A 67,921-nucleotide genomic window follows, 5' to 3' on the forward strand; every position below is an offset into this window, starting at 1 on the left:
CAAGCACAACCTTAATGTTTTTCACAGACTCCTATACTTTTATAATCACTTAAATCCATTGAAGCTAATTCATTTTCTTGACACCTATTAAATGTTTTTTTTAATTTATGATATGGATGATTTGTACTAACAAATCTCTTATGTCCAATGTATATTGTTTTCCTTTCATGTTACAGTTGATGGTGACATGTGCCTTTTTCACATATAGGACATGCTTTGTGACCCTTAATATTGTAGTCACTTAAATTACCATATATTGAAAAGATGTTAGTTATACAAAATAACATGATATGCAACTTGAAAGAATCACTAGTGTACCCATAAAATATATCAATATCTTCCTCCTATAACATTTTTAAATCTTCAATTAATAGGGTTAAATAAACATTAATGTTGTTTCCTAATTATCTTGAACTCGAGATCAACAAGGATAATATGACATATTTGCGTTCATCACAACCATAGAGCTAAATTATAAATCACTAACAAAATAGGTTAGGAACAATGCTTACTACTTAAGTTACCATATGAATTCATTCTATCTATAGAAAATACAAACCTAATGTTGCTTCAATCATTGGACAAATTTGGCAACATGGAATCAATTTTCTTCAATTTCCAATGAATGCCTTAAATGGTCATATTTTGTACGTCCATCTGCATGTCATCTCATGAGTTTTGCATCATTCGCATTACTGAATAAACATTTCAATTGTGGAACTACAGGAAGATACCACAAGACTTTCACAAGAGGACCTTTACTATTAGATTCAGACTCATTATCTTTTTTTTTGTATCGTGATACCCCACATTATGAACATTAAAGTAACTTGGCAAACTCCTTCCTGTATAAGACACAATCGTTTTGGCATACATGATTTTTTTTGTACTTCATACCCATCAGACACTATCTTTTTCACGACATAATTACATTGTGTTACCTTCATAAAGCATTTCACTCAATAACTCAAGCAATTTTAATACCGCTAATAATCAAATATATTTGTTCATTATGGATAATTATGTCATACACATGAGCGCGTTGGAAGGAATCATGCCCAACGTTAGAAATCATTTCCTTTACCCGATCACCCATCTTTGAATAAACTTTTTCTACTTATGCTTGAGACACATGTTCACTTGGCATGTTTATTAATTTACAATGTCATGTCCACTTTGTGTAACTCTTTAAGAAATCATCACAAAGAACATGCTCTTGAATAACTTTAGTTTGTAGTTTTTGCTCATTCAATCAATCAACACATAAGCAATAAAATCTTTCATTATTATCTGAAACATTAATAATTTCAAATTCAATAACTTATTCTAATGCACTCTCATATTCATTTGTTATGTGTATAAAATTTATTCAACTTTGACCTATTGTTGTGAATATAAACTAACATCTTTGCTTTTAATTACAATTAATAAATGACCAAACAAGCAGTCCAATTGTGAACTCAATCCTACTATCAAACCACAACATAAATAATTAATCAATGGATCTGGTTGTTTATCCCTTAATTTAAAATATCTAAATGGAAACCTATATCTTGATTCATGCAAGGATAAGGAAAGGTAGAGGTTGAAAGAAACAAAAGTGAGTGAGGTGAGACTAAGTGTTGTTTTTTCAAGTTTTCCTATGTTTAGTGTTAACATAGTTATTCTATGTTGCTAACAAATTAAAAGTCATAAGACTTAAAGAGAATAATATCTCATTGGGTACTTCACAATGGTTGAGAATCTAATATCTTCCTAGAACATGAAATAAATAGAATAATTGTACTTTGCTTTAAAGTACATATGAGAAGTACAATTGTATACTACATTTTCATTTTATCAAGAAGTTACACATAATCATGGAATACAACTTGGAACTAAGTTGATGTGGTAACATTAATCCATTCAAGAAGTTACACATAATCATTTTATCAAGAAGTTACACATTATCAAGAACTCTATTTCTACTCAAAATTCGTTTCTTTATTTGAAATCAAATTTGATGTGATATAATCCATTCAAAACACACCCTTAAGCAAATTCATTAGCTTGAAGCAGTTTGATAGTTGAAGGTTGAAACTTGAACCTTAGAAGGATGAATTTTTTTTTGAAATGTGTCACATCTACATTATTTTTATAAATATTGGAAATGTAGAATTTTGTTTTGTTGGTGGTGTTCTAAATTAATATGTAATATATGCACTTTAAGTGCATACTTGTGTCAATATACAATCTTTGTTTTTGTCTCAAAGTAAAACAATATATAAATTCATGATGATTATTGTACATGTAGGGAAAATGATATAAATCTATGATGGTCACAGTACAATTCATGCATAAACATAATACATATGAACATATAAAGCTACAGATGAAGGTAAATACATAAATAAAGCTAACTAAGATATACACAAGGACACAAACTAATTGCCTACAAAAGAAAATAAAATACATATAGAGTATCCCAAAAATGTAATGTAACATGTTAAGGTTCAAAGACTGACCTTCTCATTCCCGTGCAAAGGGTAAACTTAAGGTATGACGGCACAACAACATCAGTGCACGATGACAACAACAACAACAACAACAAGGCAGACGACGTCAACAGAAGCAAGGTAGTGAAAGCGGCACCAAAGAGGAAAATGAAGTAAAAGTGGTGCATGAAGGAGGGAAGAACATAATTAAACATAATATGCTAGTTAAAAGGTCCAACCTCCATAGTATCTGCTTTGAAAGTTAAAAATAAAAGGTTTAATACATCATTTGGTTTCAATTCGCAATTCACAAAATCATGTGCAAAATAAGAAACCCTAATTGTCAATTTGCAATTCACAAAAAATCAGAAACCCTAACTCTCTCCCAACATTTCAGCAACCATCACCCTATCGTTGTCTTCTTCTTCACCTCAGACACCTACAACCAGAAAAAAACACATTCAAAGAGGAGGAAGAAGGTTGAATAATAATTGAGAAAAAGGGTCGATGGTAATGTTGGTGGAGCTCCTGGCCAGCGACGCACCTTGGAAAAGATGTAGCGTGACAATCATGTCCGGCTCGACGCTAACAGCGAGGCAAGGAAAGTGCAGTCGTAGGTGAAGGTGGTGTTGTCGTGGTCTCATGCAAAGAAGATGGAGGTGTGTGTGGTAGGTTTCCTTCTCTATTTTGTTGTGGTTGAGTTGGAAAACGAATGAAAAAAGAGAGATTATTAATGCTGAAACAGGTTGCGGTTCTGGCGAACATGATTTTTCCAATTTCACCTTCAATGAATCACGAACTCAAATTGAAGACCACTTTCACCAGATTCTTGAACCCAAAATTGCGAATGAATTCTAACCTACTTGTAACTTCATTTAACCCTCATTTAAACCTTTTCCACACCATTTAGATTTATTTTTAAAATTTACACCTCAATTGATTCTATCGTGCCACGTATTGCAAAATTATACACCTCATTCACTTTTGGCCACGAAGGCAATTGTACTGTTATGTTTTTAACACCGTAAGCCAAAATGACTAACTTGAATCGTTTTTACAAAATATGGGACAATAGTGAATTGCCGAAAAAGGGTAGGACCACTTTGAACACATCGCTCCAAACTAGGGATCAAATTATGTATTAAGCCAAAATAAAATGATGAAATATCGTTTTAATCCTTAAACTTTCATGCAAATTCGAAAAAGTTGTCTTTTATTACAAAATTCTCACCGCTTCCACTTTCTATACCAGTTATAACTAGAGTTAGTATATAAAGTTTTCTTCTTTATTACAAAATTGTCATCATCCTCACTTTTTATACTAATTATAATAAAATCATTATAAAAAGTTTTCTTCTTTATTACAAAATTATTACCACACCCACTTTCTATACTGATTATAACTAAAATTGATATAGAAAGTCTTATCTTATTTACAATTCCTCATCAAAGTTTAGGGACTAAAAACATATTTAATCTTATAATTTATGTTAGAATCGCGCAATGGAATAATCGCATGTGAACATAAACCAAAAGGGTGAATTGGTTTCTTTACTAAAATTATGCCTTTTAAAAAAAATCACTTTTTATAAACTGACTTTCCAATTAAATATAAGTATATGAAAAGAGAGATTTGTACTTTATACTGGTTTGGATCAAAAAATCATATGTCCAATTGTTATAATCTCTCTAAAGAGGGATTAACCAATCACTAAAAGCAATCACAACTTACAATCACAAATAATAAAGTTTAGGGTTATAAAACACATCTCTTGAAGACATGTCGTGCAGCGGAGACAGCGGCGGACCAGTGACGGTGCAGCGGCGGTGCAGCGGCGGTGCTACAGGCAGCCCAGTGCAGCGACGACAACAATGGAGCAAACGGAGAACAGATGCAAAAGTAAGCAGAGTCAATGAAGGGCGTTGCAATAATAAAAAGAAATGGAGGAAGAAAATGAAGAAGATGAATGGAGGGCACTAGGCGAGACGCACCACGAAGAAGAAATGTGATTGCTCTGCTGCGCGCTGCGGAGAAGAAGCTGAAGTGGTTCTGTTTCGCGGAGAAATTTAAATATGTTACTGCCTCGGTTCTTCACCTAACCGAGGCATAAACACAAGAAAACGCATCGGTCCTCCAGCGAACCGAGGCCTAAAGCGTGTACAGAGGTTGGAATTGCAAATTGGCAGGCGGTTCAGAGTGATATGTCTCGGTTCTTAAAAGAACCGAGTTAGTATCACCACATTATGCTTCGGTTTTCATCAGAACCGAGTTAGTAGCTGGTGGCAGGTCTGGCAGGTATGGAGCAGAGTGATCTGCCTCGGTTTTGCCCAGAACCGAGTTAGTAGAGCTTTTTCGGCACCGGTTTCTGGGCAACCGAGTTAGTAGCGCCATCAGGAGTTGGAAGTCCCATCAACTGTCAGACGGAGCAGGTTGGGTCAGAGGTTTATGCCTCGGTTTTAAGAAGAACCGAGTTAGTAGCTGGCTTTAGGCACCGGGCTTATGGCAACCGAGGCATATTCTTTATAAATATTTACGAAACTGCCACCGCGCTTTTATACGCTTCGGTTTCGCTTAAACCGAAGCGTATATTGCGATTTCTAATCCCTTTTTTTTACTAGTGACACAAGAGGTGAACAACATCTTCCTTTAATCACACAAGGAATGAAAATACCACCTTTTAAACACATACAGGATGACAACTTTTCCTAGCAACAACAATAACACTTAATCACTCAAGACACACTTTTATTATATATATATATATATATATATATATATATATATATATATATATATATATATTGACTCACACTAAAAAAAATAAGATATTAAAATACATTCATAAATTTTTATATATTAATTGTAAATTATCATTACCATATTTATATAATTAATAATATATTATTCGTAAATATATTATTAATTTTTAGTAAAGTTTAAAATTGGTTAAATATATAAATATAATTAATTCTTTTGAAATTTTTTTGCCTAAGAACTATGTCTAATAGAATAATGTCATGCAATGGAGATGATTAAAAGAAAAAAAATTCTTTAAAAAAGAACAAATTTTCTATGGTAGTTGAGACTACCACCAACCTAAACAGTGGAAAAAATATATTATGATAATTTTTTAGGCTTTTCAACAATAGATGTTTTCAAATGATATAAAAGTAGTTTTTCATATTAATTTATTAATCGACATTAAGAATTTAAAATTTTTATATTGGTTGTATTTAACCATCATAACAAAAGTACATAGTTCATTTGTCCTCCTAACAACACTGCTATTGGGGCTAAAATCTTGCAGGCCTCTTTTTCTCACAATACAATTCCTTTGCCACAATTAGCTCACCTACTTTCGCAGTTATTTGAGAATATATTTTTATATCTTTTTTCATAAAATAAAGGCTTAATAGCTTATTTCATCCCCAAGTTATTAAGAGCTAAATTTTCGTTTAGTACCCGGTTTTAAAAATGAAGACATTCAATCTCCATTTTACGAAAATTGTGTATCTTAAGTCATCATCGTTTAACAGCGTTAAAATTGAAAACGTTAACTTGAGTGTGGATGTGAGGTGTGCAAGAAATGTGGTCGTGGAAATGAGTTGGGGTAGTTGACGTGGCAGGAAAATGAAAAAATTACTGTGTTATGAAAAAATTACATCAGGGAGCTTGCAGCCATACACACCACGACCACCATCAACAATCGTCAACGTTACTACTGCAAAACTCACCATCGTCGGAACACCACGAGTTCATCTCGCCACCACACATCGTTGCCATCAACTCACTGTAGAGAATCACCCAGAGCAAAATCCACAACCTCCACCATTAAATCGCGAAAGCAACCCTCAAATCGCCGTGAGTTCAGAGCGCGAGCCTCCTCCTGCATGAGCCATCATCTTCTCTGCCATGAAACCAACACAACAACGCCACCAACAGCCGCAACTACCCCGCCGCGATGCCAATCTCTTCCACCACAGAACGCAATAGCGACTTCTTCATCCAAATCGCGCTCAGAAACCTACAACCAGATAAATCAATTTGCCCAAATCTGAGCTACATTCAGAATCCCTAAGGCAAATCGCGACAATGAGCCCTAGATTAAAGGTTTATTCGGTGTAATTTCTAGGGTTGAGGATTTGGGATGTTTTAATCGGTGCAAAACCCTAAATAAAGCAGAGACCATAAGATGGACCGATTAAACGGTGGGAAGGAGAGATTGATCGGAGAAAAACCTTTTAAACGGAGCAAAGGAAGATTTAAACGGTGGAAGTGGCTATAATCCGATTTCAATCGGTGAAATGAAATGTAAATGAGAAACTAATCGGCCAGAGATGAAGGAAAGAAGATCTAAGGGAAGAATGAGGTGCAAAGTCGAAATCAATCGGTGGATTAATGACAAACCTGATGGAAGAGACCGTCCTTGGCTTGGATTTGCGATGAAGTCGACATTTGGTGACGGTAGGAAGAGGAGCAGGCGGAGGCTGAGAGAAAGGCGGAGGAGTTGAAGAAGCGGTAGAGTCGCACTGTTGTAGAGGATGAGTACAAGAGAATGGGGAGTAAGATTAAATTGGACCGTGTTCGTGAATATAAATGAATGAAGATTGAAGAAGGGTTTGTGTGTGTATAGGTTCTTAGGTTTTTTGTGTATGGGTTTCTGGGTTCTCTGTGTGTAGGTGGAAAAGATGAACTTTGTTGGCAGGAAGAACATATGAGAGAGAAAAAAATACTGACAGAGAGAGTAGAGGAGTGAAAAAAAAAATTCAGCCACGTAAGCGTGAAGTTAACGCCGTTATTATCAATTTAACGGAGATGACTTTATTCATACAATTTTTATAATTTTGGGACTCAATGTCTTCATTTTTAAACCCGGATACTAAACGAAAATTCAGCTCTTAATTTGGGGACGAAATAAACTATTAAGCCTAAAATAAATTACAAAATTTGAGAAGTAAAAGCGACTTTCATTTCATAAAATTGGATTTAAGAGCCAAAGTGTATAACGATAAGTGAGTTCATATAATTTGAAATGCCGGAGAGAACGACAAGTATAAAGTTGTTGCATAGGCTTACAAAAAAGGACAATCATCTAAACTTGTGATATATAACATAGTTAATGGGGTCCATCTTGATTTAAAATATAACAACGCATATGATGCAACTATTAAAAAAAATATTAATTATCTATACATAAGGTTTTTGTAAATAGACGAATTTTTTTAAATAAACGCTATTTATTGTTTTGAACACTCATAAATAACGTTTTTTAAATAAGTGTTATTTATTAAATGCTATTTATAGTCAATTATTATGTAGTAGTGTCACTAAAAAGTCTTAAGAGTATATTATATATTGACAATGATAAGAGAAAAAAACTAGAACCAAATACTTTTTCAAATAATGAGAATAGTACTTAGTGATTAGAAGTAAGAATAGAGATGAATTGACAATAAAATGTTAGATGAAATATAACCAATTAGTTTCTTATAGAAGATGGATCATCTAAAGAACTATCACTGCTAGCCAACAAACAAGTAGAATAATTCATCACTGTGAATATTGGTTGAGAAGATATATTAAATCACCAAGACAAAAGTTTGATCAAGAAGGTATGTGATGTGTACAATTTCATAAATGTCATTTACAAATAAGTATTAAAAAATTATTAAATAACAATTAAATTTAAAGAAAAAAAATATTTATTATATTATTAAATTAGAAATTATTTTATACACTAAAAATTATTAGTATTTAAAATAATCATTATTATTATATAAAAATTATAATTAGTTTGTGAATTAAAGTTAATGTTAAAATTAACTATCAAAATTTTAATTATTTATTATTTTTTTTTCTAAATTAATTTTTGTGTTAGCTTAAAATAGCAAGGAGCTAAAATCGTAATAATTAATATTAGAAGTTAATTTAAACTCTAATTCACCAATAATATATTTATTGTATATAATTATTGTTCATTATCAGTGGTAGACCTACAACTATAATATTCATCCTTTCTTGTTGTTCAATATTTTTTTGTGGAGATTTCTCTCTGTCTTCTAACAAATAATTGATAAAACAATCTCCACATGTAAAAGTCAACACTTGCAATTTCAGAAAACTTAAAGGCATTTCTAAAATAACTAATCATACAAGGTGTGTTGACTTTAAGAGGAGGATTTGAAAAAATGGAGTAAATAAATTGGAGATTTAAAAATAAATTATTTGTTTTTTTAAACAATTTAAAATGATTAAAAATTAATTTAAAAAGAAATTATGAAAGTTTGTATAAAATTTGACTAATATAATATATTAAAAAATATTTTATTAAGGAGTTTCTAGTTCGTCTTTAACTCGGATTCATAAAATAAAAAACGTTGTTAGAAATTGATTCTCTCTTTTATAGAAATCGATTACAACCGGAATTTTGAATCTAATATCATATATTATAGTTTTCTTACCCGACAAAAATGGATTTTTCTACTTATATATATATATATATATATATATATATATATATATATATATATATATATGCTTAAATTTGAGTTCATAAGGAAACAATGAAAAATAAAGCAATCCTTCAAATTATCGTCTCTCCTTCAAATCTATACACAAATATTATTCAACGTATATTACTTCCAAAGGAACAGAGTGTTAAGGAAATAAACAGGAAAAATTACTTGTGAACATACCCGAACTAGAAGATGCCTGCAACATCTCAAAAAGAAAAAAAAAAAATTCAGCGTGGGAATGTTAAACACAAATGGATAATATGTTAGCTATATTTTATTTAAAGTTGAAGAATAATTTGTGTAATTTATTCTTTAGAAAGGTATATGTGACTCGCATTATTATATGTTAGTTTATGTTTTTTTTTCTTAATTATTTTTATTGAAACGTGTTTTCTAAAAGGAGAAAAAGGTTTCAAACATTTTTCTAACCAAAAACTAAGATGTTTTCTCAAACACATGTACATGAATGGTCATACATGGACTTAGAATTAGGTGACATATTCAATATGATCAATAATGCAGTTCCTATGATTTATTATTTGAAATTAAATTGAGTGTACAGAATTGGACATGAAACTTAATTCATTGGGAAAAATCGCTTTATGCGTGTCGTGTGCTTATGAACTTCTAAAAAGCCTACTTATCATGCAACAACTTCATCAAATTTAGTATGTGAATATATTAAATGATGTCGTCGGTTATTACTTGGAGTGTGAATACTACCTATATGTTTAATCCCTAATGGCCTGTTCACTGAATTAATTACTTAAGAGTTCGTAGCCAAATTGAAGTATAACAAATGTAATAGAAAGTAAACAACTAAGACTTCCACGAAGAACACCAAAAACTAGGTTTCAATTCTATGACGAAGAAAATTAAAAAGTAATCAATCTTCTTAAAATTTTGTGAAGACACTTGCATGAAGGAATACTTGACTAATACCAAATACGAAATTCATGATGTGCATGCAATTGCGTGACTTTTTGTTTATCTTTTCGGCTGGGTCAATCAGTCATCCTTTTATATATATATATATATATATATATATATATATATATATATATATATATATATATATATATATATATATATATATATATATATATATATAAATAAATAAATAAATAATCAGAGTATACGTAATAAAAAAATACAATTTGACACCCATCAACTTTTATATTTATATAATATTTTTACTTTTTCTTTTAAAATATAAAAATTTATATTTTTATTATATTTTATTTTATTTTTATAATATATATCAAATGAAATATAAATATATATCTGTCATTCATTATCCATACGTAATATCATAATATTTTGTGGTCATATTTTTTTGAGAGTGATGCTTACTTATATAGCACTTTACCAAACCACTGTTTGTCGTATACGAAAAATGAGCACATGCTTCCTTAATATTACAGGTAACATTTCCAACACAAGAACGTATCAAACCGAAAAAGTTGACCATAAAAGAAATTCTATACCTATTTTCTGACTAAATCTGATTTCAATGCTGTTCATTCACACATTTCTTCTCAAATTAATTAATTTCAACTATATATTTAGATATTTTTTTCTCGTAAGAACTTTTACAAGATAAAAGGTCTACATAAATTAAAATTATTTAAAAATATGTACATGAGAGAACTTTTATAAATATTATTTTTTGCATAAGAGAAGCCAGTTTTATTTATTTTCCTTGTTTTTGTTTTTTAGAAGAGTACAGAAGTTGCTCCAAACAGATCCAAATTAATTTATATAAATTAATTTTTATTTATCGAAAAACTATTTTTTCTTTTTTAATGATCTCTTGTATAAGTTTTTTTTTGCAGAGAAACTTGTTTAAGCAAATATATATAGCAAGCCTGTTTAACAAATACATAAAAAGTACCTTATAGAGAAAGGTGACATGAAGTTTTTCACCTTCAATCTTAGTCAAATAAGTGGATGAACGGTTAAATTAGTTAATTAAATTACTGCATTAAAAAAATTAATTTGATTATTAACAATGTTTGATAAGTTATTGCTCCCAGTGTTCCTATTCAAGTGTTTGGTTCCTTTGCAATTCTGTTAATTATTTATTACTTCAATGTTTGAGACAACATTTCTTTTTCAAATATACTACTATTTTCTATATGTTTTTTTAAATAATTTGAATGCTTATTTTGAAAGTGAGAATAAAAAATCCGCAAATTTGTCATCATACAGATTTTAACAAAGATTATTCTTGTGAAACATGAATATGACCTTTACCAAATCAAGGAGAAAATGCATACATGCACTTTTGTTGAATAGAAATAAAAATTAATCAGAACTTAATAACTATTTTATCAAAAAATACTACACTTCTTAATCTTATCTAAAACAGTTAAAGGACTCTTAAAAGATTTTTAATATGGAAAAAAAGTTATGTTAAAAAATCAATTTAGAAGTAACGGAAATTAGATGGTGGATAATAGGCCATATTTTGATCAAAATTTTAAAATAAGATTTTGCTACAATGCTACAAGTACTACATAACATCTCAAAATCTCATTGAGATTTTGCTGTAATGATGGCTCTTACTACTTTTAAGTGTTATCTGGTATAGAATTCATCATCTTTCATGATGAATATCTTGTCTTTTCTTCTGAAATCTTATACCTCAGACTTGATGAAGATTCTCTTTGAAAGACTAGTTATATAAATATTTCTTTGAATATAGTGGCATGCTATTCTTTTGAATAAAAATTAATTATTTACCACAATAAAGATATAATTAGTGACATGGTACTTTCACTATGACAACATTTTTCGGAAAGATTATTTTATCAGCTCCTCTATGGGAGCATTTTTTCTTGAAATTTTTATTTTAAAAAATTAATTCAAAACAAAAAAGAAACAAGCATTCTTAATTTTAGATTTTAAGAAACTAAAATTCTTTTGTTCTATCAAATGGCCCCTTAATTTTAAGGAAATAAGATATTTATAAAACGTGTGGTTGTTACGGTGGAGGTGATGGGAGGAAAAGGTAAAAGAATAAATGAGAAATTCAGTGGTTTTTCTTTTGTTCGAAATTGCAAATTGGTTTCTAAACTTTTTTGTTTCAATTTATTTTTAATTTAAAAAATTAAAATAATACAATCCTTGTTATTATTTTGGTTGAAACATAATGAGGTGGAGATAATGCAATGGACTAAACGTAGCATTTGACTTTCACATACACCGATCAGATATGAATCCAATCATATAAAGATTGACACTATTTTCTACCCAAAACCTTAAGGCAATGGGTTAATGGGTCTTTCACCTTTATAACTGCTTTACTTTCTCATTTCTAAACAATGTGGAACTTAGACTCACACTTGGATTCCCAACAATCTCCCCCTCAAGAGTGAGTCCCTTTCACAGAGGTACATTCCCCCTCCAACGAAAGCATTCCCAACCACTATTGACTCTAATACCACTCTTAAGAAAATCTCACTTCACACACACTCTAATATTTTCCTACAATTGAGTGTGATATTCATTGATAATTGAAGGGCTATAAATAGTTGTGACACTTACAATATTACGGGAATAAAAATAAAACTTGAAAATAAAATATCAAATATCTTAAAAATAAAATCTGCTTAATCTATCATTAAATAATATTGCACCTAGATAAACAGAAAATCATAACTATATATCCATATTTTATCTTTATCAAAATCAAACTAAACCTATAACTAAAAAAATAAGATTTAAAAAAAATTATTAATAAAACCCTAAAATTTAAGTTTATCCTAATAAACTCCCCCATAAACTTAAATTTTTCCTTCCTTCATTCGGTTTTTCATGTGCATCATCCCACACCAGGTTTACTTCTTTCATTCATATTTGACTTCTTCTTTTTCCTTCTGGCCCTCTTGTCTTTTATCTTGGTTGACCTCTTTAATGCTTTGATTGACTTTTTTATGCCCAACTTCTCAATAACCTTGACCAACTCAGTTTTGACCTTAGGCGATTTCTCAACAATCTTGGCCGACATCTTCATCGGTTTCTTCTCAACATCTTCATCTTCCTCTTTATCTGATTCAAGAACACTAGATGTTTTCTCTTTCTTTTCAAGAGTTGCCTTGTTGGGATCGGGCTCTATATGTACATTATTACATCCGAGACTAAATTTAGCAATAAGACCGGACTTACCACAATTAAAGCACTTTTTTTATCTACACTTGTTTACATAGTGGTCATGCTTGCCACACTTAAAACACTCCACTCCTGACCGATCTCTTCGGCCTTTCCCTTGTCTTCGGTCATGCCAATTAATTGTACCTGTAGTGCTTTTTCCCACAACTCGGGTAGATGGCATTTGTTCTCCATTCCTACCGAGTTGGTTGACCACCTTCTTCACTCGATGTTCGTCCTCATCACGTTCAACGTACCCGTCTTCCACCATATCCTAAACCGTCTTACGATCTCAATAAAGCCTTCATCTGTAGGTACCAATTATCATAATTGGTTTTTCTCGTCAATTGCGGCACACTCATACCATTGTTGGGTCTATCGAGGAGGTGGATCACCAGAGAGACACAAACACCAATGAGATAAGAGCCAAACTATATAAGGGATTGACACCACTCTTTAACCAAAATCTTAAGGCAATGGGTTAATGGATCTTTCACCTTTATATACTGTTATACTTTTTCATTTATATCTAATGTGAGACTTACACTCACACTTGGATTCCTAACATCCATCTCGCGAGTAATCCAATTCATAAATCCTCCACAGACCACCTTGCAAAAGCCATAATTCCTCCATACCATTAGCCATTGTGACACCATTGTTCAACGCGCCACCATTGTCACCCATTGACGCCACCATCATCTACGATAATAACAACCACATATCTTCGTCATTCATCACGAGCATAGAGCTACAACGAAATCTTTTTAGACTTTATTCAGTTAAACTATTGATTTTACATCTTATTCTGCCACCACTAAATCTTTGATTCTCATCTTTCTTGCGTGCCACCACTGAATCTCTACAAAATTCTAACTTTGAAAATCACTATTGTTGGTCCTTTAGGTCTTCTTCTGTGTCTTATGAGTTTCGAACCATAGCCAAACAATTGGGAAACCCCAATTTCTTTGTGAAACCCTAAATTTGGGAAAATTTTCGAATTGCTTTCTTCTCCTTGCACTACAAAAAAGTAGGGCATTACCGAAGGCCAGAAGCCCTCGGAAAATGCCAAAAGCCATCGATAATGGATGTTTACCGAAGGCCTATCGACGGCCAAAAATCCTTCGGTAAATCCCTTGTCGCTAACCATTACCGAGGGCTTTCGCCCTTCGGTAATTACCGAGGGCCATAAGCCTTCGGTAATTACCGAAGGGCGAAAGCCCTCGGAAATTACCGAAGGGCGAAAGCCTTCGGTAATTACCGAAGGGCGAAAGCCTTCGATAATGGGCAGACGAGGGCATTTACCGAAGGGCAAAAGCCTTCGGTAAAATGCAGAGCAGGTTTCAGAGAAATGGTTTTCCCTCTGCAACCCAGACCTGTATAACAAATTTCATTTACAAACAGACCTGCATAACAGTTTTCAAACACATACAAAGATGCATAATGTGCATTTCAAAGATCCAAACAATGATCAATATCCAAGGCACATCAAATAATCCACAGGACATCCATTAATGTATTTATAGTTCAAACATTAAACAATGTAACACAAGGATGTTGTAACATCCAAAGTCTGTAAGTACATCTAACATTGAAATGATATCAACTCAAAATGTTCTAATATCCAAATGTTTGTCTAACAAGTAATAAGAAAATGAAACCTAATAATGTACATAACTATCATCAGAATGATTTTCATCATCCTGCTCCTCTATTGATGGCTGGACTGGTGTGGGTTGGACTGATGAGGGTTGGACTGAAGTGGGCTGCTGAGTGGCAGCAGGTGATGAGGAAGGTCGTGATTGGGTGGGAGGGATATTTTGTACGTCCTGTGAGGTTTGAGGCAAGACAGTCATGACCAGGGCCTTCAAATTTGTAAACTCTGCTCTGAGATCAGTGAGCTCCTGGTCACGTTCATGGAGTTCCCGCCTGAGTTGAAGAACCTCGTCAGGAGTACTGGTGGAAGAAGAAGGCTGGTGCTTCAGAGTACCTCCTCTGGATGCTGTATAGTTTGCAGCAAGCTGTCCCGCACCATAGACTCGTCCCTTTTTCTTCCCACCAACGGTGTCGATCCAGCACTGCGTCCTACGGATGTCATCATCTGCATTACTGGCATCATCCGGTGTAGGAGCTGACTCATGTTCAGATCTAACCTGTGAAAGTCTCGTAGAAAAGTCTTCCTGTTGAAACATTAAAAGCAATGTCAGGGAATGATAGTATAACATAAATGAACAATTACTAATAGTGTTATTTGCTTACATGAGTCTTCCGAGATCTTTCATCAACAAATTGATCAGTTCCCTTCCGAACATGAGTCTGTGCAAAGACCTCATCAACATGGACCGCCCGTCCTAGAGCCTGTGCCTGTAACATAATTAAGAATTACAAGCGTACATATGAAATACAATATACATAACTTATTTATGAAAGAAAAAGTTATGTAATGAGATTATACCATACGAATGGCATGCTCATGAATGGTGATCGACCCACCAGTATGCAGGGTGCCACCCCTTTCAGACGCTCTGTTCCGCTGGGCTTTGGCACACTTATTGCGGAACTCTACTGTATTCCAATGGGCCAGTAAAGAGTTCCAAATGTGCTCACCCAGCCAGTTAGGGCGCTGTCCTGCAATCCGGGCATCCCTAAACATCTCTGACAGCCGATGAGATGCTTTCATGTGGAAATTTCTGTGTATCTGAGTTTCATGTTCAGGTTTCCACTGCACCTTCATCTGTAACATTAAAGAGAACAAACATTGATTACAGAACATACTAAAATAAGACGGACATTAGTGTAATAGATTGCTCACCTGAAAGCGCTGCCAGAATGGCTTTCTGTCGTCATGAGGTATTGCTCCCCAAGTAGGCCATGGAGTTAAAAACTGTTGCTTTATTGAACGTGTGATGGCCTGGGAAGCAACCCTAGATGGAATAAACCTGCATAACAAAACTCATTTCAATTACAATATGGTTTAAACATCAAATGATATCAACAGATTATAAACTTACCCTTTACCATAGGGCTCAATCCATGGTCGATCATGGAGGGGCGGGTCAAGATCTTCAGCATCACCACTTGAATCTGGATCACCAAGTGGTGTGACAGTCTCAGAAGGAGGTACAGAAGATGAGGAAGGTATAGAAGTAGGGTCAGGGAGAGGAGTGGGGGTAATAACAATAGGGGGAGGAGTGGGGGTGGCAATAAGAGGAGGAGGAAGAGGGTCTGCTGCAGGGGTTGTAGAAGGGTGTGCTGCAGGAGGAGGAGAAGGGTCTACTGCAGTGGTAGTAGAAGGGTGTACTGCACGAGGAGGAGGAGTAGGGTCTACTGCTGGTGTAGGAGTCTGTATACTAGGGGTAGGAGGAGGCCCCACAGATGATGAACTACCGGGAGCAGGGGTAGGTAGTCTAGCAGGCACCCTAAGTACATACTTTGGTGCCTGCCGTTTCCTCTTTGTAGGCCTTGCTACCCCTTTTCCTTTATCAGGACGCTCTGTACCTTGTCCTGTCATTACTGCATTGAAATGGTTACATACAAAGCGAATAAATATAAATAAATAAAGAAGGATGAATTGTTTTCAAAGTCAATGTACAAGTAATTGCATACAACTTAAAGATGGTATTTTAGATAATGGTAATGAAATGATAGTCCAATTTGCTACAATAGATGTTCAACATTCAATCATCGTCATCATGATCATCATCTTCATCTTCATCTTCATCTTCATCATCGTCTTCTTCTGCTTGTTCTTCTTCTTCATCGTCATCATCATCATCTTCTTCTTCTTCTTGTTCTTCTTCATCTTCTTCCTCTTCTTCTTGTTCTTCTTCTTCTTCTTCCTCTTGTTCTTCATCACCTTGTACTGTTGCTTCTAATTCATCTCCATCACCATCAGGGTCGACCAATGCAGTTATACGTTCAACTTCGATAATTTCTCGTGGTTGTGACATTTGGTCAAGTTGGTAGGCTACATCTTCCTCAACTTCATTTGAGTCTATGCGACCTCTAGGCTTCGTTTGTATTGCTACGGCCCAACCACGCTTGTCAATATTGCGAAATGGTGGATATGGCACATAATAAACCTGTCTCACATTAGATGGTAGAATGAAAGGATCAAAAGGCCCATATCTTAATCTCTGGTTCAGTTCGACAATATTAAAGCGTGGATCGACTCTAGTACCAGCTCTAGAAGGATCAAACCATTCACAATAGAAGAGTACCACTCTATTTGGAGAAGTAGTGCTGTTGTACTCTAACTCATATATTTTATGAATGATGCCGTAGAAATCATCATAAGACCCCTCTGTTAGGCCCTTGACATACACACCACAATTTGATGTTTTCTTTCCTTTAGACCATTCATGTGTATGGAATTTGTAACCATTGATGAAGTAAGTGTGCCATTCTTTGACACATCTCATTGGCCAATTGGAGAGATGTCTTAACTCTTGAACCGTGGGAGTTAATGCCTGATTAAAAACCTACAAAGGTAGTAACAAAATTATAAAAGCAATAGTCAAATTAACCTTGCTCTAAACGTAGGAAAAACTACGGACCTGATTTCTAAACCAATGCGGAAACTCTGAGTGTATTCTAGCAGAAGTATTTCCTTCTGCGACTTGCTCAGCCACAACAAATGAGCTGGTACAAATGAAATTCATTAGTGTATAACAATTAAACCGTTTGAAAGATTAAAGATGGATGATGACATACTCAAGGTACGGCTTTACTTCACTGCAATTGATCAAGACATGGACATGAGCAGAGTTGAATTCAGCATCAGTTAACCAGTGAGTGAATTCTTTCCCTGCGTGACGGCCTGATTGTCGGAAAACTGATAATGCACCTTCACGTGGTTCAACTTGCCATTGCATTTCATTTCTGACATGAGTGGGAGACAACATGAAGTTCTTGAAATAATGTGAACAAAAATAAGTTGTCTCTCTGTGCAAGTAAGCTGCACAAATTGACCCTTCCACTCTAGCTTTATTTTTAACTGAGCGTTTGGATTCTCCCATAAACCTTTCAAAGGGATACATCCACCTGTACTGCACGGGTCCCCCAAGCCAAGCTTCATATGCAAGATGAATTGGAATGTGCTCCATTGAATCAAAGAATGCAGGAGGGAATATTCTTTCCAATTTGCAGAGAATAATCGGGATATTTTCATCCATCTTTTTAAGGGAATCTTCCTTCAGTGTCGTGCAACACAAATCTTTGAAGAAGTTACTGATTTCTATCAGTGGATGTAACACGTGCATTGGCAAACAACTGAACGCAAGAGGGATGAAAGTCTCCATGAATACATGACAATCATGACTCTTCAACCCTTGAATAGTACCGTTCTGAACATTGGCACATCTGGACAAGTTAGAAGCATATCCATCTGGCATTCTAAGCTCCTTGATCCATCGACACACTATTCTTGTCTCGTCTTTTGACATGGTGTAATTTGCTTTTGGTTTAAATAATCGGCCGTTACCTTGTGCCTTCAACTCTAAGTCTTTTCGTCCACAATACAAAGGTAAATCTTTTCTTGCTTTCTCATTATCTTTTGTCTTACCTTTAACATCCATGACTGTGTTGAAGACATTGTCAAAGAAATTTTTTTCTGTGTGCATGACATCGATGTTGTGTCTTAGCAAGTTGTCCTTCCAATAGGGAAGTTCCCAGAATATGCTTCTTTTAGTCCAATTATGCCATTCCCCAAACCCTTCTAGCCTATTCTGACCAGATTCAGTCACTTTTGGATAGTCTTTCACTCTTCTCCACACGTGTGATCCAGTCAACTTTGGCGGGGGCATATCCGTTTCAACTTGTCCTTTTCGAAATGCCTTTTTGTTTCTTCTAAAGGGGTGATCAATGGGCAAGAACCGTCGATGGCAGTCAAACCAACTACTTTTCCGGCCATGACTCAATTGGAATGACTTTGTATGTTCCATGCAATGTGGACAAGCTAATCGACCATGTGTGCTCCAACCAGATAACATGCCGTACGCTGGGAAGTCATTAATAGTCCACATCAAGGCTGCCCTCATAAGGAAATTTTGCCTCCTTGAAACGTCATACGTCCAAACACCATTCCATAACTTCTTCAAATCATCAATCAAAGGCTCCAAGTAAACATCAATCAATGATTTGGGATTAGATGGACCTGGTATTATACACGATAAAAACATGTAAGGCTTTGTCATGCACATCTCAGGTGGTAGATTGTATGGGGTAACTATCACGGGCCAACATGAATACGGTGATGCAGACGCCTGAATGTACGGGGTAAACCCATCAGAGCATAGACCAAGTGTGACGTTACGCGGTTCACTAGCAAAGGATGGATGTTTACGATTGAAGTGCTTCCAAGCTTCACCATCAGAAGGATGACGCAAAAGTCCCGGAGTTTTGTTACCATCATGCCATGTCATGTGTTCTGCTGTTTGCATTGAAGTAAACAATCTTTGTAATCTTGGAATTATAGGCAAGTAGAACATGGACTTTAATGGAATTGGTTTTTTTTGCCTCCGTCCAGCATGCATTGTCTGATATCGAGGTGAGCCACAAAACTTGCATTCCACCAACAGTGCATCATTTTTGCCACTGTCATTGTCATAGAATAACATACATCCATTAACACAACAATCAATCTTCTTCACATCCAATCCCAACTTTGAAACACATTTTTTGGCTTGGTAATAATTCTTCGGCATCAAATTGTTTGGTGGTGTCAAATCTAACATCAGTTTTGTATAGAAGTCCACTGCTTGAATGGGAACGTTCCAATTAGATTTGCCAGCCATGAGTCTAATGCACACTGACAATTTTGACTCAGATGAACCTTCAAATACAGGTAGATTTGCCTCTGTCAGTAAATTGTAAAACCTCTGCGTCGTTTCATTTGGAGGCTCTTCATCATGACTATCGTCTGCTTCTGCAACATGGTGACGAAGAGCATGGTCGACCATCTCTTGCATGTAGGCAAATTGATCTATCTCACATGTATGTACAACAGTATTCGAACCTGATGCAAGCCGTTTTTCAGCTGCAGTGGAGGTCGAAGGAATTTCTTCACCATGAAATGTCCAGACCGTGTAATTAGGCATGAACCCTTTTTGGTAAAGGTGAACTTTGACAACTTCATCTTTCAGAATGCTTGTACATTCGCACTTGATGCATGGACATCGAATCCCTCCATCAAGGGCATAATATTGATATCATCGTGCCGTCTCCACGAACTCTTCAACTCCGATGACAAAGGATTCTTTCAAACCTCTCCTTCCACTATAACAACGGTCATACATCCATCCACGATGGTTGGGATAATGGGCCATGTTCTGTGACAAGCCAAACAAATAAAAATTTAGCCAAAACAGCAACACTCCATGTGACATAAGTAATAAACCTATTACTATTGAAGTCGAACATGGAAGGCAATTTCAACACTATGGTCATAGGCATTCAATAAGGGCATGCAAAGACAAGTCCTCAGTATTGAAATGCCTCTGACATCCTAAGTGGTTGTAAATAAAATTTGGGGGTTGTCAATATGTTGACATTACTAAAGTTCTCTTTTATAGAGTACTTTCATATATTTTGTCAATTGTAAGTGGTTAAGGTAGTGTTACCCTTCTCATTCTACTGAGAATGTTTTGAACACCATATGACTTTAAATGACTAATTAACTTAATCAATTCGTAGCCTAATAAATCAACATACAATATATACGAACGTACAATATATACATCAACATACAACATATAGATGAACATTCACTGATGGTCTAAATGCAGGTTTGCACTTTTAGTGTATTTGAGATACTAGTTTTAGGTTCTAAGTTGTCAAAATTTTAGTTTAAGCTACTACTTTTACCTATATCTTTTACTGTGAGTTCTTAAATAGGTAGGTTCTACCATTCTTAACTTGTTAGGATAGTTTATTGTAGTATATTTTCCTACTTTACTGCACTTTGCAAATTGTGAAAATTTTTTTGGAGGTTTGAGTAGTATTTTGAGCTTTTTCATCTACTTCTTTGCATAACACGCTGCATTAGCTGTGGAAGATGCATCAAGGACATTTATGAAGAGACATTTTATTTGGAGGCTCTTTGTTTTAATTATTTTGATCAGTTCCTGCATTGTCAAGTGGAAGGGGACAAAGAAGCTACATTGTCCAGTGGAAGGGGAAAAAGAAGCTACACTTGTCATTTTCGTGCTTGTGTGATTCTGTGCTATTTTTCAGTTTAAACAAGTCATATTTGTTGTTATAAAACTGTTAGAACATTCCAATTGAATTCAGATTCATCTGTGTGCAAAATAGTATGTTCAAACCTCCATTTTGAGTGAAATTAGCAAGTAGAAGGGTGAATCTGTTATACAGTTTGGTTTTGAACCCAATTAGAGTTCAAAAAAGTTTAAATTCATGAATTAAAGCAGTTGAAAGTGTTACCAAAGTGTCAGAATCACTTGTGCACGAATTCACTTTTAAAACCATCAATCTTGAGTCAATTTTTGGTGCAGAGTTGAAAATTGAGGTACTGTTTTGATGAAGTTGCTTTAAAATTCAATTTCGGTTGCAGCAAGACCTGGTTCAGTGATTTAAAATAGAACTAAATGATTAAAAGAAGTAAAGCAAAGTGTTAAAAAGGATTCTTAACTTTGCTTGTCATATCAAAAAGTTTGAACAGTTAATTCCACAAGCATTTCTTAACTTTGCTTGTCAGGAAAAAACAGAACAGAAGCTATTAAATTTGTTGTTTTCTGTAGTTATGTTTAAATACATATAGGTTCTGGTCTAGTCATAACAAAACTAGACTGTAGATATCAGTAATGTAGGATACTGATTGTTTAAGAACCATTTTAATCTGCATTTCAATCTGCAGACTTGGTTTCAATCTGCATTTCTATTTTTTTGGTCTTCTATAATTTGTTCTGGATCCATTCCTAAGGTCTATTTGTGTGCCTCCTTCATTTCTACACCCTTTTTTATTGCTTTAAACATCTGAACCTAAATCTTGTTATGTGTTGTATTCAAACAACCATTTTGGAAACATTGTAAACTTTTTATAATGTAAAGTTTAATAATTTTTGGGAATTTTTGTTCATATCTCATATCTCATCTTTAATTTTCTCTGTTATCTCTTTTTTATTTTGCTCAATTACCAAGAGAAATGAAACAGCCAAGATTAGAATGGAAAAGTAGAAACTCTACTCTTCTTTTGTTGATAAAACTAATTTGTATTAGTAAACAAGGCATAGTAGGAGGCTTACGTTCCATAATGGCTGCTCATAGTGGAAGATTTCACTCACACTCATACAAAACTCAATGTATACAGTATCATAAACTCCATTCAACATAACTTAACATTCAAAGTGGACATTCACAACATTTTATAACAACATCAAATTCATGAAACAAGAATGAAAATAACATATCACATATAATCATGCAATTTTAGTTTAGGTGACCATACCTTCGCCTTTGTTATCCTTTCCTGCTCAAGTCTTCTTTGTAGACTCCCTTCCTCCCCTTCTGGCCCAAATTGCTTTAAAAACTCACCTAAGACATCAAATAGAAGTGTATTTAAGGTTATTCATTAGATATTGTTCCATTAATTTAATAACCATAGCAACAGTTTAAGCATTACCTAATAGTATCCAAAAAGGTATTTAAACACACAGCTCAATGTTCAAGCAACTTTGTTTGATGATTTTATTTGTGTTTAAACTCTAAAATGAGTTATAAACAGCTTGCAGCTCAAAATCAATACTCCACTTCCATTTTAATTCAAAAAGTGATGGTTTAGAAAGAAAATTTTCATATAAACCAAACTATGACCCAATGAGGTGCATAAGACTTTACTTTTAATTCTTTCTTCCTATTTTAAGCTTTTCTAAAGTGTGAACAATTAAATATAAGAAAACAAAGTCCTGTAGACTTGTTTGATCAGGCCATCTTAAATCATTTTTCTTGTTCAACTATATTGATGAAATCTTGGTCAGGTCCTTTGATTTAAATAAACATATGCTTAGCCCATTTCCTATTCAATAAAGTTCTTTTCTTTAAGATATATACATATATACTATGTGAGAATAAAACGTGAAAAAGGTTAGTGTTCAAAAGCTTTCTCAAACAAATTAAATTTGATTTTACTAATTAAGTCATCAAACATGGAGAGGGATGTTGTGCTATTTGGCAGTTTATAAAGGTTGTAATTGTTGTATTAAACTTGTTACAGCATTGAAAATGAAGCCACATTGAAAATCCAGCCACATTATATACAAATTACAGAAAGAAGACCCTTGAAAAGCTTATCTGTTATATACAACTTATAAAAATCTGCACTTATCTGTTATGCAGAGGATTAGGACCAGTGTAGATTAGGTCCAGATGGTGCATGAAAAGCTTATAAGAAGAAGGGAAAGGAAGCAAAGTTGTGGTTTTCAAGGAGGGTGTGTATGGTGTGACGAACCTTAGATGATGTTAATTAGTATGATCACTTATTATGGTTCATGTATCCATATTTTTTCACTGCATGAATGTGTGTGACAGAGAGCTTTGAACTGGAATAATATCATTGCATATCTATCTAAGTCACTTATAATAGTTTTAAGCTTGTAGGCATTTTAAAATTGACCAATTGAAGTCAGAATTTGGAGCTGTCCTTCTACATTTCTGGTCCACTTTTTCATCTAGTTTGGTACTAATTATTGTGTGAAATAGTGGTCTTCTAAAGACTTTGGGGTGCAGTCCAGTTCTACAAACACTTTCCAACTAAGGTGGCATCTTAGGTAGTGGACAAGGAGCACAATTTGTCAATTGAAAGGAGCTGTCCACCAATCAAATTTTATGAAATTGGCAACTTCGATAGCCAAATTAGTCAAGACCCTATTAGTGAACACCCTATTAGTCAAGACAACAGGTTGTTAGAGAGAACAAACAATGCTAACATGGAGAAAGCTGCAGAATCAATCTGAGAAATCAGCTTGCAAGTACAGAGGCTTGTAGGGAAAAAATAGTGTTGTGCTTGATAATGATCACTGATTGGATTTGGTTAGCTAACATTTTAGTGAATTATGAACAAAGGTGGAAGATGAGGACTTTCATTTTCTCTGCTAGCTCATATTCTAAAGCTAGATCTAGTCAATTAGGACTTTCATAATCTTTGTTGGTGCTTTCCAGCTTTGATTCCACTTAGTTTTCAAATCTGATGCAGTTTTGGTCCAATTTTCTTGATTTTTGGCAACTCCTACTGTCATACGAATCTACTGGCTATTTCTATGCATTCTGAACAATTGAGCAAGTGTATTTTACCATTTGATATTAGTGTGCACTGTTCATTTGGTGAATTCTGAACCTATATGCAAAATCACCTTTTAAACCATCATTTTTGCCTATATTTGGAAGTGCACTAGTGAAATTCTGTTGTAGTGTATTCCTTGGCTGTTTAAGTGTTGGCACACATCCAATTTGATGATATAAACTTGATTGACAAATCATTTGAACCTCACAATCACTGTTGCTCATTTTAGCCACTGCTGTTAATTTTTCCAGCCACTTTGTAAGGTGCAGAGTTCATTTTTATTGCTGTTTGCCATTGTTTTTCTTTGGTTTTTTTCATCTTTGGATTGGCAAAAGCTGGTTTTAGGTTTCCAAATACATTTATATGCTTATCCAAGTGTATAGCAATCATAAAAAGCACTTTAAACCCTCCTATCCAGATTTGAAAGGTCAAAAACCACAAAACACAAAATCTGCTGTTCTTTGTGGCATTTTATCAAACAATTTTGAATTTTCATCAAACACTTTTCCAGCACAGAATTCAATCACTATTTTTGGGTTTTTCTTGCTTTTCTAATCTGTTCTAGACCCTATCTTAAGTTCCTCTTGTGTGCTAGCCTTTCTTCCAGCCCCAAAGTGTTTAAAAATCACTTTTATTGGCTTCCATATATTGCTGTCACGTTATTTCTGCATTATAGTGCTGTTTTGGTCATTTATAGTGCTGTTTTAGCACTTTTTGCTGCATAAATAGCAACTACAATAGTGATTTTGAGAAGTTGTGTACCTTTCTGTTTTTGAACCACTCATGCAAGTGTATTTGGTCATTACAAACTACTGTGAACTTGTCAAATGGTCCTTCAAAAGCCTATATGCAGACTTGACCTTTAAACCATCAAAGTTTGCTGCATTTTAGGCCAAAGTTATTGTGAATTAATGAATCTAATTGTTTCAGTGGGATTTAAACAGTTCTGCAAGTTTATTTCACCATTTCAAACTTGTGTGCACTGTTCATTTGGTCATTTTTCAGTTGCAAACACCATTGGAAGTTTATTTTTCACTATCCAAACCATTGAATTTGCTTGATCTTGCCAAGTGGACTATTGATTTTCTATTGTGGTTCCTTTCTTTGCTGTTGAACAGTCTGCACATACTCCAAGTGTTAATTTCAAACTGCTTGAGGTGTCAACTGCTTTTTGTTGACTGTTTGGTGTTGGTTTTGGGTGTCGTGACGAATTGGTGCAGCTGTTTTACCTCACATTCCTTGGTCCAAGGGGGTAGCATCTTTTAGGAAGTGGATAAGGTCTTAAAAGGGCTTCAAGCCTGGACTCCGACTGCACTTCTTTCTTGTTGTTCCAGCACCAATTTCAGCTGCAGTTTCAGCAACCATAAGCCTTTTTTGCTCATGATTTTGGACCGGCACTTTGTGAAACAACACCCACACTTAGCTCCAACTGTCACTTGCACTTGGACTTTGACTTAGGAGCGTGTTTCATATAGATAAACCTTCTTTTGGTTTCTAGGTTGATAGCTTTGTTGCATCGAAAAAGTTTTGAAAGATTTCTACCTACACACTAAGGTAAGAATCAACAAAAGACTAACTGCCTAGGAAGGACAAGGTTCTTAACCTTGTCCATTTCTGACTCAGTGTATCTCAGATTACATTTGTTTAGGCACTTCTACTTCTAATGTTAGTGAAAAATTAATTTTTAACGTAAAAAGAGTTCAAAACTATGTTCAAACTCTGGATTAGCTGAAGATTAAGAATTCCTTGCTTCGTAGCAATGGACATCATGCACCATTGAGAATGTGTGTACAACCTTTAATAGTTTAAGGTACTTTATCCTTCTACATCAATAGTTTCAACAGCTTGCTTAATCTAACACTTTGCTAATAATTTCAAACTATACATATCTTAAAATGATATTAAAGTAGTAAGATTAACGTTCTATCAATCCTAACTTGAGTAATGTGAGATTTCACTCACACTCACACAGTGTAATTTGTTCTTACATGGGATTTCCAACACTTATTTCTAAATATTATGGGATCACTCATAGTATGACAAAAAGGTAATCAAATTGGTAAAGAACTTTACTTTAGCATGTCAAGAACAAGATGGAATTTTCTAAGACTAGCTACTAAAACACAACTTACAAAAACATTGATTCAGTTTATCCATTACCTTGAGATTAGAGAGACCAATCACACAAGCACACTCCACTACTTCAGCACCAACAACTTCTACAATTGAAACCAAACTTAACAATTTTAGGAACAACAACAAAAAATGGGGGTTAATTCATAAAGCTTTTTTTTATATATATTTAACCATGGTTTTTTTTATATATATTTACCTAGGATTGTGACAAGACAATTACATGTATGAAGGGTTAATTTAAAGTGAATCATGATCTACAATCATGAGAAATCAAAGCTGAAAGCATCTGTACTTACTCACCACAGAAGTACATTCACTTTATAAGACATTTTATCTTGCAAAAGAAAATATAGAACAAAAGAGTTATTTCAATCATAAATGGCTGCAAGAGCAAATAACCAACAAGTCTAATTGTTGCTGATACAATTCCACGTGTAAATGGAAACAACTTGTATTGTCAGACAGGTTTTACATGAAAATGGAAACAACTTGACTGGAGACTTGACTTCTCAGAGAGGTTTGACATTGCACACAGCTACGGAAGAACAAGCCAATCAATTTATTCAATTTATTCCAGTTTAATTTTAGGTAGTTTAATTTTAGGTAGTTTAATTTTAGGTTCTTTGTATCTCACACTAACTCTTAACCTAGTAGTAAATATTAATACCAAAACCACTTTCTTCTTTTGCTTCCTCTGCATGTTGCTTCTCATCTCTACTATGTTAACTCAGTCATCTAAACATGCTTCAATGGGTAACTATACTGCATCTGTTCCTTCCTCAAATCAACACGAACCACTTTTCTACCAACTAATCTACATCTTTCTTTCTTGTTATTCCTATTCCCATTTAACTAAACCAATTCAAAATAACTTGCTTTTCATTTTATTTTGACTTTCCAATAATATTAAGGAAAACTTGTCCCAGTTTATTAATCCAAAAGCCAGTAAAGAACATACCTCAATGCGTCTCCCAATAGCCTCCCTTGACAACGACAGCCGCCCTCACGTCACGGGAGCACCCTCCTCTCTACGCCTTCGCAGACCTCGTAATGTTAACGGACCACCCTCTTAACGGCAATGCCAATGCACTGCTGGAACACCACTGAACCCTACCCACACAATCTAACCGGACATACGGGAAAGGGAGAGGGAGAGGAAGACAAACTTGGGCGACGACAATGGGAAGCACAAATTGGGGACAAGAACGGATAGGGAGGGGATGAGGGAGCACAACGCAGAGTTTACGTTTTACAAAATTGGGCGCGAGAACAGAGAGGGAATAGGGTGTTGTCTTACGAAATTAGGAACGACCTATGCCAATACGCCCAATTACTCAGTTTAAGGGGTCGAGCCTCTTACCGAAGGCCCCAAACCCCTCGGTAATGCTCTTTTGACCTTCGGTAAATTCATTTCACCATGTCCCTCGGTAATGCTCATTTTGACTGTCGAAAAACTTTATTTACCGACGGTCCCTAGGCCTTCGGTAATTAACCTTCGGTAATAAGCAAAAATCTTGTAGTGTTGGCAAATGCATCATTCTTCATCGTGGAGGAGCTACAAGCAAAACCGGAGATCGTACACCAGTGGTGAGTTGCTGCACTCACCAATTTTCATTGTTTAAAAAACTAAATTCCATATCACATAAGTCACGTCATTCTCTTTTTAATGTCATTTAGCCAATTTAACAACAAAGACTGCATTGAATCATTTTTTTCTAAATTAGAAACTAATTTGAGAAAAAAAAAATCGAGAGACCAAAAATGAAAACAACTAAGATGATTAAACCTAAAAGAGAAAAAAAGAAGTGAGTGCATTGGGAGACCTTCATGCGTCCGGATACTTTGGTTTCCATTACTCGAGTATATCTATCATCTTTTTATGAAAAAAGATATTATTAGTAATTAAGGATGACTAATATAATTAGTGATTAAAGATAACGTAGTCATTCTATATTATTTCTCTATATAAGTTAATAATGATTCAGTACATATTACTTGCACACTAAATGAATTCTATTATTTTTCATAAAAATTAAAATTTAAAATTATATTTAATTTAAATATATTGTTTTAACTTCAAAATTCTTAATTAAAAATGCACCCCTAAATGGGTCTACCAACAAAACATCCTCACAAATAAATTCACTAAAATTAGTTACCTAAAATAATATACTCGGATGATAAAAAATAAAACATAAAATAATATAACCTATATTGTTAAAAGTAGGAATAGTAATACGGGTCAGTCTTTCCTGTTTTGACTTGTGTCCTATTTTAACCTATTTGCATTTGATCAATAGAAAGGGGTCAATCTACCCGATCCCAAATAAAAAAATGTGAATTAATTTCTCTAGCTTACTCCATGTAATGTTTAGCTCGTAAATTTGCAAAATAAAACGCAGTCCACATAACAATTTTAATAATTTTTGTTTTATTTAATTAAATTAGTAGAAATAATAATATATGTAGGTCTATTTCTTAAAATAAGTAAGTAATGTTCATAATTTTATAATTTTTGAAAGAAATATGAATGACTTTTAATGAATTAATTTTAATGAATTAAATGTCAATGAACAAGTTACTTTTAGATCGACGAGACAAGAAAACAAATGAGCAAGTTACTTAAAAGAAAGGATCGGAATATATTTACAACGTAGTTTTAATAACAATTTGACAATGTATATGTGTCAAAAGACTATTGGGTCATTTAAAATATTATTTTTTTTGTTAAAGTTGGTAGGTAAGGGTTAATGAATTTGGCTTCCAAAAATGCTCTTCTCATTTTCGTTTTCATTCTCCTTCCACTATGCATTTTGGTTTTCATTTTGTGTGTGTGCTTTCTCTCCTTTCTCTCTCATGTAGCAAGCTTCATTTTCTCCGGCTAGGCAATCTGGCGAGACTCCGGTGAAGCAATGGAAAGCTCCGGTAAAAAGGTATTTTCTTTCCCCTTTCCATTTTCCGTTTCCCATTTTCCATTTTCCCTTTTTTTTTCCTTTCCCCTTTTTTTTCCTTTCCCCTTACTCCATTTTCATTTGTTTTGGATGTACCCATTTCCATTTTGAGTTCGGTCGTTGGTTATTGTTTCATTTTTCATGCAGTTGAATGTGCGTCATTTATTCAAAACCAAATTTGGTGGAAGTATCCCTTATGAAGCAACCAACATCAACACTATCTTTGAAGGCAAGGGAGGCATTCCCATGAACCAAAACAATATGTCCACACGAATGAAGGAAGTTGGACGCAAACGTTTCAAGAGTCGTGCGCTAAGAACTTTGTACAAAGGAACTGGTCTGAAATAGTAATGATGCTTATATTCAATGTTTATTAAGAATAGAAGAAGATTTTTGAACATTTTGTAGATGTAAATTGATTGTAAGTAATATTGACAATTATAATAAATATGGAGAAATTGATTTGAATTGATGATTCTGATAATTTGTGCAAATAATTGTTGAAGTAATTGATGAGTGATTTTAATCATCAATTGTGTTGTTTATTGCATAGAGAAGATCATAGTACATTGCACTTAAAAGGAAAGAGCCCATATGAGTGTTTGGACGAACGTAGGTGAAGTCCCTCACCATTGTTGTGTCCTTAAGGGTTCCTTTATAAAATTTTCTTAATGGATGAAACTTCTTGGTCATGCTTCTTGTTGTCCACTTCATTGTGGATGAAAAACCCAATTTTGGTGTTTTCAGCAAGTAGGTGAAGTCATATCGCATTTTAGCCAACACATGTCGTGGTAATCGATTACGTTGTCCTAAAGACAACGTTTTTCTAAGCTTCCCACACGAGTTTACTTTCAAGTTATTGTTTCATGTTTCTTATTTTATTTTATTTCTTTATAATTAAGGTAAAATAGTAATATAATTAAGTGTTATGTTATTCTACTAGCACAAGCCAAACAGCTATATGAACTTCATCTACCTTGGTTTAAACACCTATATGAACTATTTTGTCCACAATTGAGTGAGGTAAATTGTGTTTTGATGCACTTGACACCATTAATGATTAGCAACATGAGACATACATCCAAAAAATGGAAAAAATCACCCTGGGGAGTCAAGTTCTCCCAACTACGGAGTACAGTTAAAGTTTCTGTACAAATGGCCCTCGGGCCTCTGGTAATCGATTACAAGGGTCTTGTAATTTATTTCTAGAGGAAAAAGGGTCATTTGTATAGAAACTTCAACTGTACTCCCAAGCTAGATGAACATTACTCCCCATGGTGGTTATTGCTCTATTTTTATTGAATTTTTCAATTTTTGAGATGGGTGAGTGAGTTCAATGCTATTGGGTGTGGTCCCTTGCACCAATAATGAGGTTAGGTCATTGATTTCTTAAAAAACAATGTCCATTTTAGGTGGTTTTCTCCATCTGAGGTGAGGTGCATGACCATTGTTGTAACACCCCTTCTCGGAGTCTCATAGGAAAATTTTCATTTTATTAATTAAGAAATATGTCATCTAATGTTGTTACAATGCACAAATTTTAAAAGGCATTTTCAATAAATAATAGATCTGTCAACAAGAGGGAAAAATATACGTATAAGATAACATGTTGTCAACTTTGACCTTTGTTGACTATTTTAATCATAACTTTTTCCACAGACCTCTAAATGATGTGATTCTTTTTTTATTAGAAAATAGACTCAAAAATATTTCCAATGACTAATTTATAATTTTTGAACATCTGAGTAGGTGCAGTTAATTCCTTAAAGTTAACGTTTTATATATTTCTACCACCTCTGACCTTTGTTGGTTGTTTTGCTCATAACTTTCTCCACCGAACTCCAAATGAGTTTATTCTTGTTTTGTTGGAATGTAGACTCAAAGATCTTTCAAATGATTACTAACTCATAATTTTTAGACCATTTTAGTAGATGCAGTTAATTTTCCAAAAATAACATTTTTCTAAGCTTCCTAGATGAGTTTACTTTCAAGTTATTGTCTCATGTTTCTTATATTATTCTAATTTATTTTATTTCTTTATAAAATGTCCATAATTCAAGGTAAAATAGTAGTATAATTAAGGTGTAATGTGATTTTACTAGCACAAGCCAAACACTTATATGGACTTCACCTACCTTTGTTTAAACACCTATATGAACTATTTTGTCCACAGTTGAGTGGGGTAAATTGTATTTTGATGCACTTGACACTATCAATGATCAACAACATGAGACATCCATGCAAAAAATGGAAAAAATCACCCATAAGGACACAAAAATGACCTTGGGGAGTCAAGTTCTCCCAACTGGGGAGTATAGTTGAAGTTTCTGTACAAATGGCCCTCTAGCCTCTGGTAATCGATTACAGGGGTCTTGTAATCGATTACCAGAGGAAAACATAGAAACTTCAACTGTACTCCCAAGCTAGATGAACACTACTCCCCATGGTGGTCATTGCTCTTGTTTGTGACTTTTTGCATTTCTTGTGAATGGGTGACTGAGTTCCATGTGAATGGATGTGTTCCCTGCACCAATGAACACATTAGGCCATTGAATATATGGAAAAACTTTTATTTTGTCTCATCTAGCTTATATGAAAGCACATAAATGACATTTTTTTCAACAATTCAATGGCCTTTGGTGCAATAAACACCGCTCATGACCATGAAACTCACTCATCCATATGAAAAATTGGAATAAAGAACCCAATTGAATGATGAGGGAACTCCCTTTTCCAAGGAAAAAAAATGACAAAAGCACTCAATTGAATTGGATCTTTTTTTAGGCACCAACACTCAAGTCTATCAAGGTCGCTTAAAGAATCAATTTTTGTACCAAGCACCCATAACCAAAAAAAGGTTTCAATATATATGATCGAACAACACTAGGAGAAAACGTATGGTACTAGATCAAAATTGAAATTTTATTCATATAATATATTATTAGTACATATTACCCAACATTTATAATCATAATCTTTTGTATACAAAAAACATGTACAAGGCTCGTACAATGTAAATATATAGGCAACTAATCAACGTATAACTGAAAACCTATAAAATCCTAAGTGTTGCAGCACTTGTTCTCTTCACACGTTGTCATTGTCTAGAATCCAGTCCATATATATTTTTGTCTAAATACTTGCAACTGCTCCTGAAATCAACACAAGTCACTTTAAAAAATTAACACAATACCAAAATCATCTAGTCTTTTAACAAAGTTACTGATACTTACATTGCTGTATTCAGGCATACTTTTCTCATTGTAATTGAGAACATCATCCAACAATTCAATTATTCAACAACATACCAAAAAATAACTAAAGGTTTTGTGCCTGGGAAATGCAAAAAAACAAAAATAAGTTTAACACACCAACTAGTTAATCACATCAACAAATTATATTTGAAACATCTATTATTAAACATCAACAAATCATATGTTTGATGAGCATAATACCTAATGTTCTCAATCACCAAGGCTCCCAATAAATTAGTTATTACAAAAGTCTAGAAAAAAGATTACATACTTTACCTTGCTCTGCGAAACAAATTTCTCAACATCAAGAACCAAAACATTGGGTTGCAAAAATTCCAAATATGTAAATATAGAGAAATAATTAAAAAAATAATATAATTTTCTAAAAGCAAAAACAACTAAGAGATACAAAGATTTCTAACACATTTGATAATTTCAATACCCCAACTAATATCTATAAACAAAACAGAACAATAAAATAATATGACCAAATAAATAATAATAACCACAATGAAAATAATAATTTAAATTCTATTTTATTCTCTAATATTTCTTAACTATCGGGGAAGACATTATAAATTTGCAATTAGTTATATGGAATTAGCTTTCAACTACACAAATCTCATAATGAATTATTCACCAAGCGTTTCATTTACTTTTCAAACAAACTCAGTTACTACATTTTCCTCAAACTCCAATTCTCACCGAACAAAGCTCAAACCTTGGAGAAAGGAAACACATTTACTCGTTGATGGAGAGCACGAGAGAGGCAAAGAGGTGGAATGCTACAAAGCTGATGGAGCAACGTTAGGGGAGGTCACCTTCGAGCTCACAATGGATGGATGAGAAAGCAAGGACAAATCACGAGAGAGAAAGGAAAAATAACGCGACACAAACAAAAAGAGAGAGAGGGGAAAATGCCGGCAGAGAAAAGCAAGAATGGTAATGGGACCAAGTTCGTCAACGATGGGAAAAGGAAAAGCGAGACAGATAGACGAGAGAGAGAGTGAAAATTTTGGTGGAGAGAAAGTGAGAGTTTTCGTGAGAGGAAGAAGATACAAAGTATGAAGATCTTTTCAAATAAAATCGTGAAACCCTTTTTTCTTCCAAAAATGTCCTCATTTAACATTATTAGTTTTTAAAAAAACATTTAAAATGGATCAATCCCGTCCAGTCAACTGTTGTTAAAAGGTTGGCAAAATATAATGGTTAAAGAAACATTTTCTATAAAAAAACACACTACATGTTCTCTTTTATATTTTAAAAATTTAAGTAATGTAGGTTTGCAGGCTATGCAGACGAAATGTGGGTCAATTTAATAAACTAAAATACTCAGTACATGCAAATCCATCCTACGTTGTCATCCTCAATTAAAATAAATGGAATATGAATGTTTTTATGATTATATTTAAATATGATAAAAAAAATCATAAATGATTATAGATGTATATTTTATATTATATAATAAATTTTGAAAATAATATTAATAATGATAAATAAAATTTTTAATAATAGATAAAATAAAAAATTTCATTTATAAGCATTTCTTTTCTTTTATGTTTTTACATGTTGTTTTCTCTCTCTTGTACTATTTCTTTCTTCCTACCAAACCAAAGGACATACATTAAATGAATTTTGTACATATTTGGGTTAATTTTTTTTATGTAAATTAGGTAGTTAGGTCACACTTTAAATTAATTATCGAAAATGTTGAGTTGAACATGAAAACACGATTTCTTAATAATATTAAAATTGTACTCAAATTTAATCACTTCAAACAAAATTAACTTAATTAATTTAAGTAAAATCATGCTGACCACTTCAATCTTAAATAAAATTAAATAAAATTGTATTTAATGATTTACGAGGTCAACTGTTATAATATTGAACTAAAATTTTGTATAGAAATGATGAGTTCAGCGGAAATTAATATTGCACCAAAGTCGTGTCTAGGAACGATGACAATTTATATATATACGCACAAAAACTTACAGTAAATATTTTATATATAATTGGATGTATTTAAAGCTGACCGACACAATTTTTTTGTTACACCAATAATATACTGTGAGATTCTTTTTTAGAATGAATTCAACAACCCAAATACATAAAAGAGAACATATCTTCAAGAACTGATGAAAATAGGATTGCACCTAAAACAGAAATATATACGATGACAGGAACTTTGGAAAGTGAAGGCAGTGGAATCCTTTCACTAGTACAATAAAGAGATAAGACCGCGGTTAGTTTTCCTCATAGACATCGGTTCTCTAACCGAGGTATATCCGAACGAGGTAAAAAAAAGGTAGTTTTGTGCCTCGGTTCTGAACCGGGTCAAAACAATATTCGATTATGCCTCGGTTCTTCCATAACCGAGGCAATAGCGTCTTTTTTTTTTTTTTAATCCAGAGTTCACTTCTTCCTCTTTTTTTGCACAAAATTACTTTGTTGCACAGGGTTAAGAGTTATTGATTATGTTGCACAGAGTTAAGAGTTCTTCCTCTTTTTTCCACAGTTCACGTCTATTTATTATACAATGAAGCCACATGAACAACCCAAATTTTGGTATGATGAACCAGTGCCACCCAATGTTGAGAAACATACAGAAACACAAGAAAGAAACACCCAATTTTGAGAAACACACAGAAACACAAGGAATAAAGAACTAACACAAGGAAGAAAACACACGAAGAAAACACACAGAAAACAATACAAGAAAGAACAACACAAGGGAGAAAGCACCCAAACTCCATCAACCCAATCCTCTGATTATCACGAACCAGTGCCACCCAAACTCCAACCTGCATTAACAACCCAATCAGAAGCCCTTGACGGAGGTGCAATCGGAGCTCTCCGAGCGGCTGAGGTTGAAGTCCGACGGAGCAATAGAAGCCGCAGAGCAACCTAAGAAGCAGAACCCCTAAATCCATTTCGCCATCCACCTGCAGAGACACTATCTTGACCGATTAATCGGTGGAACCAAGGTTTTAAATGGTGGAAAAGAGGAATGAACAGAGGAAAATAGACTTAGAGTGCGGAGGAGAGGTGGATCTGTGATGGAGGTTGGGAGATGCGCTCTCGAGAGCTTCCGCCATCGCACATCGCAGAGCTTCCGCCATCGTAGATCGTAGAGCTTCCGCGTCCCCGCCACTCCATGAAAAAAAGCTTCCGTCATCGCTGCACCGTCGCCACTATCGCGCCACACTGTCGCCACTATCGCGCCGCACCGTCGCCGCTGTCTCGTCGGACCGTCATCGCTGTCTCGCGGCCGCTCTCACCGCCATCGCACATCGTTTTGAGAAAGGAGAAGACGAGAGTGCTGTTAGGTTTGGGGGAAAATCGTGACTGAGGAGAGTGCTACTAGGTTTTACCTTTTATCAGCCCAAGCCCATATGCCTCGGTCCATCTGTGACCGAGGTCGTATCATTGTCACGTGAATTTTATGCCTCGGTTTTATCCTGACAACCGAGGCAGTATTATTTTTAGACACCGGTTATTTAATAACCGAGGTATATACTACTTTGAAAATTACAAGAGTGCCACCGCGTTTTAATACGCTTCGGTTCCACAAAAACCGAGGCCTAATGCCCGAGTTAAAAATGCAATTTTTTACTAGTGTTTGTCGCAAAACTGGTAGATTCTTCTGCATTATTGTGATAAGAAAATGATACCCTAAATAAAATCCACTTTAAAATATAGAATTAGTATAGCTATTTTAAATCTAAAATTTTATCAATCTTTTAGATTACTAGATAAATATTCTTTTAATCACATAAGTTAGGATGAGATCGTGTTAAACAATGAACAAAAATGATAATTTGATATAAGTATAAAAATTTATTTTTTTAGTTTTTCTTTTAAATATATAAAATTATTTTTTTATAACTATTTTATTCTTTCTAAAATGAATGTAAATGTATTAGAGAAACGAAGGGAAAGAATTTAGGTGTGTAAAAGAATATTTTTCCATGTATTATTTTACTTTGTCGTTACTCATGATAAAATGAACGGGCCCAATTTGACGTCAGAGTGTACGAACCCTACTCCCAAACTCATGTTTCTCATAGTTCACCAAAAAACAAAGGTAGGCCATGGCTTCATGCATGTGAAACGTTATAAATAGAGTCAAATTCCATGTATTCTACATTCCTTTCATACTCTCTCATTTATCTTTCTCAAAAACTCCGAACCTCAGTATATGCTACAATGGCTTTCGTTCACTCTATCTTTGCTGTACCAAATCAGCCTATATTTTCTCCAAACAAATGCTCAGCAATTCTGGCTGTAAAGCTCAGCCCCGCGCACGCCCACTGTAGTAAAAGCCATTTCACCATTGCATTGCAGCAAGATATCCATATTTCTAAAAATGGAAAAGCTAGGGTAAGGGTCACTTTCTTTATTTAAGCTTCACATGAGGGTGTCTGAGATTATTTGTAGCTAGCTGACCCTACCAATATTAATCTTTCAGGATGAACTTCAAATAAGACATGCTAAAACATTGGAGGAAGTTAAGCGGGGACTTCTTGGCAAGGCAATACAAAGTTCTGACCATGATTTACTTATGGTGGACTCCATCCAAAGATTAGGTATTGAGCACCATTTTAAAGAGGAAATTGAAGCAATTCTTAAAAGGAATGAACTGATGCTCAGAGTTAACAGCCATCGAGGAAATGACTATCAAAAACTGTCAGAAGTTGCACTTCAATTTCGTCTGTTAAGGCAAGAGGGGTATTACATCCATGCAGGTTTGTGTGTCTTGCTGTCTCAAAATGATAACCTATTTTTTGACGAAAATGAGGAGTTGAGGAAGTAGAACACCCATTAACTATTAACATTTATTACATAAAGCTAGCTTAGGATAGAAAGTTTAATGCTAATGCGTGGAATTTCTTTAGTACTGAAGTAATTATTATTGTTGCTGCATCTTACAGATATATTTGACAAGTTCTTGGACAAAAACGGCAAGCTCAAACTATCATTGTGTGAGGATATCAATGGGTTAATTGCTTTGTTTGAAGCCTCTCAATTAAGCATGGAAGGAGAAGATTATCTTGATGAGGCAGAGGAATCTAGCCGCCAGTATCTAAATATGTGGTTGTCTAGATTTCATGACCATCCTCAAGTGAAAGTTGTGGCTGATTCATTAAGATATCCTATTCGTAAAAGCTTGCCAAGGTTCACTTCGACAAGCGCTTTACAATTACAAAACACAGGATGGACAAGCTCTTTAAAAGAATTATGCAGAATAGACACTGAAATTATGAGCTCTTTGCATCTGAAGGAGATTTTTTCAGTTTCCAAGTAAGTTGCAGTTAGTATAAGAGAAATAACATGGTAATAACTCATATTAATTAGGAAATCCATTCAATAACCCCTTTATTTCATTACTTGTTGTATTATTAATGAATTATACGACAAAGAAGTTACTAATATAATTTCTTTGGATATAGTGTTCCGTATAATATAGTAGCATCATTGATGATTCATATGGTATTATATTAACAATGTGTGCTTAATTATAGATGGTGGAAAAAGCTAGGTCTGGAAAATGAGTTAACTTTCGCGAGAAACGAACCAATAAAATGGTACATGTGGTCCATGGCATGCCTCCCAGACCCACGGCTCTCAGAAGCAAGGATTGAGCTCACAAAACCACTCTCCCTGGTTTACATCATTGATGATATATTTGATTTTTGTGCAAATATTGATGAACTCACTCTCTTTACAGAAGCTGTCAAGAGGTATTATACAAACTATTCTGTCGTTTTTTTGAAGTTTTTTTAACTACGTTATAGAGTTTTTTTTTTTTTAAAAAAAGATGATTTTTAGTTTATGCAGAAATTTATTTTATTTTATAATTTTTACAGAAAATTTTGTTCAAATAAAATCTCACTTTTCAATTTTTAGAATTTGCTGCGGACACCCTTTTCATGGTAAAATGAAAGGAGAAGAAAAAAAATGTCTGGTCATTGCTTTGAATTATATTCTCTGGCTAAGCCAATGAGTGTGTGAACATGTGCAGGTGGGACACGGCAGCCATGGAGCAATTACCAGAATACATGAAAGGGTGTTTTAGGGCTCTTTATGGCATAACTAACGAATTTGCTTTCAAGGTCAACATTAAACACGGATGGAATCCTATAGCAACCTTAGTAAAATCGGTAAAATCTCGTTAAAGTTGTATAACTGTTACATAGAAATATATTTGGTTTGTGAGAAAACACACACAACACACACGAGGTTACCCTCGTATAACATCCTTGAAGAATCAATGATGATTGTTATTGTAATTTGGCTGTTACAGTGGGTAATGCTCATGAATGCTTTTCTGGAAGAAGCAAAATGGTTTAGATCAGGGTACGTGCCGAAGGCAGAGGAGTACTTGAAGAACGGAATAGTGAGCACTGGGGTGCATATGATCCTTGTGCACTCTTTCTTTTTCATAGGTGAGGGTATAACGGCTGAAACAGCCGCTGCAATGGAGGGAATACCAACTCTGATATCTACAACAGCCACCATTCTAAGGTTGTGTGATGATCTGGAAGGGGACCAGGTGGGCAGAAAACCATCTTTTTCTTACGTCACCATTGATTTCATTTTAAATTATTTGTGTGTGGACCACAAATAATTGACATTTGAAATGTTTAACATGATAAGTTAACTTCACCGTCTTTCCTTGAAACATACATATGCGAATGAATTATTTATTAATGTTTAAAATTGTTTACTTACAAGAAAATAATTAATGCAGAGTGTTAAAGGTGATGCGAATGATGGGTCGTATATGAAGTGCTACATGATGGAGCACCCAGAAGTTTCCATTGAAGAGGCACGGGAGCATGCCACTGAATTAATTTCGAATGCATGGAAACGTCTGAATCAAGAATGTCTCACAGATGCAAATCAGTTGCCATCATCTTTCACCAAAGTTTGCCTCAATGCTGCTCGCATGGTACCTCTCATGTACAGTTATGACACAAATACTCCATCCAAGCTAGAGGAGTATGTTAAATCGTTGCTTCAAGGTGGTGCCATGAAAAGTATTCCGCAAGATTAAACCACTGTTTCATCAAGTAATCTTACATCAACTGACATACTGTAGATCACAAACATTTCAAAATGTTGATGTTTAGAATCCTGTAAAAATAATAATTAATGTGTTGCTATATAAAATTGTATTCAATTTTAATTCTTGCATCAATCAAGCCAAAAGAACCTGTAACTTCTTTGGAAAAATTATAGAAGGCTTCTATATATAAATGTAAGAAATTTTCAATTTAGTGTATCTGTAATTTTAATTACTTTTAAGAAAACAATTAATGGGTTTCATATGCGTCTTTTATAAAATAAGAGTAATCCATGAGTCACTAGATAAAATTATCATGGGGGACACAATGTATTTGAAGTTTAGAACTTATAAGAAAATTAATTTTAATACAAAATTTTAATTTTATTTAGATTTAAACCTTAAGCCTTAAACTTTAAATTCAATTAATATCATACTTAAACTTTTAATAATTATTTAGCATGAATAACGAATCTTCAACAAATATTCAGGATATCAATATTTATATATAAATGTATAAATATTTTTGAAAATGTCAAATATAAAAAACATATTAAAATTAAAAAATTATATTTTAAATTATATATATATATATATGTCGCAGCCGGGATTGCGACGGGACGATCGACGAGCCGAAAAACAAACAGGTTTGAGAAAAAGGTTTTGGTAGTCGCCACCATAATTTATTATGGAAAAACTATGGAAATCCATAAAATAAGACATGGTCTACGAAAAGAGATTTTCAGGTTCGGGAATCGGTTACGCGTAAGGAAGGTACTAGCACCCTATCGCGCCTGCCCAAAGGCAGTACCTTTAATTAAATGTATAAAGCTAAAATGTTTAAATTTCCCTAAAAAAATAAAATAAATAAATAAATAAAGCTATTAAGAAACAAAATAATATTTTTTGTTTTATGAACCCGACAAGAATTGACCTTGGTCCTACGTACATCCATTTATAATGGACAATCAGGGATCACGTAGTTCTTTATCTAGAAAAATGTTTGTGAGTTTGTTTAAAAAATATTATTGATTGATTTAGATTTTTGAAAAGTGAATCCGAAAAAGATTCGGTTTAACAAGATTGATATCCTTTTTTTATTTTGAAGATTTTATATTTTTATTTATTTAAGAATGGTGGAAAAAGAAAGAAACCGGCCATAGGCCGACACATACTTATAAAAAAATGATTTAAAAAAAACATTATTTGTGTGTAGGAAAAAAAATACCTTTAGAAAAAAACTTAAGAGTACAATAAAAAAGAGGAAAAGAATGGTGTAGAGATGACACTAGTAAAAAAAGCGGATTCTGACGCCCCATATACGCTTCGGTTATACGATAACCGAAGCGTACAATGTTATATACCTCGGTTCCCATCCAACCCGAGGTCCAAAACAAATATTGCTTCGGTTAAGACACAACCGGTGCCTATACACCTGTCTGAAAAGTCTGATGACATACCTTTTTAGCTTTAAGTACTCTCCTCTTTCTTCTTTGATGATTGCCTTTGACAGAACCCTTATGGGTGAGAACCTATTTTTTTCTATACTCTCTTTCTATTATTTCTGTATGCTTCTCTCTATTTTTTTTTCTTTTTTTTTCCTATGACAGAGTGCGTATTTATATACACATATTATGGCAATCTTGCCTTAATTGTGAATTAAATGGCAATAAAACAAAATAGGGAAAGAAATGGTCTTAGTTCCCAGAAAACAAATTAAATAATATTCAAAACATTGATTATCATTATTGTCAGAAAATAATATTTTCCTCTTTAGAAGCAACTGATGCAACAAATTATATTAATATACTATTTTAATTATTGTTTATAATTATTAGCATAATATTAATTCAAATTATTACCATATTAAACTAACATTTCAAAAATATTGTGTTTGGTATTAAAGTTATTATTTTATCCCTTTTTACCCACCATTAATTATTATTCTCTTATTCTTTTTATTTTTATTTATTTACTTACCCGGAAGAAATTGGGTGTTGAGAGCTGCCCCTCTTTATTTGGATTTTGCTAGATAACATGAACCTTAGAGTTTTTGTGTTATCATACTAAAAGCTAAATAAAGATAAAGACACTAATTTCGTTTGAGTCCAAAGAAAAGGAAAGAGATTACCTCAAAGCGTACCTGGTAGAGCATGTAGCAACCTTGTGGACCTTGCTGAAGAGTTGTGACACCTGTGGAGCGTGTGTCATACCCTATGAACTTTGTTCGTAAAATTTGCTGGTGAGGCGCACGAACATTATAATTCTTGAAGGTGAGGCGCACGAACCCCGTATAACTTGATGGTGAGGCGCACGAACCTCGTAAAATTAAAAAGAGAGCCGCACGAACCTTGTATAACTTGATGGTGAGGCGCACGAACCTCGTAAAATTAAATGAAGAGGTGCACGAATCTCGTAAAAGCTCTTTTTTTTAGGTGCCAGGATAAAAACTGGGCTTTAGTGCTAGAATGAAAACTGAGTTTTTTTTTTAATTATTTGGTGCCATAATGAAAACTGGGCTTTGGTGCCAGGATGAAAACTGGGTTTTTTTTTAATTCTTTGGTGCCAGGATGAAAACTCGGCTTTTTTTTTTGAATTCTTTGGTGCTAGAATGAAAACTGGGCTTTGGTGCCAGGATGAAAACTGGGCTTGAGTGCCAGGATGAAAACTAGGCTTTGGTGATAGTTATGAGTGGGGGCATGACCTCCCCATATGGGTATTGCTGATGTTGCATGTGCTCGCGTTTCCTTCTTTTTTTCCGATTTAAAACAAATTTTTTGGAATAGTGGTCGAAGATGTAATTTTCCAATTCTTCAGCCCAATCTCGATTCTTTCGGTCTATGATGATGATACCAACAAAATTGGGAGTCACACTTTCGATCATATGCTCATGAAAAGGTGGTTGTAGTGTGCTCACAAACATTGCAACCATCTTCTTGTTGTATAGAGGTGACTCCACCTGTGCTGCCAATTCTCTCTGTAGTTGCGCATACTCCTTAAAAGACTCCTCCTCTTTCTTTGCCATGTGGTGTAACTGTAACCTATCTGGCGCGACGTGCATATTGTATTTGTACTGCCTTACAAAGGCGTCTGCCAAATCTGCCCAAGAACGAATATGAGAGGATTCCAGATGTGTATACCAACTCAACGCTGCTTCGGCCAAGCTGTCTTGAAAGAAATGGATAAGTAATTTTCCGTCATAGCGTAAGCAAGCCATTTTTCGGCAATACATGGTCAAGTGGTTCTTGAGGCATGTGTTACCCTTGTACTTCTCGAATTCTGGCTCCTTGAACTTGTGTGGAATTGTCACTCCTAGGGCCAAACTCAACTTCACCATGTCACCAAACCCGTAACTTTCAAACCCCTCTATGGTCGTTAGCCTGACTTTCAACACTTTAAGTTTACTTTTCGCTTCCTCTATGTCTGTGAGCATGGTGGCCTTAGTTGAAACATCATGTGCAACAACTGTGTGAGGAGACTTGGATATTTCATTCACCTTCGTCTGTATCGTGTGGATAGGCCCTTGAGCTCTAGTAGGCTATTGGTTATGGGAAATGCCAAAGAAGTGTGCTCTGCCTCTAGTGATCTCCAATGGGCGGCGTGTAACCTTCATGGCTTTCAAAGCTTCCAAGATTTGACTGATTTGATCCTTGAGTTGGCTAATATTAGCCTTTACAGCTTCACGTTCCTCTTCCCAAACTTCCATAGCTTCAGAATTTGCTCGAGTCCTATAAGGATGTCGTGGAAGTCCCGCTGTTTTTTTACTTTTTTACTTTTTGGCTTTTAGTACTTCCTGCATTCTACGTCGTGGTAATGCGTGCTTGATGTATTGATATATGGGTGGGAATTCGCGTGTAATCCTCATCCACCCAAATTTTTTTAATTCTGAACTTTTTCACTGATGTACTTTTTGTTTTTCATTGTGTACTTTTTGAAATGATTTCCATCGAATTCATGAATTCTCGTTGGAGTTGGCGATGCATTGTGTGTTATGTTTTTTTCTTCTAGTTTCTTTGAACTCCTATGATGATGCATGCATGATGCTGAATGTATGAATGCATGGACCTATAATGAAAAACCTAGATGCATGTTGACCTTTTTTGTATTTTTGAATGAAAAAGGTTTGATAACCCCCCAAAAAAAAGTTCCAAATAAAGTTTCTCAATGACGAAGATATATACATGATAGTTATTTATGCAGATAAATGGTTATGACTTTTTTCATGATGCAATACTCTGCAAGTAGTTTCTTTTGTAAAAAAAAAGTAATGTCTTGCCTTTGATTGATTTTTTTTTGTAATATTATTTTATTTTTGCGGAGTCAAATTGAAAACAATGGATGCCAAAAAAAAAATTGTAGTTGGATATTCAAAACAATGCTTAGCATTTTCTTTTGACATTGATATGTGAATGCTTGAATTGACAGAAAAGTTGAAAGTGGTAAGGATTTAAAAGGATTTAAAGGACACTGGATAGCCACGTTGGCGTGTAATATGTGAATATGAGATACAACACACCAAAAGGATGTTAGTGTTTGGTAAAATAAGTATCAAGATATGTATCCATGAATGTCAATGCTGCCCTATTTTTAGGCATGGGTTTTGTTCATGATAGGGAATGGGTATGGAAAGGATTTACTAAAAAAGGATTGTCCCAAATGGTTTGATTTTCTTTTGCATGGCTAGTTAATGATTTCTCAAATAACACAAGCGAGAATAACTTTGGCAAGACAAATATGCTCTAGTATATGGTAGCATTATTGTTTGTTAGAGTCAATCTCTTTTCTTTTGGGGAAGGCTGGAAAATGAGTGTTTTCAAGCAATGCACACACACATGACTCAACAGAAAATGCTATTGGTTATTTAAAATATTTGGTCGCAAAAACGTATGATAATAAATTACTCAAAATGTAATGATTTTCCTTTCTGTGTTTTTTTTTGGCGAAATGAAAATGATAAAATGATTTTCCTCTTATGACATTCGTTTCTTTTTTTTTCAAGAAATCGAATTTGAAGAAAACTATCAACTGGGCCCAATGGGCTTAAAAAAAATTCTTGTTACAGTGAAATGAAAATTAAGTTTGCCATTTTCATTTTTTCCTTGTGTTTTGAAATTTTGATTTTTTTTTTCAAAAACAATTATTTCTTAAATAACATGATATCAACCTCACTTGTTCAAAAACATTTTTATTTTTATTTTTAAGACTCAAAATAGGTTACAAAGAATGATAATTTTTTTTTATGAAGAAACATATCTTCCCATTAAATTATGATCGCCTTATTTTCGAAAATCTTAACTTAGATAAGTTGACCCTGTTTTTTTCATTTCAATTTTTTTATTTTTGTTTATTTTTTTGCTAAAAAGATTGCTTGCGATCACATTGAGATAGTGTCCCTTATAAACTGATTTTTTTTTTTATGGATAAAATGGATGATAGAAAATGATGAAGAAGAAAACTATTTTCACGATTCATGTTAATAAATGCTTCAAAAAAATGAAAGTTTTATTAATTCATTTGACTAAAAAGAGTTAATTTTTTCTTATTAATTTATTCATTAAAGCATGATATTTTTGTTCTTGTTTTCTTATTTAAATAAAAACATGACACATTTATTGTTATGTATAAAGAAAATGAAGGAAAAAAGATGAAAATGCTGCTAAGGCATATGATGGATGAAGATGTTTATGCCAAAAAATAATTAAAAGACAACATGTTTTTTTTATGCTTTTAATGTAGGTCCAATGTCTTAAGGTCTAAGCATTGTGTATGCAATCTCACAAGGAAAGCTTCTTAAACCTAAAATCAAGGCCACCAAAGCTATGGTTCTCTTCACAGCTTTTCCACAACAGTTGAAACGCAACTAGGTGTGAAATTGCATGTAACGAGAACAGACACTGGCTGGAGTTCTCACGATAGCCAAACTAGAAGTAGTCTAGACGTGACACCGCTACGCAACCCCTCTAATTCTATGTTTCACTCAGACCCGGGTATAAGGTCCCACTCATGATATGCACAATAATAATAATAACAAAAATGAATATAAATAAATTACCAAAATAAATAAAGACAATCATATATTATAAATAAAGGGAAAATAAATAAATAAAATAAAATAAAATAACAACCACATCAATTTTGCACATTTAATTAGGGTTAAATATGTTTTTGGTCCCTTAACTTTTAGTGAAAATTGGAATTAGTACCTCTTCAAAACTTTGGCCTAATTTAGTCCCCAAACTTTAGAAATTTGTGAAATTAGTCCTTTTAACTAAATTTTGTTAGGTTTATTTGATGTTTCAAGTGTGTTTCATGATAGCATTTGAGTTGTTTATACCATTTGACACATTTTTGCTTCAATGTTAACTGAGAAATGCATTTGAAACATCAAATAAAGTTAACAAAATTTGGTTAAAATGACTAAATTCACACATTTCTATACTTTGGGGACTAAATTAGTCCAAAGTTTTGAAGAGGGACTAATTCCAATTTTCACTAAAAGTTAAGGGATCAAAAACATATTTAACCCCATTTAATTAAGAAGGCCTGATTCTCTAGCATCCCCAGTGGAGTCGCCATCTGTCGCAACCGGGATCGCGACGGGACGGCGAGCCGAAAAAAAACGGGTTTGAGAAAAAAGTTTTAGGAGTCGCCACCATAATTTATTATGGAAAAACTATGGAAAACCATAAAATAAGACATGGTCTACGAAAAGAGATTTTCAGGTTCGGGAATAGATTACGCGTAAGGAAGGTATTAGCACCCTATCGCGCTTGCCCAAAGGCAGTATCTTTAATTAAATGTATAAAGTTGACATGGTTTTTTCAAAATGTTTAAATTTCCTTAAAACAATAAAATAAATAATTAAATAAAGCTATTAAGAAACAAAAAAAATATTTTTTGTTTTATGAACCCGACAAGAATTGACCTTGGTCCTACGTACATCCATTTATAATGGACAATCAGGGATCACATAGTTCTTTATCTAGAAAAAGGTTTGTGAGTTTGTTTCAAAAATATTATTGATTGATTTAGATTTTTGAAAAGTGAATCCGAGAAAGATTCGATTTAACAAGACTGGCATCCTTTTTTGATATTGAAGATTTTGTATTTTTATTTATTAAAGAATGGTGAGAAAAAGAAAGAAACCGGCCATAGGCCGACACATACTTATAAAAAACATTATTTGTGTGTAGGGAAAAAAATACCTTTAGAAAAAAACTTCATAGTACAATAAATAGAGAAAAAGAATGGTGTAGAGATGACACTAGTAAAAAAAGCGGATTCTGACGCCCCATATACGCCTCGGTTATACGGTAACCGAAGCGTACAATGTTATATACCTCGGTTCCCATCCAACCCGAGGTCCAAAACAAATATTGCTTCGGTTAAGACACAACCGATGCCTATACACCTGTCTGAAAAGTCTGAAAAGTCTGAAAAAAGGACCTGAGAAGTCTGACATGCACCTACTGCCTCGGTTTGCTACGAAACCGATGCCTAAACCCTCTCCCTATTACTTCATTTGGGATGAGACCGAAGCCTATACACCTCTGCTGGTCACTGAAAAGTCTGAAAGGTTCCCTACTGCCTCGGGCTGCAGGGGAACCGATGCCGAAACCACTGCTCCAACTGCTACTACGCCTACTCCAACTGCTACTTGATTGTTATGCCAGACCTAGGGCATCGGTTTATCTCTGAACCGAGGTCTATTAGTGACACGTTCTACACCGTTTGTGCTTTCAACCAATGCTGTATGGGGATATTACCTCAGGTGTTTGAGTAACCGAGGTAGTAGCTCAAGTTCATATTTTCAAATCTCGTAGAACCTCCATTCGCGTCGACAGACAGCTTCTTCTTCCTCGTATACGTTGTTCTTGTGCTTTGCTTCCACTGCAGAACCTCGTCGCGCCACCGCTTTGCTTCCAGTTGTCTCGGTAGTGCCAGTACTCGTCATCATTCTTGGTCGCGCCTCCTCCCTTCGTGTCATATTGGTGCCTCGCCGGTCTCTACCAATGCTGCTACCATTGGTGCGTCGCCGGTCTTCGCCACTACTGCTGCCTCGGTCTTGGCCGCGCCTCCTCCCTTCACCGTCGCGCCACCGTTGCCCTGCCTCGGTCTCTGTCACTGCTGTTGCCACTGGTGCTTCCTCCGCCACTGTTGCCTTTGCCGGTACTGCCTCTAACGCTGTTTCATTCTTCCTGTCTGCATTGAGGTTGGTTCATTGTGTTTTTGCTGATAATAATTGTTGTTTCTTGCTGATAATAATTGTTTGTTCTGGAGGAGAAAGAAATTGTATGTATTGGTTGTTTTGATTTTTTTAATTTTGGTTGCAGTGTATTGGCTGTTTTTTGTTGGCAGTGTATTGGCTGTTTGGCAGTTGGATTGTTAAGATAAGTAGTGTGTTACGCACTATTCCAAGTTAATTTAGAAATGTACAATGTACAATGTAGTAATTTAGAAATAAGGTTTGAGAAACATGTTGTAAACAAGTGAAATAAACTCAAGTATCTAAACCCTAAAGTTAATTGAAATGACATTATTTACTCTTGGTTGAATATATTGTTTGGTTGAATATATTACATGTTGCGTATGTAATTATTTGTTTGCTTGAATATATATTGTTGTTGTGAATTAGCCTTAGTTTCCCGTTTAAGATTCAATACAAAAATTATTTATTATCTCCATATTTTTTTAACAAACGTACTTTTTACAAATGAAAATAGAGGAGATGCTAATAATAATTTACAAGTATTGAATCTTGAATTGTCCGGTTGGACAGTTTAAGAAGAGTAATAACTTTTTCATAGTTTATTAAACATATCAATTTTAATATACATTTCTTAAATTTCACGAAAAATTGTCGTTGTGTTTTGTATTGATCTTCGGGAGCATATTTGATTGTGATTTATAATCACTTTCATTTCGTGTAACCTGAAGACCAATGCGAAATGCTGGCAAAATTTCGTGAAATTTAAGATATGTCGTTTAAAATTGATATGTTTAATAAACTAAAAAAAAGGAATCTTCTTGAATGGGATATGGTTACACCTTGAATACAAACACGATCAAAGTGATCATTCAAGATTATTGAAATTGTGTAAACAATTTCAGTAAATGATAAGTGTCAAAAATTACATATTCTGAGCACTTATTTTAATCTCCTTTGATGTATTATGTAGTAAAATCTCATGAAAAGTTGTATAAAATGTATATATATTTGATTTTATATCAATTTGAGTGTTTTTGTTGTTTATTTCGCAATAGAATAAGGATTGGAAAATATCAAAGAGACCCTGCGTGCACCAGTGGCCCAGCCAGAGTGCATCAGTGGCCCAGCCAGAGCGCACCAGTGGCCCAACGACCAGACATCAGTGGCCCAGCGACCAGACACTAGTGGCCCAACGAGCAGGACCCAATCGCCCAGCGAGTTGACCCTGCTCGCCCAACGAGTTGACCCTGCTCGCCTAGCGAGTTGACCTTCCTCGCCCAGCGAGAAATCACTTAAGGTCTTTCTCTTTAAAAACGCGATCCAGAGGCGGAAACCAGTCAGTTCTGGAGGGGAGAAGCCAGGGGGAACTCTGCAGCTCGTGTCCATGCTCGTTTTGGGTGCTCCGGAGTGGAATTTCATCACTTTCTACCATCCAATCCATCCTTTATCACTTCTATGATGTATATGTGTAGCTAAAACTCCATTTCACTGGGGTTGAGAGTAATTTTCTGAACTTCTATGTAATTTCTCTATTAATGCATGAACTTGTCTGAATTATGTGTTCTATCCTTATTACTCATGCCTATGATGGGAATCTGAGCTATTTGAACGGTTAAATCATTGGGAAATGTATGAGACCGTGGACCTAGGATATAACTGCTAAAGGATTTCGAGTCCTAGACATAGGAGGGAATTTTTGGTCATCTGTGACATTGTGTTTAAGGCAAATCTGATAACTGAATTGGCTAAGGGATTAGGAATTTAGTTTGAGTGATTATGAACTGTCATCTGAGGGATCAGAGGCTGCATGCGCCTAGAATGTCGATGCTTAATTTTGAGGAATTGTGTTAGTAGAAAATTACCGGAGTGATGAATTTGAATTTCAACCCAGTGAACTTTAATTCGACCGTTTTTACCACTTTATTTTACATCTGTATGCAAATCTTACTTTTGTTGTAAAAATACGTTTAATATTCGCTAAATTAGTAAACTTTAACAATTTGTGAATCAAAACAAATCTCTTGGGAAAACGATATTCGGAGTTACCGATTTATTACTTGAACGATCCGGTACGCTTGCCGAGGTCACAACAAGTTTTTGGCGCCGTTGCTGGGGATTTGTTTTCGTTTTCGTTGATTGTTTGTTGTTTATCTGGTTTAGTTGATTTTTGCTATCTTTTGTTTAAGTGTTTATTGTGATTGTATTTGAATTCTTGTGCATAATTGTTATCATCTGTAGAAATTGTGTCTTTTTGGATTGTTTCTTTTTTGTTTGTGTTTTGTATGAGAAGCAGAGAACAAGTTGAAAATCTACTTTTTGATCCGGAAATTGAAAGAACTGCTCGAAGGAATAACAGTAAAAGAAGGAGACAAGGTAGAGAATCCAGAGAATCCTCTGCTATTTCTGAAGAAATTCTGGACTTTTCATCTGATCAAGAAAAAGAAGAAATGGAAGATAATCGTACTAGAGAAGGTTCTGGGCAAGGAAGACGTACTCTTGCAGATTATAATACTTTCTCAAGACCTCTCCACTTCAACAGTATTGCAAGACCAGTGGTGAATGCTGCTAACATGGAGATGAAGCCAGCTCTTATTCATCTGGTGCAGAACAATCAATTTCATGGATTATCTCACGAGAATCCATACACTCACTTGGCTACTTTCATGGAGATCTGTAATACAGTGAGGATTCATCAGGTTCCAGATGAAGCGATTCGACTCAGCTTATTTCCATTCTCATTGGCTGGTAATGCAAAAATGTGGCTGAATTCCTTTCCAGAGAATAGTTTGACAGTCTGGGATGATGTAGTTGCAAAATTTCTGAATAAGTTCTTCCCTCAGTCCAAAATCAATAAGGGAAAGCAGGAGATCTCGTCTTTTCAACAGGATGCTGATGAAACTCTAGGTCAAGCATGGGATAGATTCAAAGGCCTATTGAGAAAAACCCCTACTCATGGATTTGATGAGCCTACAATGTTAAATCTGTTTCTTGGAGGGCTGAAATCCCAAACAAAGTTAATGTTAGATGCATCAGCTGGAGGTAGTATCAGATGGAAGACGCCTGAAGAAGCACATGAACTGATTGAAAACATGGCTGCAAATGATAATGAAGTTCAGAGTGAAAGAGCTCAATTTCAACAAAAAGGTGTTCTTCAGCTTCAATCTCAAGATGCTTTACTAGCTCAGAACAAGATTATGACTCAGCAACTTGAGACATTAATGAAGAAGTTATCTCATCTGCCTAAAGAACTGCAGAATGTTTCTCAAACTCAACATCAGATGGTTCAAAGTTGTGAATTATGCGGAGGAAATCATAATAATGGTCAATGTGTAGTGCAAATAATGTCTCATGAAGAAGTAAATTATATGGGAAATCAAGGTCTTCAGACGAATTATAATCAAGGTCAAAGTTTTAATCAAGGATGGAGACCTCATCCGAGTATGGGACAAGCTGTTCCTTTCAACAGACCACCTCCACAGAACTTTCAGCAACAACCTACTCTGACAGACAGAACTTCAAAACTCGAAGAAACTCTTCAGCAGTTTATGCAGGTATCAATTTCCAACCATAAAAGTACAGAAGCCTCACTTAGGAATTTGGAGATTCAGGTGGGTCAATTAGCTAAGAAGTTGGAAGAAAAACCAGTGAAGGACTTTGGGGCAAACACTGAAGTAAATCCAAAGGAAGACTGCAATGTTATTACTACAAGATCTGGAAGAATGCTGGAAGAAAGAGAGAATGAGAAAAAAATGAGTGAAGAAAAAGATAAGATGAGTAAACAAGGAGATGAAGAAGAAGAGAAAGAGGATAGAGAAAGTGAAAAAGAGAGAGAGGGAGAGAAAAAGAAAGAACAGATGTATGAGAAACCTCTTCCATATCCAAAGGTTTCCTCTAAAAAGGAGAAGGAAAGACAGTTCCAGAGTTTCATTGATATTTTCAAGAAGTTGGAAATCAAGATGCCCTTCTCAGAAGCACTGAAACAAATACTTGCTTACTCAAAATTCATGAAAGATTTGCTCACAAAGAAGAGAAAGTATATTGAGGAAGAAACTATAGAAGTACAGGGTCAGTGTAGTGCTATCATTCAGAAGTTGCTTCCACCAAAGTTTAAAGATCCAGGCAGTTTTACAATTCCATGCACCATTGGTAAACTGGCTATTGGAAAGGCGTTAATTAATCTTGGAGCCAGCATCAATCTTATGTCTCAGTCAATGTTTAAGAAGATTGGAGAATTAGAGTTGAAGCCCACACGCATGACTCTACAATTGGCAGACAGATCGATCAAATATCCGCAAGGAGTAGTAGAAGATGTTCTGGTAAAGGTCGACAAATTCTTATTTCCAGTGGATTTTGTTGTCATGGAAATGGAAGAAGATACAGAAATCCCTTTGATTCTGGGAAGGCCATTCATGAAGACTGCTCTAGTATTGATTGATGTTGATGATGGAAAGCTTAAAGTGAGAGTTGAGAATGAAGAAGTAAATTTCAATGTTTTTGAAGCAATGTCTCACCCAAATGATGAAGATACATGCTTTCAAACTGATGAACTTGAGGAAGTCTGCATGATTACACAGAAGACGATGCATATATCATCACCTCTTGAAAGAACCCTTGTTGATGCTTGTGAATTTTTACTTGCAGATGAAGAGAAATTAATTGATGAATGTATGCAGAATCTAGATGCTTTGAAGGAGATTCCATCTGATGAAAAAGAGATAAAAGAAAAGAAGCTGGACTTGAAGTTGCTACGTTCACATTTGAAGTATGCTTTTCTTGACAAAGATGACAATAAACCTGTGATCATCAGCAATGCTTTATCCACTCTGGAGGGAGAAAAGTTGATTGAATTCTTGAAAGTGGACAAAGGAGCTGTAGGTTGTTCAAATTCTGATCTAAAAGGAATAAGTCCTTCTTCTTATTCCATGCATATAATATTCATGAAGGATGATTTCAAACCATTGGCTCAACCATAGAGAGCTTCTTAGTGTCAAGCTAAAGACGTTAAACAAGCGGTTACTGGGAGGCAACCCAGCTTTCTAACTTTATCTATTTATGTTTTCAGTTATGTTGGGTTGTGTGGATTGAATCTGAATATGTCTGGTTGTGTGGATTGAATTATGTTTCTGCAATGATTTGATTGTGAATTGTGTGTTTGAAGTTTGATTTTTAGTTTTGAATTCTGTCCATGATACCTAACATGATTGTGAGATTGTTATTGCAAAATCTGAGTTTTAGAACTTGTGTTATGATTACATCTGATTTGTTCTTGAATCTGATTGATTGTGACCCAGAAGTTGAATATCTGAGTGTACTGAGACAGCTTTGAAAGCAAGTGAGAAGTTGTTATTGCTATGAATTTGGTTTTTGCATAATTCTTATTATTACAGTTGCATTCTGGTTTAGAAATGAGAAAGGCAGTTGTTGTTGTTGAAATTAACTACTTGGCCAGATGACTACCTATATGTGAACATTCATCCATTGTTATCCTGTTTGAGCCTTATATATATTTGTTGTGAACCCTGAGCTTCTTACAGAACAATCTACCTTATCCAACACTCTAGGAGAAGAGAACAAGAAACATATTTATCAAGATGATAGGTAGAAATTAAGTTTGGGGGAAATCAAAATCAGTTGAGTCTTAAACTGATGAAAAACAATTAAAAAAAACGATATTCGGACTTATCGATTTATTACTTGAACGATCCTGTACGCTTGCCGAGGTCACAACAGTAAACATGCGTACGGATAGAGGGTGAATTAATTTACCACGCATTAGCACTAAGTACGAGAGAGGGGTAGAAGAATTTATAGAGTTTGCGCAACGTAATGTGAGTACAAGTGGTGATGATGAAGTCAAGTTCAGATGTCCCTGTGTAAATTGTTTGAATGGGAGGAAGTTGAACGCAACTGATATTAGGGAACATCTTATCTATGATGGTTTCATACGAAGTTATACAACATGGATATGGCACGGCGAATTAACAGACTTTCCAACTGTCTCTACAACTGAAAATGTTTATGATTCCACAATGGATATGGAAGATCAAGCAGAAGAAGACAACTTAGAGGACATGATCCGCGATGTTGGCGTAGAAGCTTTTGCCCAAGCGCATGTGTATGAAACGATGTCCACTGATGCGAAGAGTCCTTTGTATGCGGGTTCAACTAAGTTCACACGGTTGTCAGCGGTGTTAAGGCTCATGAATTTAATGGCGAGCAATGGATGGAGTGATAAGAGTTTTACAGAATTATTGTCGTTGTTGAATGAAATGCTGCTAGATGGAAATACGTTACCCAATCATAATTATGATGCAAAAAAAATTCTTTGTCCGATAGGTATGGAATATAAACGGATACATGCATGTCCGAATGATTGCATATTATATAGGAATGAGAATGAAGTTTTGATAATGTGTCCAAAATGTGGGTTATCATGATACAAGTCAAAAAACAAAGGTGAAGATGGTGGTCACACAGAAAAGAATGGTTCTGCAGTGAAAGTAGTTTGGTACCTTCCACTAGTTGCCAGACTTAAGCGTTTGTTCGCGAATCCCAAAGACGCTAAAAACCTAAGATGGCATGTAGATGAGAGAACAACTGATGGGCTGCTTCGTCATCCAGCTGATTCAACGTAATGGAAAATTATTGATCAAGAATTCCCCCAATTTGGTGAAGAATGTAGAAATCTTAGGTTTGGCTTAGCTACTGATGGAATGAATCCATTTGGTAATTTAAGTACCAATCACAGTTGTTGGCCCGTTATACTGATAATTTACAACTTATCTCCTGGATTGTGCATGAAAAGAAAGTACATGATGTTGTCAATGTTGATATCTGGTCGAAAGCAGCCTGGAAATGACATCGATGTTTATCTAAGGCCACTAGTTGAAGACTTGAAGTTGTTGTAGGTTGATGGGGTTGAAATATTTGATGCCTTTGCTTCAGAAACTTTTATGATGCATGCCATGTTATTTTGCATCATTAATGACTTCCCAGCTTACGGTAATTTGTCAGGGTACAGTGTGAAGGGTCATAAAGCATGTCCTATATGTGAAGAAAATGTCAGGAGACGGCTGCAGCGGAATGGTTAGCGTGGAATAACAAACCAAGAGGGTTTTTAATACTAACGTGTGCCTTTTAATTTCTACTCAATTAAACTTACTTAGCAATTAACAAAGACAAATAAAGCAAGAGTAAGGTTGAGAGAAATTTGCACAGATGATTTTATCCTAGTTCGGATGTTACCAATCCTACGTCCAGTCGTTTATCTCAAACAAGATAAACCTTTTCACTAACACAAAACAATTACAAACTACAATCACAAAGATACAATTTGTAAGAGTTTAGAAAACACCTCTCTTGATACCACAAGAGATGAAACTACACCTCCTTTGAGTCTTCACAAAGGATGAACACCTCCTCCGAATACTTCACGAAGGATGATTCTCTTCCGAACACCTCCTTAGACACACCAAGGATGAACCGGCTATTTCCTCTGTCACCGTAGCAGCACTTCACCAGCTCCACAGACAAGAGTTTCACAAGCCGAACAAGAACACACAAGTCTCAAGAATTTCTGAGTATTTGAGCACAAGGGAAGAGTTTTTGTGTCTCTGGTTGTTTTTTCTTGAGAGGAAAATGAGAGTCTATTTATAGACTCATCCAAAGACTCTTCCATTTTTCGTTTTCAGCCTTTCACACTGTGTTAATCGATTAGCTACAATGGTTAATCGATTAGCACCCCAACGGATAGTCCAACGGCTCTTAAAACGGCTAGTTTTTCAAACGGCTCCTGTGTTAATCGATTAACAGCCCTTGTTAATCGATTAACGTTAATCGATTAACACCCTGTGTTAATCGATTAACACTGCAATGCTGGGCTTCTTCATGGCGCACTGGAACAATCGATTAACACCCTCTGTTAATCGATTAGCACTGCACAGTTTTGGCTTTTTGGTTTATTTTAACATCACTTTTGAATGCATACATAAAACTACTAATTTTCCTATGTTTATACAATTATTACAAAAGATTACAAGTCTTCAAAGATCATTCTTCATGAGTCTTGATTGTTCTTGACTTGATTTGGACATCATCAAAACTTCATCTTCATCATTTTGCTAACAGAAAACACTACAGCTCAACAATTAAAACACGGAAGGAAGACAGTATATATGCGTCATCGACGATTTTTACAATCTAATCATCCATATCGAAGGTTAAAGAAAGCATTCAATGGAGAACAAGAGAAAGACAATGCACCCATTCCACTTACTGGACTAGAAGTTGCTGAGAAAGTTAATAGAGTACATCATATATTTGGGAAAACGTCGAAGAAGTCTTTTGTAACGACCCCTTGGAAGAAGAAATCAATATTCTTTGATCTTCCATATTGGTCAAAGTTAGATGTTAGACATTGCATAGATGTCATGCATGTTGAGAAAAATGTTTGTGATAGCTTGATTGGTACACTACTAAACATCCAAGGAAAAACAAAAGTTGGAGTGAATGCGTGTTTGGATTTGGTTGACATGAAGATCCGAGAAGAGTTGGCACCAAGAGAGATTGATAAACGTACTTATTTGCCCCCTGCATGTTACACAATGTCCAAACAAGAGACGATAAGTTTTTGTCTTTGTTTAAAGAGTATCAAGGTAGCACAAGGATACTCTTCAAATATCAATAGCTTAGTGTCAATGTAGGACTTAAAGCTTGTTGGACTGAAGTCTCACGATTGTCACGTCTTAATGCAACAGTTGTTACCAGTGGCAATTCGTGGAATTTTGCCCAAAAAAGTTAGGCAGACCATAACTCGATTGTGCTCATTTTTCTCGTCAATTTGTAGTAAAGTCATCAATCCTACAAAGTTAGATGAACTTCAAAGCGAAATTATCATCATCTTGTGTCAGCTAGAAATGTTTTTCCCTCCATCCTTTTTTGACATCATGGTGCATTTACTTGTTCATTTGGTCAGAGAAATAAAGTTGTGTGGACCAATATACTTAAGATGGATGTACCCTATTGAGCGTTATATGAAGATTTTGAAAGGGTGCGTCAAAAATCAATATCGTCCAGAAGGTTCAATGATTGAAAGATATATTGCTGAAGAAAATATTGAGTTTTGCTTTGAGTATATGACCAAAGCAAATCCGATAGGAGTCCCTCGGACATCATGGTTGAATAAATATTCTACAAGTAAAAGCATCCGAGGTGTGAATGTGGTGACGAAAAGTCGTGAAGAATTGATGCAAGCACATCTGTACATATTAAACAACACAGATGAAGTGATCCCATTTTTGGAAGCACACAAAGCCGTTGTAAAGGACAATTATCCACGACAATCAGAGAAATGGCAAGTGATGGAGCATAACAGAACATTCTTGTCCTAGTTCAAATCTGAAGTTTCGAAAGAATCACGGTCCTTAGAGACTTTGTTGTGGTTAGCAAATGGCTTGAAGTTTGATGTTGTATGTTGTACATGCTACGAAATTAATAATTGCACATTCTATACAAAGACTTTGGATGATAAAAGCATAGTACAAAATAGTGGCGTCAGTCTAGAAGCTGAGTCGCTACAGTTTTCCACATCCAAAGATCAACATCCTGTAGTTGGATCCATGAGATATTATGGTAGAATTGAAGAGATATGGGAAGTTGATTACACTAAGTTTTCCGTTGCACTCTTCAAATGTAAGTGGGTAGACAATAAGAGTGGTGTCAAAATAGATGAATCTGGTATGACACTTGTTGATTTTCGAAAGGTTGGTTATGGAGAAGAACCGTTCATCATGGAATATCAAGCAAGTCAGGTTTTTTATGTCAAAGATCCTACGTCTGACCATTGGTTTGTTGCTCTCTAAGGAAAAAGGCAAATTGAAGATAAAGAAGAGAATCTAAGTAATCTTCATATCGCTGACAACCATCCATTTAAAACGACAATAAATTTGGATGACGACCCTCTAATTGATGATACACAAGCAATACGAGAAGATCACAATGAGGGAATATATATATGACCAATCCATATGATTATGTATGAATTTCATGTTTGTGTAAATATTTATGGCTTTTGTTAAATAATATATGTTATTTTATAAGTGTTTTATTTATCTTTCACCTTATTTATTGTGACAGATATATGGCTGAGTCACCTCATTCGTCAGGCGATGAACTCCCCACCACTTCTAGACAGACGAGAGGAGCAATGAGATTACGATAGCTTATACTTAGAAGAAATGTAGGTGAGAGGACACTTGTCATTATTGACGTGGTCACTGGAGTTGCATCTGGCCCAAATGCAGATGTATTTAGGTCTTACCTTGGAGTATTGACACGTGATCGTATCTCTATACTTACTCCATCCTTTGGCCATGTTTCTGAGGCTGATCGAAATCTTATCTGGCAAGATCTATTGGTAAGTTAAGCAATATTGCTCCATCTTCTATATTCATTATATTGATAAATCTGTATTGATATAAGGTTATTACTTTCTTTGTTGCAGATAACATTTGATATGCCAAACGTCGAGAGCTTAAGGAATAAGTGTTTATCTACAATTGCAGAAAGATTTCAAGGGTTTAAGACAAAATTGACGTCTAGATATATATTTGGACCAAAAAGTAATGAAAATCCATGTTCCAAATATTCAACAATTGATGAAGAAACATGGCGTCAGTTTGTAGAGCTTCGTTCATCTGAGGCGTGGCAGATAAGTACAGTAAAATCATTCAATTCATCATTCATAATTCTCTACTATGACAATTGTTTCATTTTGTCACAGGAAAAAAGGTCAAAAGCACAGGGAATAAGCGCTCAGAATAAAAATCCACACATACTGTCTCGTGGTGGATATATGAAGCTTGAAGAAAAAATAATGAAGCAGAAGTCAGATAGCAGACTTCCAGTTTCTGAGGGTGGTGACCCTCCTCCTCCTCCTTCACCACCATCTCGGCACGAGAAGTGAAAGTTAGCCCGTATAAGACCATCGGGCTCCTACGCTTCTGAGTTTGCTAGAGAAATATCTGAAAGAATTGTAAGATGTCATTTCTTATATTTTTACATTAATTTTTTTATACATATTACATAGATTTTTCTAATGATTTTGAACTTTTGTTATGTGACAGGACTCCTTGGTTGAGTAGAGCTCCCAAGGTCAATTCACACAAGAAGGTCGTCTGGATATTCTTGCCACAACTATTGGACGACCTCAGCACCCAGGACGAGTGCGTGGTGTTGGGACTGGCATAGGCATACGACAGTTTTTTGGGTCTTCCTCGCATCCATATTTATACGAAAAGATGAAGGAGGACATAAGAAAAGAGATGACGCAGGAGATCACAAAGAAGGTTCGGGCAGAGTTGTATGATGAAGTTGCTGAAATGGTTGCGCGCCAGTTCTAGCAGCATTATGAGGATTATGGCAATCGTCCCCCGCCATCTCCTGTAGCGGAACATGTTGTGCCCCCTACAGGTGAACTTATTTATTTTTGGTTACTAATTTACTTTTTTGCATAACCTAACATTTAATTTGACAGGTAGAAGTGGTAAAGGAAGTTGTTCAGCTGTCGGTGCTCCAAGGGACGACATGGATGAAACTCGTCCATGTCAGTTATATATTCTTTCTGATACTGGGACCGTGCTAGTGGCTCGTGGTACAGTTTTTGAGACAACCACTGTAGTGCATGGTGTACAACTTTCAGAAGATGAGGTCAAGGTCATGGTGGATGAAGTTGTCATAGCAGATGTCGTTCTTCCTGTGCCTACAGATGAGTTCTTCACTGTGGAAGAAGCATTTAAGTCCTTTGTCGCCTGGCCTAGACATTTGGTTGGTGATGTATCTAATCCCCCGGTAAACACTCGTACTATATACTTCTTAATTTTAATATTTACTTCTAATTGACGTTATAACATAACCATTTTTGCATTTAACAGCAGATACGTCAAGAGGGAAGTCCTACACCGAAGAAGACTCATTTATCTGAGGATGACCCTCTTGGTGCGTTAGACGAGCTTGCTAAAATCATTTCAGATGCGCCGATGAATGTACACTGGGATTCTACTACATTTGGAAGAGAAGCTCAGATCCCATTGTACTTGCATCATCAAGATGTTAGGGAGCTTGCGTCGGGTAGTGAAGAAATTAATATTACACTCATTCAGCTGTGGATGATGTAAGTTTATGAAAACTTTTTTATATAATTTTATTTCATCAGCTTACTTATATCAGATTATTTCTTCATTTTAGGTATATGTTTGATGTTAGTAACAAGAAGGGGTTCAAGGATGTATATGGGTTCATTGACCCCTCTATGACTCATGAAAGAAATAAATTTGATGATATCCAAACATACATCACCACTTGCTTTGGAATGAGGAAGGAGATATATTTTCTCCCTTATATACATGGGTAAGTGAAGTTTGTTAACTTCAACACATTCATATCTTAGGTTTTGGTATATGATTCATAAGTTATTACCAATTTCAGGTGTCATTGGCAACTACTTGTGATCTCCATACCGGAGAACACTAATGTTTGGTTTTGTTCATTGTAGAAGTCTCCTCCTAGCCCTCTTAGACATGTAGTAGATTGGTAAGAATCTCAATGTTTTGAATTTTTTTATATAAATGTATGCTAAAGAAATTGTTTTTAATAGTTCCCTTGTAACACATATGATGTTATCTGGGAGATCTACTGCTACAGCTAGAAAGCTTGCATGGGTTGCCCTTAAGGTTTGGTATTTTAGTCCATACTTTGTTACATTTGGTTCCATTCAATTGATGTTACTTAACATTTTATAATTATGATGATATATTGTAGTGTAATATACAAACGGGGTCATATGAATGTGGTTACTACGTCATGTTTTGGATGATGACCATTATTCGTGCACATTACACCAGTGGATGGGAAACGATATTATTTAGGTTTCAATTTTATTTTCCCTATAGTTTAGATTTCAAATACACTAAGTTAAATCATTGTATTTTATGCAGAGATTCAATACGACTACTCCAATTCCAGAGAAGTCACTTCAACTTGTGAGGAAAGCATTGGCTAAATATGTAATTCATTTATATAATAGTATATAGTAGATATTAGGATATAGTAAGTTCTAAGTTTATGTTTCTAAGTTGTTTGATGTTTTTCTACATTATTATTAGTTTAACTTTGTACATTACATTGATTTATGCTTCAAACTTGATTTATGATTATAATTGGATTGATTTATGGTTATAAGAAGTTGATTTATGATTCAATTGAATGTATTTATGTTTTATTATAATTTTCATTCAAAATATACGTTTCTGGATTATTCTCGACTGTTCTGGATGTAAATATATATGCAGGTCTGTTTCTGTTGTTGGGAATGTTACAGAAACAGACCTCATTTTTTAAAAAAAAACAAGGATATATGTCTCGGTTAATGTCAAAACCGAGGTAGAAAAGCAAGTTATGATCTCGGTTATGACCACAACAAAGGCAGAAAGTACTGCGTAAAAAAAAAGAACTCTACTGCCTCGGTTCAGGCTACAACCGAGGCAGTAGGGTGGAACATACGGCCTCGGTTCCCATAACCCGAGGCATATAGCCCTTCAAAAAAAAAAGAAAAAAATCCAAAAACTTTACTGCCTCGGTTGTGGTTGAACTGATGTCAAATCCGCTCCTTTTATGCCTCGGTTCAAGCCCGAGGCCAAAAGTATTACACTTTTTGCCTCGCCTGCATATGCCTCGGTTCGAGAACCGATGCCTATAACGAAAAACAACCGCTGTCAATTCACCTGGCTGTACTAGTGTGACATAGCTCTTTAGCTTTCAATACTCTCCTCTTTCTTCTTTGATGATTTCCGTTGACAGAACCCTTATGGGTGAGAACCTATTTTTTTTTCTATACTCTCTTTTTATTATTTCTACATGCTTCTCTCTATTTTTTTTTCCTATGACAGAGTGCGTATTTATATACACACTATAATATTATAGCAATCTTGCCTTAATTGTGAATTAAATGACAATGAAACAAAATAGGGAAAGAAATGGTCTTGGTTGCCAGAAAACAAATTAAATAATATTCAAAACATTGATTATCATTATTGTGAGAAAATAATATTTTCCTCTTTAAAAGCAACTGATGTAAAAAATTATATTAATATACTATTTTAATTATTGTTTATAATTATTAGCATAATATTAATTCAAATTATTACTCTATTAAACTAACATTTCAAAAATATTGTGTTTGGTATTAAAGTTATTATTTTATCCCTTTTTACCCACCATTAATTATTATTTTCTTATTTTTTTTATTTTTATTTATTTACTTACCCAGACGAAATTGGGTGTTGACACAATGTATTTGAAGTTTAGAACTTATAAAAAGATTAATTTTAATACAAAATTTTAATTTTATTTAGATTTAAACCTTAAGCCTTAAACTTTAAATTCAATTAATATCATACTTAAACTTTTAATAATTATTTAGCATGAATAACGAATGTTCAACAAATATTCAGGATATCAATATTTATATATAAATGTATAAATATTTTTGAAAATGTCAAATATAAAAAACATATTAAAATTAAAAAATTATATTTTAAATTATATATATATATATATATATATATATATATATATATATTTATATATATATATATATATATATATATATATATATATATATATATATAATTTGGAGGGTCAAGACCCCTTCAACCACCATTAAGTTCCGCCATGAGTGATTATTAAAAAAATTAACATCAATATGTATTTAGAAGTTTTTGCTTTTTATTTTCACTTTAAAAATTTAAATATTCTTTCAAGATTATATATTAATTAATATATTTCAAATAAATAAATAAATAACTAAAATTATATAATAAAAATATAATCTTTTTATTTCATTAAAACAAATTTAATAATATTTGTTAAATCAATTATTTAGTCAAAGAGAACATAAGTTTAAATCATGAACGTACAAAGTGTAAAGTTTTAGTATTTAATAGTTATAAATGTAAGTGGTAAAAAATTTATTTTTAAAGTAAAATCTCAAAGTTTATCGAATTAAGTAAAATCATTTTAATGTTCGATTTATTCCATGTTAATATGTAAACTATTTTTATTTGTATTAAATTAAATGAGTTTAAGAACATTCCGTTGACTAACTATATACAACCAATAGTTTTAGAGTGGTCGATATCAACTACTTTTCCGAGGTTGAATGGTCAATGACCAATTACTTTCCCGGTCTTAAGATAAACCTTTTCATGTATATGCTTTGAATAAATTTTCTACGCAAACAGGTCAAAGAAGTTTTAACATTGCAACGTACAACGAAGCAATTAAGAATTATAATTCAACTTTCTTCTCATTATTTTGTCCATTTCACTTGTTAATCTGCTGAAATTAATTTGGCATCCTTTAGATTATGAATTGAACAATTGGCAAATAGGAAAATCGTCTATAGAATAATTTCACTCTAGAAAAAAAAATAACAAGATGAAAAAAAATAAAAAAAAATCATCAACTTATTTAAATTTATTATTTAATACCCACTCTTCCATGCATAGTTTGAAGAGTTTTATTTTGAGTTACGTTATTGTCTTTGTAAATAACCTGTGATTTTTCTTATGGAGTTTAAAGTTGTGCTTTCATATGGCGGAACCAAATTTTGAGTCGGTAAATGTACTAGAAAATAGTTATATGACTTACTTTAAAAGCATGCTTAAGAAAATTGTGTCATCTTACAACAAAAGAGATTAATTTTCAGCTCCAAAGGTTAAGAAAATGAATAGGAATATAGAGGAATAATAAAAGAAAATGAAGTGTTAATTATGAAGTGTGAGATGCAAGAAGGCACAAAGTCCACCATGGCAAAGTTTAACATAGATATTTTGTAAATTTGTTAAAGTCATGTTACACCCTAGCCCTATAATTTAAGTACAATTTATTTAATCTTGTGAGCTTTTCAATAAATTGTTTGCTCTAGGCACAATTTCTAAAAGTGAGTTCTTCATAAAGGTAGAAGAAAATTGTCACATGTTACCTCTCCCCTTACTATATAAGGGCAAGGAAAAGTCATAATGGAAGATGACTCCCTAATTTTCCATGTTTAAGCTTGCCCTTCAAACCTTTTAAAAGAGATAAATTAATTTATGACCATACTTTGAAATATTTAAAGTTCATTAAAAGGAAAATAGTGTCACGATGCTTTGAAATGGCTTCAAACCTAAATATAAGTCTTCATTTAAAGCTTAATAAACTTTTGTAGGTACAAAGTGTACATTTAAAATCCAATTTTATGTTTTTCTTAATGAAAAGATAATTGATAATGTATATATAATGAGTCTCCCTTATCATTACATTATAAGTCATTATTACAATATCAGTAACTTATATATATATATATGAACAAATTCCTTTGGTTTGATGCTTATCCTGATATGTTTATTTGGTTTGATTGTATGAAATATATTTGTAAATGCTTATTGTTTTTTTTTATATGGATTGTTGTTGAGAATTGAATGATTCCTGATGAACGAATTAAGGATGTTTATATTAGTTTGTATTAATTGGTTCACGTGACCTATTTTAGAACTAAATTTTGTACAAATTTTTATTTGTAAAAGAGATAAAAAAAAACTAGTTGGAATCAAATGAGTCAACAAAATATGTCTACTAGAATTTTGAAATTATGCAAATTTGTTAGGCAAGTTAGTCCGTCGTTAAGTGACACTGAAAAATTGAAATTCCAGAGAGCTTAGAGTGTTTCATTCCAGCGAGCATAATGGAAATCACTCCTAGGTGTTTTAGTTGTTGGATGAATGATATTGTTGTTAAAGAGGTTGATTGATTAGAATTATACATGATGATACTATAGTATTTATAAGGGTGAATTATTATGTGGGGTGGTTGATGTATACTGAATATAGATTATTTGACGAAATTATTCAAACTCTACTAAATATTCAAACTTGTAAAAGAGGAAGAAAGATTATTTGACGAAATTATTCAAACTCTACTAAATATTCAAACTTGCAAAAGAGGAAGAAAGATGGTGAGAGTTGATGGAGGTTTCAATAACCTAATTCGTGTGAAAGGAAATTATTCCAAACAAGTTGTATAAAATTAACCTGATATATGATGATGACTTAGATCTTAAGACATGCAACTCTGAGTGAGAAGTCATTTGAGAGGTGTAGAATTTTGATTCCAATTCAATAGAGTCTTCGAAAGTATAATATATTAATAATTGTTATATTATTGTGTGACTGAATGTTACATGTAAAGATGTGAACTATTTAAAAGTAAAATATAATCTGTATGGTATAGGCCTAGGACCGAACGGTCAACGTTGGGTACCGTTCGGTCCATCCGCTATATCAATTTTAGACCATAATTGGGTCAGCGTTTAAGTTATTATTGTTTAAATCATTATTGAGCCAAAAGTCCAGTAGGTGGTTAAAATAACCAAAGATATCTGATTAGAGATATATATTGATAAAGCCGTTTATGAGTAACTGACTGAATCTTCAGGTAAGTTTGTTTTTATTTGGTCTAGAAACACTTATAAATACAATGACAGAGTCAAAAGTTAGGTACGTTCCACTCACATTCTACTTACGTTCAACTCACACTCTACAAGACTCAAATATATAGCTGTGATAAATAGTTCATAAAATCGCTCCTAACTTTAGCATCGGAATGCTTTCTGCATATACCTCCCCCTATGGTTCAACGCGATAATAAGCAGTCAAGAGTACAACAGATCAACACTAGCGACAACCGAGCGGTCATATTGCATTCGAGACAGAAGGTGAGCGGTTTAGAAAGGTAACCTAAACATTCGAAAGCAAGGAGAACACGTCCAGAAGGTTAGTCTCTCAATCTTACACAAATCCTTACCGAAACATAATTGATGATTTTATTTGATTTTTTTAATCATGTTAGCTTATGTAGGTGTGATTTTCATATCTCATGATTGCATGTTATGCAAAAACAAGTTAAAGTGTCAAACAGAAATAGTAAGAATTATTATATTTGTACAGATATATGCATGTGTGTTTAATTTTTTTCTTGATAATTGTAATGATTATATTTTAAATATCTTTATTCGGAAGAAAATTATAAACATAATTATATTTATATGAATTATTTACCGTTTTAGCGATGCTAAGTTGTAATGATTAATAATAATGTAACTTCGTGTTACATAATATAATAACAGGATCTTAAACCTATGGATAATACCAAATATAACCAATATTAAAAGTTCTTTTTGTAAGTGTACGTAAGCTTCTATTTTAAAAATGTTATGGAGATTATAAATTAATTTAGTCTTAAAAAATAATTGGAAAAGTGGGTGGTTTTAACAAAACGAGTTTAAAAAGTACAAAGTAATGTTTCAATAAGCACGTCTAAATATATTTCTAAAATATCTTGGCTTGAAAAGTCTGCTAAAATATGTATCGTGATAATCGTGTACATGGACGGTTGACAACATGTGAACGAACAATACTTAAAAAAAAACAAATGATTGATGAACGAAATAGTAGCGTTTGTTATAAAGGTACACACCAGTTATGACAACTTCTGTAGGGTAATTTAAGATGCTTAAAGAGATCTTTTTAACTACATAAGTAGATAATGCAGTATAGGTGTTAGAAACACGTATTAAAAAAAATATAAAAATAAAATAATCATAAAAATGTAAATTTTTATATTTTTTTAAAAAAAAAGTACAAAGGATAATATTAACTGAATTAAAAAAATTAGATGTGTGAAAACGTATTTATCCTTAGAAAGAAAGAATGTAGTGAGAAATATCTGATTGACACAGTAAGATGGATGAAATTTTAACTCTCCAACTAAAGGGTTTTTATTTATATTAGGAAGAAAAACACATAAAGAAATTAAAATAAACATTAAATCCTTATTTCTGTATTTTATTTATTTTCAAAAAGTCAACTTGTTTTAATTAAAATGGATTTGCCCTTTATGTTTAAAATTGATGCAACGTGGCCCTCTCTCGTTCCAGTTAAGTTGATGACGGAGGAATTTATAATTTCCAAAAAATTTAAATTGTCGGTGAGCTTTGATTGATATATAATGATATTGCTAAATCTCACTATTTTGATTTTAGATAGTGAAGATATTGAATTTTTATTTAAAAAGCATGTTAAGAATTCCTATTTGTGTTTTTAATGTATAAATAATTAAAAATAAAATTGAAACGAATAAATGTCCATAATTATAGATGGATTTTAGGAATGCTTTTACTACTAATTAAAAACAATAACAATGTCGGTCCGTCTAATTTAGTAGAAAGGACAACATTGTATCACTCTCAAAAGTTGAAAACTAAATTGAATATTTCAAAAAAGAGAGAACAAATTGATTTTTTAATAAAAAGATGAAAAATTGTAATTTATCCTAAAATCAATTAATAGCAAAAAGAACGTGATATTTTTCTAAACAATGGAGAGTTTAGCTTGAATAAACAATGTGAGATAATGAATTTTTATTGATAGTTAAAGCATAAATATATTTGAATCAACTTAACCATAAATATTTTAAAAAATATATATAATCGAGTTTCTTTATATATATATATATATATATATATATATATATATATATATATATATATTTATATATATATATATATATATATTTATATATATATATATATATATTTATATATATATATATATATATTTATATATATATATATATATATATATATATATATATATATCCTAACAAAAAATAGTAATTTATCCTAACGAAAAATATAATAACAAGAAGAACATAATATTTTTCTAAACATTGGCGAGTTTAGCTTGAATAAACAATGTGAGATGATGAATTTTTATTG

The 67,921-nt window shown here is 34.0% G+C and overlaps 3 protein-coding genes and 1 non-coding gene across 5 annotated transcripts; 1 reads left to right on the forward strand and 3 right to left on the reverse strand.

The window, feature by feature from the left end:
- Positions 1 to 14,684: 14,684 nt before the first annotated feature.
- On the reverse strand, positions 14,685 to 26,637 carry LOC128196327 (protein transport protein sec31-like). 2 transcript variants are annotated; one of them, XM_052876854.1, is made up of 7 exons: positions 26,596 to 26,637; positions 22,606 to 22,691; positions 16,154 to 16,655; positions 15,955 to 16,081; positions 15,598 to 15,876; positions 15,402 to 15,506; positions 14,685 to 15,322 (listed from the first exon to the last, which is right to left on the reverse strand). In XM_052876854.1, the coding sequence occupies exons 3-7, from the start codon at positions 16,651 to 16,653 to the stop codon at positions 14,804 to 14,806; spliced, it is 1,530 nt and encodes a 509-aa protein (XP_052732814.1). In that variant the 5' UTR covers positions 16,654 to 16,655; positions 22,606 to 22,691; positions 26,596 to 26,637; the 3' UTR covers positions 14,685 to 14,803. The 2 variants fall into 2 exon arrangements, with proteins under 2 accessions (XP_052732814.1, XP_052732811.1); XM_052876851.1 differs by lacking the exons at positions 22,606 to 22,691; positions 26,596 to 26,637 and adding an exon at positions 20,158 to 20,318.
- Positions 26,638 to 36,940: 10,303 nt separating this feature from the next.
- LOC108326386 ((3S,6E)-nerolidol synthase 1) lies at positions 36,941 to 40,056 on the forward strand. The gene is made up of 7 exons (XM_017559879.2): positions 36,941 to 37,156; positions 37,245 to 37,521; positions 37,708 to 38,077; positions 38,299 to 38,517; positions 38,799 to 38,937; positions 39,081 to 39,329; positions 39,528 to 40,056. The coding sequence occupies exons 1-7, from the start codon at positions 36,983 to 36,985 to the stop codon at positions 39,831 to 39,833; spliced, it is 1,734 nt and encodes a 577-aa protein (XP_017415368.1). The 5' UTR covers positions 36,941 to 36,982; the 3' UTR covers positions 39,834 to 40,056.
- A 2,454-nt stretch (positions 40,057 to 42,510) lies between these two features.
- LOC108326380 (uncharacterized) lies at positions 42,511 to 43,548 on the reverse strand. Its single transcript, XM_017559866.1, has 2 exons — positions 43,450 to 43,548; positions 42,511 to 43,344 (listed from the first exon to the last, which is right to left on the reverse strand). The coding sequence occupies exons 1-2, from the start codon at positions 43,546 to 43,548 to the stop codon at positions 42,511 to 42,513; spliced, it is 933 nt and encodes a 310-aa protein (XP_017415355.1).
- Positions 43,549 to 50,907: 7,359 nt separating this feature from the next.
- Positions 50,908 to 51,010, reverse strand: LOC128195151 (small nucleolar RNA R71). The gene has a single exon (XR_008246723.1). It is a non-coding gene; the product is annotated as a small nucleolar RNA R71 (small nucleolar RNA).
- Between the last annotated feature and the right edge of the window lie 16,911 nt (positions 51,011 to 67,921).

The sequence above is a fragment of the Vigna angularis genome, chromosome 1, assembly GCF_016808095.1.
Source record: "Vigna angularis cultivar LongXiaoDou No.4 chromosome 1, ASM1680809v1, whole genome shotgun sequence".
NCBI lineage: Eukaryota > Viridiplantae > Streptophyta > Magnoliopsida > Fabales > Fabaceae > Vigna > Vigna angularis.

Coding starts and splice junctions, on each gene's coding strand:
- LOC128196327 (XM_052876851.1), bottom strand. CDS start 20,239: ATGCCTAATTACACGGTCTGGACATTTCATGGTGAAGAAATTCCTTCG. Junction 16,656..20,157: donor TGAAAAACGGCTTGCATCAG/GTTCGAATACTG, acceptor ATTTCAATGCAG/TAATGACAGGACAAGGTACA. Junction 15,507..15,597: donor ATGAGCATGCCATTCGTATG/GTATAATCTCAT, acceptor ATTATGTTACAG/GCACAGGCTCTAGGACGGGC.
- LOC108326386 (XM_017559879.2), top strand. CDS start 36,983: ATGGCTTTCGTTCACTCTATCTTTGCTGTACCAAATCAGCCTATATTT. Junction 38,938..39,080: donor TAGCAACCTTAGTAAAATCG/GTAAAATCTCGT, acceptor TGGCTGTTACAG/TGGGTAATGCTCATGAATGC. Junction 39,330..39,527: donor ATGATCTGGAAGGGGACCAG/GTGGGCAGAAAA, acceptor TAATTAATGCAG/AGTGTTAAAGGTGATGCGAA.
- LOC108326380 (XM_017559866.1), bottom strand. CDS start 43,548: ATGGAAGTTTGGGAAGAGGAACGTGAAGCTGTAAAGGCTAATATTAGC. Junction 43,345..43,449: donor AAGCTTTGAAAGCCATGAAG/GTTACACGCCGC, acceptor CACACGATACAG/ACGAAGGTGAATGAAATATC.